The 72089-nt window shown below is 38.5% G+C and overlaps 3 protein-coding genes across 7 annotated transcripts; 2 read left to right on the top strand and 1 right to left on the bottom strand.

Moving 5' to 3' along the window:
- The first annotated feature begins 15827 nt into the window (after positions 1-15827).
- LOC308688454 (uncharacterized protein) lies at positions 15828-45975 on the top strand. 3 transcript variants are annotated; one of them, XM_081361487.1, is made up of 5 exons: positions 15828-15986; positions 16836-16877; positions 20009-20110; positions 42547-42634; positions 44735-45975. In XM_081361487.1, the coding sequence occupies exon 5, from the start codon at positions 44742-44744 to the stop codon at positions 45111-45113; it is 372 nt and encodes a 123-aa protein (XP_081217613.1). In that variant the 5' UTR covers positions 15828-15986; positions 16836-16877; positions 20009-20110; positions 42547-42634; positions 44735-44741; the 3' UTR covers positions 45114-45975. The 3 variants fall into 3 exon arrangements, with proteins under 3 accessions (XP_081217613.1, XP_081217611.1, XP_081217612.1); XM_081361485.1 differs by lacking the exons at positions 15828-15986; positions 16836-16877; positions 20009-20110 and adding exons at positions 33330-33602; positions 33705-33773 and having other exon boundaries at positions 42550-42634; XM_081361486.1 differs by lacking the exons at positions 15828-15986; positions 16836-16877; positions 20009-20110 and adding exons at positions 33330-33602; positions 33705-33773.
- On the bottom strand, positions 18774-44113 carry caly (calcyon neuron-specific vesicular protein). Of its 3 annotated transcripts, none has more exons than XM_081361483.1 (5): positions 43930-44113; positions 25455-25585; positions 22634-22750; positions 22440-22553; positions 18774-20194 (listed from the first exon to the last, which is right to left on the bottom strand). In XM_081361483.1, the coding sequence occupies exons 2-5, from the start codon at positions 25581-25583 to the stop codon at positions 20024-20026; spliced, it is 531 nt and encodes a 176-aa protein (XP_081217609.1). In that variant the 5' UTR covers positions 25584-25585; positions 43930-44113; the 3' UTR covers positions 18774-20023. The 3 variants fall into 3 exon arrangements, with proteins under 3 accessions (XP_081217609.1, XP_081217608.1, XP_081217610.1); XM_081361482.1 differs by lacking the exon at positions 43930-44113 and adding an exon at positions 27268-27408; XM_081361484.1 differs by lacking the exon at positions 43930-44113 and adding an exon at positions 25876-25999.
- Positions 45976-51686: 5711 nt separating the features above from the next.
- On the top strand, positions 51687-53809 carry cxcl18b (chemokine (C-X-C motif) ligand 18b). Its single transcript, XM_081361481.1, has 4 exons — positions 51687-51941; positions 52075-52192; positions 52590-52688; positions 53178-53809. The coding sequence occupies exons 1-4, from the start codon at positions 51875-51877 to the stop codon at positions 53239-53241; spliced, it is 348 nt and encodes a 115-aa protein (XP_081217607.1). The 5' UTR covers positions 51687-51874; the 3' UTR covers positions 53242-53809.
- Positions 53810-72089: the final 18280 nt, after the last annotated feature.

Below are 72089 nucleotides of genomic sequence, written 5' to 3'. Positions count from 1 at the left end.
CTTTATACTAGATCATACATTTATTACATTGAATTTAATCATCACAAAGTAAAGATCAAACAAAGATCACTGAACGCAGGTTAGACGGCCGGCACAATTACTGCATACTTCTCTTACTCTTCATGGCCTTAGGACAGTCCTAGTCTGCTGTTTAATATAAGGATCTTAAATGGTTGCCTGTGTAGCCAGGCTTTGTTGAAACGGGCTTATGACTCAATTTAATCAGTACAAATATGGCCATTTCATTATGGAGCACACTCAAATATTTGTTTCTGTGGGTTTCTCCCTCATTGAAGCATAAATTGCTGCGAACTGCAGAGTTTGGGAAAGGATTCCACGCCAAGCCAATCCTAAACGAATAAATCAAGGACTAAATGCTGCCCTTAAGCAGCTTAAAGACATTCATTCAGACAGTCATTCAAAACAGATCCCACATTCAATAAAAACACAGAGCGCACACACTGTACACTGGCAGTTGCCCAGTGTCACGACAGGCCTGCCAGCTGTTATTATGCTTTGACAGTTGTAAGTCACTTGATTTCTCATTGATCCCTTTATGACTGCAATATGGCCTTTACTTGAAGGGCAAACGATCAAACGGAGAGACTCGGTTCGCGCATGACGTATGAAAGGGCTTTTTTGCTCAGCCTGTAAGGGTCAGGAGGTTCTCTTGTTACGGCAATAAACTCCCTGTCATAGTGCTAAAACAAGAACACACTTTTTACGCAGTTTGAACATTTATAGAAACAGAAAGTCAACGGAAAAACCAGAGGCTGTCAACACTTCTCAATTTAAGGTAGTTTTACCGCCTCAGTAAATCACAGATGCTACACACGGGCACATTTATACACTCCTTAGAAACTAAAACTAATGTAATTGGTTCATTTGAATAACTCTTCCAAAGCCACATGATTATCATACATCAATGGACTATACTGCTTCTGAAGAATTTATGTGCAGTGCAGAAAAAAAAAAATGTAAGCAGTTTTTTTAGTCTTCTTTTCCAGAACATGCATATAATATTCTATTGCAATATTCCATAAAACTAAGAATTTTATAGTTTTATAATAAAATAAGAAGTCAAATTTGATTCCGGTGATTTAAGATTATATTTAGAATTAAGTAGGCTATATTTATAATACTTCGTATATATTGTATAAGTTTATTACACGGCTTGGCTGAATTCCAATATAGAATGCGGTCTGTTATTTCTTTATAACAGACCGCTGCGAAGTATAACAGACCGTTGCCATGAAAAACAGCGCGTTGCTATGGACGCGGAACGGACTATTTTCTTTAGCGGAAGTAATACAATCGTTTTTAAATCAATAACCCCTTTTTAAATCAATAATTCGCGGCAAATTATTTATTTATTTTGTAGGTAGCCATGTAATAAGCGGGATAATGTATAGTGAGCCGGTTGTTATAGTGAATAACAACCCCTTCAGGCTGATTCAAGATCCCTCCGCTTCGCGTCGGGATCCCGTTCAGCCTGTCGGGGTTGTTATTCACTATAACAACCGGCTCACTATACATTATCCCTTACTTATTACATGGCTTGGCTGAATTCCAATGTAGAATGCGGTCTGTTATTTCTTGATAACAGACCGCTGCGAAGTATAACAGACCGTTGCCATGAAAAACAGCGTGTTGCTATGGACGCGGAACGGACTATTTTCTTTAGCGGAAGCAATACAATCGTTTTTAAATCAATAAACTCTTTTTTAAATAAATAATTTGTGTCAAATTATTTATTTATTTTGTCATGTAATAAGCGGGATAATGTATAGTGAGCCGGTTGTTATAGTGAATAACAACCCCTTCAGGCTGATTCAAGATCCCGTTCAGCCTGTCGGGTTGTTATTCACTATAACAACCGGCTCACTATACATTATCCCTTACATATAATTATATATTATAAGTATAATTTATAGCAGTCTACCTGCACTTTAAACATAAATTAAAAAGAAGACTGTTTTTAAAACGAGAAAAAAATTATTGAGGTAAAAAATAAAACTAACTTGAAGAAACTGTCATGGTCAAAATAGAACAAAAAAAAAAAAAAAAAAAAACAACAACAAAAAACACAAAAAAAAAACAAAAAAAAAAACAAAGCAAAACAACAAAACAAAGCAAAACTAAACAAAGCAAAAGAACAAAGCAAAACGTCAAAACAAAGCAAAACAACAAAGCAAAAAACAAAAGCAAAGCACAACAAAGCAAAACATCAAAACAAAGCAAAACAACAAAACAAAACAAAACAACAAAGCAAAACAACAAAGCAAAAAAAACAACAAAGCAAAACAACAAAGCAAAAAAAAAAACTAAGCAAAGCACAACAAAACAACAAAGCAAAGCAAAACAAACAAGTAGAACAAAAAACAAGTTTGCTAAAACAGTGCCACATTAAGTGACTGTAAAAAAAGTCCTGTAGGTGGCACTGTATATCACCATATGAGTTTTCACAGTGAGAATCTTTCTGAGCTGTGTAACATTTTTATTTTTTTATTTTTTACTGGTAGTGTATTTTGTCTTATTTTCATTGTGAGGTATTTGTGGAGGATTCAGCAGAAAATGAGTTTGGACAGTTCACTGGGTAGGCTGTCATTCTGAGTTGAGTATTTTGACACTTCATTAAATCTGCAAGTGTGTGTGTGAGAGAGGAGTTAAAGAGATACAGTGAGCGAGAGAGAGAGAGAGAGAGAGAGAGAGAGAGAGAGAGAGAGAGAGAGAGAGAGAGAGAGAGAGAGAGAGAGAGAGAGAGAGAGAGAGAGAGAAAGGCATTCTCTGCTGGCGCCAGTATTCGGGAGATCCTACTGAGAAACACACACACACACACACACACACTCCTCAAACAGGGCTTGACCTACAACCACTTTACACCCTCACTCAAATGAACGCCCTTTCCCCTGGCAACACCAGCTGTGTGCTGACTATGCAATTCTCATATAATTACTTTTGAACAATTTATTGGGTTCAGCGGCTGCACAACAGTACAGCAAAAGTAATGAAAATGTAAATTACACTGGGGACTGTAAGGAGCATCGTGTGAAATCATGTGTGTTCGGTTTTATGATATTTGAGTCTTGTTATGTGTGGGAAACTTTTTAAATGCATTATTTTTACATTTAAAAGCCAGCATGAAACGGAAGTTGTAATAGTCTTTAGAGTGAAACGGAAAGAATTTTTTTTTTAGAGCGAGACTTGATTTTGTCCATAGGTAATTGATTGGACGGTTGTGGTTTGCTATTGGTTGATCTCATGTGAGTGACAGGTTGATCCCGCCCTCACGCCAGTAAACACATCATCAGAGAAGTGAAGAGCTGCAAGAGGGAGGGGAAGGTACTTTAATTATAGATTATGAGGGCACATGAACTGGTAACACTTTACAATAAGGTCTAAATTATTAACATTAATCAATGTATTAATTAACATGAGCAATGCAACTAGCAAAATTAATTAACACTAACAATGATCAATACATTGTTACAGTAATGTTACAGTATTTATTCATCTTTGTTAACCTTAGTTAATAAAAAATACAGCTGTTCATTGTTTGTTCATGTTAGTTCACATTGCATTAACTAATGTTAACAAATATAACTTTGGATTTTAAATATGTATTAGTAAATGTTGAAATTTCATGGTGACTAAATTGTTTAAGTTACATAAAATACAGTCTATAAAAATGTAAGAACTTTTAAAAATTAAAATATGAATAAGTCATGTTTTTATATTTTGACAATTTATATTGTCATATTTATATTTATATTTTTGACATTTAGTATGCATAATTTAAGGTTTGACTTTGATATAATTTGTTAATTCAATTTAATTACATTTTTATTAACTTTAATCCTTTTTAGTTAACTTATGATCTTTAATAATAATCATCATTTATTATTTTTACCCTCACCATTGTTAAACTGGTACCACTTTACAATAAGGTCTAACTTGTTAAAATTCATGAACTAACAATGAGCAATTCTTAAAGCATTTATTAACCTTTGTTAATGTAAGAACAATGGGTTGTACATTAATATTAGCTCAAATGATCTATAGGGAATTTTAATAATTAATCATAAATATGATTAATATTTTGCATATACAGTTACATTAATTTATCGCAGCTGAACTAGATTGATATATGAACGATTACCATAATGGGTTATAGTTCGGCATTAATACATCAATTGTTCTTATTTCAGCTCGAAGTTATGGGATAACTTTAATGGAATTAATTTAGTTATCAAACAATCTGTTTGTCCAGCAAACATTGAACGTAAGATTAACTTAACTCTCAAGGAAAATTATCCTTACAACCACGAGAAAGAGTATCTTTTCCAGGCCTTGAAAAGACACCTTTCTGTGTTTGTAAAATTAGGTTACTTAAATCGTACCAAGAGAAAGCATATAGCTAAGATCGAACATTTCAGGGACTAAGTAATATGGGCATTTAAATCAGAGTCAGTCAAGGGCATATGGAATTTAATAATACATCGAACTAAGGAATATATCAAACTACACAATACACACGATTATTATATACATAAAATACAGTTAAACAATACAAGATAACGAATAACAGTGAGAGAGAATAAAATGATCAGAGTTAGAAAAAGATAGAATGCCAGACAAGGATTAAGAGAGAGTGGATGAGAGAGAGAGAAGGATGGGAGATGAGATCGGAAGTGAAAGCAAAAATCTCTGCGATCAGAGATCGCAGTTGGCTATGGCAAAAACACAGACAGTAACCCTTAAGACACAACAAAGAAATCACATTAAAAGTTCAATTCAATAATCGATACTTGCATATGGTTCTGTTTGTATGAGGAAGGAAGGCAGGGTCCTGCGTGTCTTTAAGAGCAGCGTGAGTCGTGTGAGGGGAGGCGTGCGCGTGCTGTGTCTTCCATGCGAGCGCGAGCGCGGGAGGTTCAAATAGTCTCTTTCTTTAAGGTGCAGTTGCCGGGAATGATTCAGGCTAAATTCATTCAGCTCGTGAATGAACCGAGGCGAATAGGAAAACGAAACTAGACTATAGAAAAACATAAAAGAAACAAAAGAAAAGAAAAGAGAAGCAGGCCGAAGCCGGTCCGGACTTGGGTTTCCAGAGTTTTGGAGGAGGGAGAAGAGAGATAGGAAAATGAGAGAGAGAAGAAGGAGGGTTTGGACTTTTTATCAGTGTCCTGTGTACGCCTCCTTTTTCGTGGATGACGAATCAGTTTAGAGCATTCCGAGCAGGAAGATCGTCTGGGTGTGTTAATGCTTCCCGACCCTCGTGTGGAATCACGAGGGGCAAAATGTGATATTATGCTCGGGGAATTAAAACGCATGGAACCATAACGTTTATCACAGTCTCTTATCAAAAAATCTTCTTCTTCATGCCCAGGGGATCAAAATAACACTAAGAACGACTATTGACAAGGATAGCAACATAGAGATACATTATTTGTGGACACAAAGGCAGTTTAAGATTACATTGCTGTAATTCAAAAACACAACTACTCTAATATCATTCTGGGGAACATGCAAATCACCCAGAACACTCTTTACACAGTTGTAATAGTTGGTAAAATGAGATTTTACTAGTGGAAGTCCATATATGGTAGTGTGCGTGTCTGCGTGTATCTGTGAGGTCAGCATCGGTTGCATCTCGTGGTGCATACCACGTGAGGGGTTGGGGGCTATTTGAGAATGTGTTACTCTGCAAAACAAAGGTAGTTCTGTGGGCCGACTAACTTGACAGCCTGAGGCGTCATATACTTTTGCTGGGAGAAGCAAGATAGTCCTAGTTGTCCAAAACAACTGAATGGGGTAAGTCTTGTAATTTTGCCTTCAATACACAAAGGACAAACGTTAGACACAGTAAGGGAATTGTGGTCGCAGCACGTGATAGTATGAGAAACAAACAGGGGCCTGTTCGTTTATTTCATTAAGTCGTGTAAAACATTAACCAGGGCCTGCTTGTAGACACTTGTGTCAGAGAGCTAGTCAACTAGGCCTTTCTGGGTATATGCTCATAGGTGTTTTAGCATGAGAGAAACAATCAGGATTCGCTAATTCAGAGCATCTGGCCGGATAGACTGTCAGTGTCGTTACATCTCCCCCTTTTCGTCGGATGAAGTCCCTGTGTGGACATCATCGGACGACAATCATCACGATGGGCTGATGACAGGTGAATCCTGATGGTTGTTTAGCAGGTGGATCATGATGGTTGTGTAGCAGGTGGATCATGATGGGGGAAGGCAGGTGGTTCTTGGAGCTGAGGCTTCAGCTCGCTGAGGTTTGGCGTGGTCTCTGACTTGACACCCCCTTTCCGGGGATTCCATCTGAGACCTTCGGACACAGCTTTCGTGAGCTTGGCTGTATCGCATCTTGTTGAGTCTTCTGTACAGGATGGAGGCCAACCTAGTGTTAGGGTGTGGCTGATTACCTGCAGAGGTGCACTGCACAATGTCGGCAGCGTTCCAGCCTCGAACCGCAGATGAAGTGTTCAGAACGGGCCGTCGAGCCGGTGCTCGGAGGGCTTTGTTGGCAGGAGCAATGTCATTGAGTTGGGACCCCCTTTTCTCACTACGGGGTTCTAGTTCTGGATCTAAGGTGAGGTTGTAGTTCTTGGAGGATGGGAGTTCCAATGCTGTCTGGTACTCTTCGCTCGGAAGATGGTACCATGCCAAGCCATCAAGGTGTAGGGTGACACCTTTCGATACTTGAAGTCCCGTATTCTGGTTGAGCATGTTGACACGGCTGTTTGTGTCATGCTGGTCGTGCGTGACAGTGGCTGTGTGCACAGGTGTGTTAGCAAGCCAACTTTCACCTACAATCTCTGCTTGCGTCTCTGTCACTTGTGTGTGAGGCTTAGCTTCGGCAGGGCAGAGATAATGAATGTCTTTGGTCATAGTACACAGGTGCAGGTTTGGAGCTGGGTACCGTTGTGTGTCGCTGTCGTGGTAGGCCACCACGTCTGGAGTGCGTATCTTGATGTGGGTGTTGCGTTGCCAAAACCTGACCTTGCAAATGTCTGTAAGTCTGTAGACTTGGCTTGACTCGATGATAGGCAGATTTAGGAGAAAGCACACTTCTCTCTGCTCGGGATCGACGCAGAGTGAGATGGCGCTACCCAGAGAGTAGGCCAGGTGTTTTTGTAGAAGGTCAGCTGGCGTGTTGATGGCGGAAGCCAGCACAGTTAGCATCAGGCTTAGTATCAGGTACGGTGGGATTACACCTGTGGCTATGCTGTCATTGGAGGAGCTAACCTCCCACAGCATGTCTGTCGTTGGCGCTGTAACCAGCTGAGTCTGGACAAAGTCACTCTGTAAGACAGTAAACCGCGGCTTCATGGAGTTTGCGGTCTGGTTCGCTGCATTTACACTGGACATACCAATGTTAAACAGAGTTCTGGAAGCAGCTACGGCTTCAAGCAACGCTCCCAGAAACCGGCTGGAGTGGTGGTTGGTGCTTAGGAGTCCCGATTGTGCAACAGTCACTTTCTCAAGTTGGTTGAACATGTGTTCGACCTTGGCCTCGGCGTGAGAGAGGGAGTCCTCTGTCCGTCGGACACTTGTCCAGATGTATTGGGCTACGGAGCTGGGGTAGTGTGCTCTGTAGACCGGGCGGGGCTGGATGAGTCGAACATGCACTTGCTGGGGGTAGGTCCTGTCGTCGGTGATCTGGAGTCTCAGTTGTTCTCTCAGTGGCAGCTGTCCTCTGGTTGGCTGACAGTACAGCATGGCGAACCACGGCAGCAACCTGGTACAGACAACAGGGAGAGAGAGAGAGAAAGGGGAGGAAGAAGCCAGCAAGGGTTGTCTTTGATTGGACAGGGCAGTCTTTTTACTTCGTGGGCGGCGACTGGGTTTAGTTCGCCTTGGCCCATGTTTTGCCACATCTTGCTGTCGGCTTGTCGCTTGCTTCAGTGTCTCGTCAGTGTCTCTGGTGTCGCGGTGTGCAGCACATGATGCGTTAGAGACGAACATTAGCAGTTTATCCCCCTTTGTGCGCCGTGGCATTATAAGCCTTGGCATTGTGATGTCAATCGGTGCACAACTCATAATGTTGTTCTGTACGCGCAGCATGTGTGTTGTGTTATGCAGTGGTCTGAGGCACTGGTTGTCAGTGGGGTCAGACGGCGTGTGAGGGTGGATAAGGAGAGTCTGTATGTAGGTGACAGAAGTCCGCATGTCCATTATGGTTGTCTTTTCCACTAGCGGAGCCAGCGTAAGCGGCTCTGAGGTAGGCAGTTGAGCTTGTAAAGTTTTTATGCTGTGTGTAAGCCCTTCAACCTCTAGGGTGGGTGGGTGGGTTGAAAGTGACCACAGCTTGTTGTTTAATGCACCAGGCTTGGCAATGGCTTGAGTGAGGTCATGTCGCTGCAGGTCAGTCATGACATTGAGGCAGCAAGTGTCAAAGTCTTTGGTGGGCTGTAAGGTGCAGGGTAGCGGATTCAAACCTTCAGTTGGTGCTGAGTCTGTGTCTTCCTGGCTGGCTGTGGGAGTTCCCATGAACTCTGTGACCTGAAAGTCGGGCTCTGCGGAAGTTCCCGTGACCTTTGTGACCTGACCGTCTGGCTGTGACTGGAGGGGGCAAAGTTCTCGTACTTGAGCCCAGATCTTGAGCTGTTTCAAGTCCAGTAACGGTTCAAAACGATCTAGAAGGTCTCTGCCGATGAGGAATGGAAAGGTGTCCATTTTTGAGATGAACACTGGATGGAGTAGACTCAAAGGACCAATTGTCAGGTGAATGTGAGCTACCTGTTCGAGCCGGATGTCATGTTGACTGTATGACTGTACGTTCAGTTCACAAGTTTGAGGTGTAAGAGTTCGGTCTTGTCTCTTAGCTTCAAATTGGAGTCTTTGGAACAGTTGAACTGAAATTATCGTAATGTCTGATCCTGTGTCGATCAAGGCTTCCATGCTCACTTCTTTTTCCAACGTGATGTTCAGGTAGAGTTTTCGGCCTGTGCCCTTTTCAATGAGGTTGCCCAGGAACATTGGCATCGGGACAGGTGTAACGGTCATCGGGTGGTTAGGACCGGTCCCGTGTAGCTTGCTGCGGAGACAGTTAGACAGAACAGCGTTTCCTGGTACCTTGGTATTTTGGTACCTGGTGTGAGGAAGTGTGCCATCTCGTTCAGGGTGTGCCGCTGTCAGCTGTGGAGCTTTGGTGATGCTGTCACCTTGTGATGTGACAGTTAGCTCTGTGATCTTTGGATGACGAGCAGTGTTCGGGGTGCTTGGCTCAGTCAGCTGGCGGTCAGATGGTTTGGTTTCAGTTCTTATGCTTAGGCATAAGATGTCTGGCTCGTCCTTCTTGTCTTTCTTGCAACGTTTCTGGTGAAGAAGCTCTTTCAGCACCCTTAGGATCTCTGCTGTTTCAGACGTGGCTGCACTGTGGTTATGTGATGTGAGCTCAGGCTTGAGCTTACCAGTGTCGTGTCGAGAGTGGTTCCACTCTCTGTCGGGGCTTGTTGTCCTGGACGGTGGAGGTCGGCTCTTCTTGGGTCGCCGGCCGGCTTCCCGGAATCTTTCAGAGCGCTCGCTCTGGTGCTTTGGACGAGCACCACCGCGATTGTGTTGCCCTCTGCTGGTTTGGAACGGTCGTGACTCTCTGTAAAAATGTCTGTGACTGTGGTGTTGTGGGGCACCCTCTAAAGTCAGTTCTGAACAGTGCTCAGAAACAGAATAGATTGTGGGGTTTTTCACAGTCTTTTCAGAAATAGTCTTTTGCTTGGTGTAAGCTTTATGGGCTAAGTCACGCAGCTGTTGGGTAGACATGGTCCGTGCATCGGCCAGAACCCCAATATGATGGGATAAGGTTGGATGGAGATTCCGCAGGAAAAGAGTTTTAAAGGTAACATCCTGTTCCATCCCGGGCTCATTCCGTGCTCCAAAGAAGGCTTGTCGGAGTCGGTTGTAGTAGATCTGGGGGTGTTCACGCCGACCTTGCTTGAGGTCTACAGCAACGATGAAACCTTGATCGGAGTCTGGATCAGAGAATTCGCGGATCAAAGCTTGCCGTAATTGTTGGATGTCCGTTTTGACAGCCTCAGTTTGACGGTCTAGGAAGCTACGAACATCACTGCTAGCCGTTATTCTTAACAGATACAAATTGTCCCAAGCTGTCAAATTGGCGACAGTTTGCAAGTGAAAGTCAATATCTTTTAAATAAGCATGAATGTCACAACCTTCTGCAGAATCTGGATCGAACATAGGAATGTTTCGGGCTAGCTTGTCAAGTTCTCTGGGGGTCGTGCCGTGGTTAGTGGCATGGGTTGTCTGAAAGGGTCCTCCCCCTTTTGCTGCTGACAGGTGTTCTTGAAAGCTGGCTGGTGATGTCTTGAGCCGTGGGCTTACATCTCCCTTTTCAGCTCTGGGTTCTTGGCTGAAAGGGTTGGGGTGGCTGGCCGGGAGAAACTCTGTGATGTGTGTTTCTCTGTTCCAGTCACTCTGTAGTCTGTAAGAATGTCTCAGTTCTGCATGAACAGTGTCAAGTTCATCTTGGAGCTCGTCTCTCTGCAGAGTAAGCTCGCCGATTTTCGCTCGGGCCGCTTGCAAGTGTTTTTCGCAGGCCCTGGCTTTAGCGTTTGTTTCTTTTAGTTCAGTCTCGACTCTCTCTAGGAGAGCGTCACTTTGTTGGAGTTTTTCGTCGAGTTCTTTTCTGGATTCTCTCTCCAACTGTTCTCTTTGGTCTGTGTCGAGGCGCAGATCTTGCAGGGCATTTCGAAGTCTTTCTACTTCTTTCTGTAGCGCTGGATCTGTGGCGTCCTCTTTCTCGCGCTGGTTCTGGGTCTCGAGGAGGAGCTGATCTAGACGACTCTGGGTTCGGGCCTGGTCTTTCCAGGCCTCCTCCACTTGAAGCTGTAGCGCTGCTGCTTGCTGCTCCAGGTCGATGTTGCGCCGTTCGCTGAGCCTCGCCTGGGCGAAGACGTTGTGGGTGACGCTGCTGACGATCCTGGCCCAGTCTTTGTAGTTGTAGCTTTGGGTAGGATCGTGTGTTATCAGCTCGTCTAGCTCGGTGTCCAGTTGCGTTTGGCTCAGATGCTGCAGGTCACTGGCGTCCTTTGGCAGGAAGGGGGTAGTCATTGCTTTCAACCATGTCGAGAGGCTGCCCCCGTGGACTGCTGGACTGGATGAACGGGACATCCTGGCTCACTGTAGGTGAGAGAAGCACAGCACACACACACAAAGAGACCAATGCAAGTTCGTTCTAAGGTTAACGAGCTATACTCATACGGGCTATGCCGTTTATGAGAATTTTGGGGCTAACTGATGCACAGTTAGACAGTTCCAATTAACTTGGGTCGACAAAGGACCTGCAATGGAAATTTGACAGGCAGTAGCCTAGCGGGTCACGTGGTGACACTGGCTGCTGGTTATCACTCTACTATTTAGCTTCCTTGGTGGCTCTCACAGGTTACTGTCTCTAGGTGAAATGAAAGAACCAAATCACAACAGAACAAAGGATAGAAAAGACTGAGGTAAAACAAAACACTAGTGATGACTAGGTCTGAAATTAAATAAACAGAATAGTAACACAGTACGTGTTCAAGAGGATAAAGAGACCTAAGCTATTACCACTGCTAGGGTTTGAGATAGGCCAACAGGTGAGTGGGGCTATCGGGGTAGGAAACCTAGGAAGATGGTATGGCTTAGAGAAGAGATAAAGGTGGGCCTAACATCTAGAATATACCCGAGGGGATGTCTAATCTTTTGTGGCTTATAGTAAGTGGCATGGGTTTTATTAAATTTAGTTTACCTGTGGTGAATTGAAGCCGCTCTGGTGGGACCCGCGGCTCAGTCAACCCCTTCGACGGTTCCTAACACCTGACCGCAGTGTCCTCAGGCAGCTTCGTTTTCTCCCTGTACCTCGCTGCGCCCTCTCAGACAACTTGTGACTTTAAAACACAACCTGGCAACACCAAGGTGTCCCCGGCCAGACAACACAGCAAAAGTGGGTTTTCGCCCGGAACTCTCCTGAGGAGTGGCCCACTTTTAGGCCCCAGTTCGGGTTTATTGTCCCAAAATTGCTTTGTGTGTGTCGGCTGGCGCGGTTGACCTTTGGAGTGGCAAATTGCTAATGTCGCAGTTGCGTGCCGCAACGATGGTACGGGATTTGGAAGTGTCTGAAACTCACGTAACGGCAAGTGTCAGTAACGCCAGTTGGGCAACCTCGCTCGCGGAAACCAACCCGAGATGACTGCAACTCCCCACAGTGCTCAAGTGAATGCCACCTATAAATACACAAAGGATAAACAAGTGAAACTTAAAGTGAATTAAGGCTAGTTTGTTTAAACCAAATGGATTATTTATGTGGCAATAGGAGTCAAAGGTTTTACTAAATAATAATAAAATGAAAAGGAAATTATGATAATGATGGTAATTATCAAAATAACCTAACCCAAAAGAGAGATAGGAAAAAGTAGAAATAAAATAATAGAATAAAAAAAAAAATAAGAATTGAAAATAAAAATCAAAATGAAATGGCAGGATGAACCCAGGAGAAGAGGCAGGCCGCAGTAGTGTGTTTTCACCACAAGGGGGCGTGCTCCCTCTCTGCTTAACCTGGCAAACCGAAAACTTAATTCAAATTAAAAATTACAAACTTGTTTAAATTAAAATTTAAAATAAGCATGTAAGGAAATGTAAAGATCAGAATGATATCTTATAATAATCCAGATACACTAAAGTATCAGTCCTATTTATAAAAATAATCAGGAGAGAAAGACGATATAAAAGAGTGAAATGAGGAAAATAGTGATGCCGACTTAGTATCCACAAGGCCACACGATGGTGCTGTTTCCTCCAAGTGGATACCAGTGGGTGAATAGACAACTCAATTTAAATTTAAAATTCAAACTAGTTTAAATCAAATTTGAATGAGCATGTAAAGAACATGTAAAAGGAAAACTCAGAATAATATCCCATAATAATTAGTGATAACAGTGAAGTCTCATCAATAATTATTAAGATAGTTAAAAGAGACAAGTGGAAGTAAACTTGAAGAGAGAGAAAAGAGAGCTGAGTGGACCGACCTAGCGGGAGGCGGCCACTAGGTGCCGTTGTTTCCTCTAAGGGAATGGCTGAGATTTAATCTAAGTTTTAATTCAAATCTTTTTTGAACCAAACTCATAGTAAATGTATCAGTTAAAAGCAGGAAAATGGTCTAACACAAAATAATATTCGCACGAGCAAAGCTGTAAATGCGAATAGTTATAAGAGTTTAGACATTAATTCACAGGAAAAAAAAAAAGTTCAGCAGTAAAGAGAGCGTTATTTGATAACTGGCCACAAGGTGGCGTAATTGCGCTCATGCAGGCTGACGTCAGTGGGAGGCGGCGCTCACGCAGGGTGACGTCGGTGGGGGCGTGTAATTTGAAACTTCTAAACACTTAACGAACGCACTCTGGCGTTTAGTTAATGGAATTACACCCAATTTCCATGTGATTCAAAGCTAATAGAGCTTTCAGATCGCGTAACGCGCTGATTTTCTGCAACAATCACAAATTAGACAGAGGTCTCGGCGGACCTTTTGGTGCTATTAATACTGCACAAGAGAGTATGGCGGGGTTTCTTTGCCGCAAATACTCAAATGTGGACAACAGGAATTGTAGGCTACGTCTGTTGCACTCCCATACGCACTTAATCAAAATAGCACTTTATGATTTAAGTGTGTTGGTTTAAAAATTGGGTAGCTAATCCATTTTTTCGACCAGGAGTTTTATCGTTAATTTTTGAATATCACTGTGGTTCACCACAAATTCAATAACGACATTTGCATGCAAGGTATGTTTAGAAGGAAGCTCGCTTCAAAACATATTTATTAATACCGGTAATACGCACGTGAGAATTCTTCGTTCACAGCGATTTAAAACAAATATTAGAAATGTATCAACTGCAGAGATATTTCTTCATCTCTTAACTGACATTTGTAATATTAAATAGGCTACTGCAGTGTACGTAGCATTTAACAGTGCTAAAATTGTTTAGGCATATTTTAGCACTTGTTAATATGTAACGTTAGGCCTACTGACTTTGTAGTCAGCTGGTGAGTTTGAGCGCGACTCATTCTCACAATTCACAAAAACGCGCGTGTAATGTTTCAATTATCAATAGCCATAATACACATTTAACTGAAACTGAATATTGCCCATAAACAAAGTTTGAAATGCGTCGCGTTCTCCACCAAACTGTAAGAACAATGGGTTGTACATTAATATTAGCTCAAATGATCTATAGGGAATTTTAATAATTAATCATAAATATGATTAATATTTTGCATATACAGTTACATTAATTTATCGCAGCTGAACTAGATTGATATATGAACGATTACCATAATGGGTTATAGTTCGGCATTAATACATCAATTGTTCTTATTTCAGCTCGAAGTTATGGGATAACTTTAATGGAATTAATTTAGTTATCAAACAATCTGTTTGTCCAGCAAACATTGAACGTAAGATTAACTTAACTCTCAAGGAAAATTATCCTTACAACCACGAGAAAGAGTATCTTTTCCAGGCCTTGAAAAGACACCTTTCTGTGTTTGTAAAATTAGGTTACTTAAATCGTACCAAGAGAAAGCATATAGCTAAGATCGAACATTTCAGGGACTAAGTAATATGGGCATTTAAATCAGAGTCAGTCAAGGGCATATGGAATTTAATAATACATCGAACTAAGGAATATATCAAACTACACAATACACACGATTATTATATACATAAAATACAGTTAAACAATACAAGATAACGAATAACAGTGAGAGAGAATAAAATGATCAGAGTTAGAAAAAGATAGAATGCCAGACAAGGATTAAGAGAGAGTGGATGAGAGAGAGAGAAGGATGGGAGATGAGATCGGAAGTGAAAGCAAAAATCTCTGCGATCAGAGATCGCAGTTGGCTATGGCAAAAACACAGACAGTAACCCTTAAGACACAACAAAGAAATCACATTAAAAGTTCAATTCAATAATCGATACTTGCATATGGTTCTGTTTGTATGAGGAAGGAAGGCAGGGTCCTGCGTGTCTTTAAGAGCAGCGTGAGTCGTGTGAGGGGAGGCGTGCGCGTGCTGTGTCTTCCATGCGAGCGCGAGCGCGGGAGGTTCAAATAGTCTCTTTCTTTAAGGTGCAGTTGCCGGGAATGATTCAGGCTAAATTCATTCAGCTCGTGAATGAACCGAGGCGAATAGGAAAACGAAACTAGACTATAGAAAAACATAAAAGAAACAAAAGAAAAGAAAAGAGAAGCAGGCCGAAGCCGGTCCGGACTTGGGTTTCCAGAGTTTTGGAGGAGGGAGAAGAGAGATAGGAAAATGAGAGAGAGAAGAAGGAGGGTTTGGACTTTTTATCAGTGTCCTGTGTACGCCTCCTTTTTCGTGGATGACGAATCAGTTTAGAGCATTCCGAGCAGGAAGATCGTCTGGGTGTGTTAATGCTTCCCGACCCTCGTGTGGAATCACGAGGGGCAAAATGTGATATTATGCTCGGGGAATTAAAACGCATGGAACCATAACGTTTATCACAGTCTCTTATCAAAAAATCTTCTTCTTCATGCCCAGGGGATCAAAATAACACTAAGAACGACTATTGACAAGGATAGCAACATAGAGATACATTATTTGTGGACACAAAGGCAGTTTAAGATTACATTGCTGTAATTCAAAAACACAACTACTCTAATATCATTCTGGGGAACATGCAAATCACCCAGAACACTCTTTACACAGTTGTAATAGTTGGTAAAATGAGATTTTACTAGTGGAAGTCCATATATGGTAGTGTGCGTGTCTGCGTGTATCTGTGAGGTCAGCATCGGTTGCATCTCGTGGTGCATACCACGTGAGGGGTTGGGGGCTATTTGAGAATGTGTTACTCTGCAAAACAAAGGTAGTTCTGTGGGCCGACTAACTTGACAGCCTGAGGCGTCATATACTTTTGCTGGGAGAAGCAAGATAGTCCTAGTTGTCCAAAACAACTGAATGGGGTAAGTCTTGTAATTTTGCCTTCAATACACAAAGGACAAACGTTAGACACAGTAAGGGAATTGTGGTCGCAGCACGTGATAGTATGAGAAACAAACAGGGGCCTGTTCGTTTATTTCATTAAGTCGTGTAAAACATTAACCAGGGCCTGCTTGTAGACACTTGTGTCAGAGAGCTAGTCAACTAGGCCTTTCTGGGTATATGCTCATAGGTGTTTTAGCATGAGAGAAACAATCAGGATTCGCTAATTCAGAGCATCTGGCCGGATAGACTGTCAGTGTCGTTACATTAATGTTAGTTAATAAAAATGTTCATGTTCATGTCAGTTCACATTGCATTAACTAATGTTAACAGATACAAATGTATTAGTAAATGTTGAAATTATTTATTGAGATTAAAAAATGCACTGAGAATGAGAATTAACGAATGCAGTTAACTAATGTTAACAAATTAAATCTTACTGTAAATATAATACTACTACCAGAGGTGGACAGTAACAAAGTACATTTACTTGAGTACTGTACTTAAGTACACTTTTTGAGTATCTGTACTTGAGTATTATTTTTTCTGGAAACATTTTATAACTTCACTTCATTTGAAAGACAAATTGTACTTTTTACACCCCCTTAATTTCTGTCAAGATTTTGGTTGGAAATGAAAGTCGGGTTGACGTCAGAATCAATGGCCGAAACCATTGTGCACTTATTCAATCTCACTGGAACTGTGTTTAATATTGATATTGTGTTGAGGGTAAGGGGGCAATTTCTGACACAACCAATGTCTGATTAACGTGAATATTAGTCTTCTCGACTAGATGTCATCATTAATTTTTTTTTTTTTTTTACTTGTAGGATACAATGGAGTCCCTGTCATCAGAGGTGGACAGCAACAAAGTACATTTACTTGAGTACTTAAGTACACTTTTGAGCATCTATACTTGAGTACATTTTTTCTGGAAACTTTTTGCTTTAACTTCACTACATTTGAAAGACAAATATCAAACTTTTTATTTCACTAGATGTGTAGCCTACTTCTTTTGTATATAAAAGATGATTACAGCTGTCTTGTTTTGTCAATTCAGTTGTTTAATTTCCATAGGTTTTATAACATTCTTAAAGCTTTTAACAATAATAAAAACAATGCATTGACATTTACTTTTGATACTCAAGTATTTTTAAAAACAAGTACCTCTGTACTTTTACTTAGGCTAAGTAAAAATCGGTCTTTACAAATTTTACTTGTAATGGAGTAATATTTGTCCTGTAGTATCTGTACAAACTCCAGTAAGGAAGTTGTGTACATGACTACTACTAATAAATTGTGTTATGCCTTCCTGTTAATTTAGGGTAGACTGGGTACAGTTGAGACATAGGTACAGTTGAGACACCTTTAATAACTTGCGTTCGCAGCAAGCACAAGTTGTGATTTTTGCTGTGCACATGCGTATTAGTGTCCTCTTTGTTTGTGGGAAATTTGAACAGTGGACGCATCTTCGATCCGAAAATATCGGGTAAAGTTTTTTTTCTAAAGTAGGACGTTCACTTCACCATGCACTCTCCACAATGAATAGCTTATTATCCCTATATGACTGTTAAACGTAACTGGTATCACCACAAACTTTATTCTGTGCCCTAAAAACTGGCATATTTCATGGTATTGTGTCATGCAAGGTAATTGCAAAATCTAGAGAAATGTGCGAGGTGGCCAGCGGGGTATAGTTGAGACACACGTGTACCAACTGTACCCCCGATAGAGCTCTATTAGGAAACACACTGTTAAATTGTTCAGTGTTATGATAACAGATTAAAGGTCGTAATTAGCCAGCATAGGACGCAAATGAAAATAAAATTTGATATTTGTGATATTTAAACTGTGTATTATTAATAAATATTGTTTAATATCTTGTTCCTGCTTTATACATTTTAACCAGTGCTAATTTAAATAAAATGAATGAATATAAATGGTTGAATAAACAAAAATGTTGCCCAATTGTTATTTTCTTTATTTGTCTTTATTTTTTATATTTACAATGAATGGTAAGTTATCTTTACATCATTAAAAATGGGTGTCTCAACTGTACCATGCACTGTCTCAACTGTACCACATATGGGTACAGTTGAGACAAGGTTGAGACAAAAAGCACCTTATTTTTATTAGGTAATTGTGGAAAATATAAACTACTTGTGGGTATTATTGATTGATAATATCTTTGTCTACAAGCTAATGAAATGTCATGTGGCATGCCATGTGGAAATTCACTTCTTTTCAGTATCTATTTTTTGTGTGAAAAATCAAAACGCAAAAAGTGTCTCAACTGTACCCAGTCTACCCTACAGCACACTGTTTTAGAATCAAGGGTCTGGATTTTTCTGAATAGCAACCTATACCTTATGTAGCCCCGCCCCTTTTCAGCGCTGCGCTCGTTGTCTTTTGACTTCCGGTCTGTATTTTCACTGATATTGCGAATTTATGAATGAACGGCTCGTTTTAAAATCTTCCCGGTCTACTGACATTTGTTTAGACATCTGCTTTAAAAATTACAATCCTTCATGATAACTTTCGTTAACTTTACATTAAGTAAATCCACTTGAAAAGCTACTCCTGGACAGCAGCGCCATAGGAATATACAGAGCGACCGCAAAAAGGGAAGTTCAAAGACAATATTCTAAAGATGGCGGCGGCCTCGTTTCTCTGGCATATACGTTTACTGTATATGGGCACATAAGGTCTATACAGCATTAGAAGTAAAACTGCACAGAAACTCGTATGCAATGACAGAACACAGCGCTGGTGAATAATGAAACCTTTATTCTGTTATTATCCATTGAGGATGGATGAATTTTTGTCGCACACAGAAATGAGTAATACTGCAGGGTTTATGATTTCACCTGCGGACCCTTACAATAACCTCAATTAATTTCTCCTACAAATGACTAAGATAAATACATAAATAAATAAACATTAGAACTTTACATGTTTATAGCAATTGAAAAAATAATACAGATCACCATAGATAAATATAAAGCACAATAAATGAACAAAGAAGGGGGAAACATATTTTAAGTTTATACATTCAGATGGGATTCATTTGCTTTAGTACACAAAAACAATTCAAAGGTCACTCATCCTCATGAGGCGTTATCACATTCTTGAACTTTCTCTTGAAAATGTATAACATTAATTAAACATTAAAATAGCTGCTGGTGCTTAGTGTGTAAATGTTTCAGCACACAAACAAACAAACAGAAAAAATGTTACATTTTTGTAAGACCTAAAAATGGTTGTTTACCATTATTTCAATTTACATTCATTTTCAAATTCTAGGATGGAACAAGGTAAGCATGCAAATGTGTATAAAATTGACCGTTTGCACCAATCATTTCGTCCTTGCGATCAAAAGTCAGATCTCATTTAGTAAAATGTACAAAAAAGAAACCAAAACTCAAGTGTAAGTCACTTTTCTCTTTTAAATCAAAGACACATTGCTTGAAGACAACAATCAGTAGTTCGAGTTGATTTTAGGGAAAAAGATCTGAGTTTTTGGAATGCTATATCTTGCCAATGCACTTGTTTCTCAGTTGCACTGCGGTTCAATAGAGCACTATTCACAGCCAATGCACAGTTCATTATACTAAGCTAAATGACTCCAAATGAAACCATAAGCGAGAACTAACGCCTAACAAACGTCGCAGAATTACAAGCAGCAAGACTAAACCTACAATGAGACGTGCCATCAAAAAAAGTGGCGTGGTGACATTTAAAACGGATCGTCCTAGATTTCCTCTAAACAGGAATGGAGCGTCGGGAGTAGAATTCTGAGTGGCTGAAAGCATTTGTATTGCAAAAGAGTGAGAAAGTAGAAACCTGGGAACCCCCCACAGGCTTCACTTCGGACATTTGTGTGCGTCACAGTTAATCTAAATACTTATTCGCATCATATTCCCCATATTAAACACAAAACACGCACATAAACCCCTTTCCGATTGACTTCACCATTAACATTTCTGGATTGTGTCCCTTTCAGATGAATGAAAGACAGTTACTTCTCGGGGTGGTTGACGTCGTCCTTCATGACCGGGAGCCAGGGAGGGGACAGCTCTGGGATGTTCTTCTTGGCCTGGTTGAGGTGGGTCATGGCGGTGTACAAGCTGGCCCTGGAGCTCTGCTCAGGGTAGTACATCTCCAGAGCCGCCGGGGTGCAGTGTCTGTGCTGGATTAGAAAGTGGATGTTTGCAAATAAAAGGTTAGACGGGAATACATTAACTAGTGCGGAGAAGGTCAGGCAGGTTCTCTAATAAATCAAACATAAAGGTGAATGTCACGGAGCTCTGCATTCCTGTTGATGTAGCATCTGAAACACTTCCTTTTACACACATGAATATATTTGGGGAAATCGATATTGTGTAAGTGGACAAAGTCTTTCTATCTCCATGTTTTCCAAGAGCAAGTTGACGTGAAGCCCTGAACATACAACTGTCTTAGCACATTATACAACAACAAGAAAAAAAATTAATTTCTGTACATTTACTATCTATAATGCTAAAAAAAAATTCTTACTGGAATACTAGCTTTCAGCATACTGAATACTGCATAGTATATACTGTTTTGTGTGTGTGTGTGTGTGTGTATATATATATATATATAAACATATAATGTGCTGTAAAATCGATTAATCGCATCTAACACAAATGTTTTTTTCTGTTTAACGTTTTACTCATCAATGAATCCTGAAAAAAGTATTGCAAAAAAATATATTAAACAGCACAACTGTATCCATCATTGATAATAACTGAGTATCAAATCATCATATTAGAATGATTTCTGAAGGATCATAAGACACCAAAGACTGGGGTACTTGCTGATGAAAATTCAGCTTTGCATCACAAAAATAAATTACATTTTAAAATATATTAAAAAAGAGAACCATTATTTTAAATTGTAATAATATTTCATAATATTATTTTTTTTTTTTTTATTTTTTTTTTTTTAACTGCAGGCTTGATGAGCATAAGACACTTCTTTCAAAAACATTAAAAATAGTAATGTTTCCAAACTTTTGACTGGTACTGTATATATATATATATATATATATATATATATATATATATAAATAATGTATGTAAAAATAGCAAGTAAAACAGTCTCATTATATTGCATGTTTAATTCAATGAGTGGCCAATTATCATTTCAGAAATAAAAACGTTAGCATTTGTGCATACTGTGCATTTTTAATCAAATATTTTATCCATTTTTTTTGTTTCTTGTCAGTATGATAAAAAAAGACTAAAAATATATTTTAAAAACTGCAGCTAAAATTACATATTATTTTCATCGATTATCTCGAAAATGTATATTGCATTGTGGGATACACTGTCCTCCACAAAGTGTGGTCTGGTGTAAAATACTCATTTGAGAAAATTGTAGATCATCTGGGCTTTCTGTAATACAGAAAATTTGCATACAGTGCAAAATGTGCATTCTATAAAATTAAAGAGAATTTTGGCCGTATAATATTTAGAACAGAGCATGTCTTGAACCTACCTTTTTTTGTCAATGTTGAAAAAACAACTAATTTACCATGTAATACATTTTCACATTTGTGATAATATATATATATATATATAATTTATTTATTTATTTATTTATTTTTTTTTTTTAAGTATATACTAATACCAAACCTAAAATCTTACAGAATGTATAGACAGAATTTTTCTCAATGTGGCTCTGACTAACTATTTCTATGGAATGCGAACTATGAAAGGTTTATTACATTTCCAATTTGTCAAACAGATGCTTAGAAGCATAAAGTGACAGTTGAGCAAAGAGTGCTCATCCATCTCACTACAAAATAATAAAAAATAAGCGGTTTTGTGACTGAAAGGCGTCAATCAAGAGACGTCAACATGCCAAAGCTTCCAAAAACCTCATTCCATCTTAACAAGAGGCAATTTTCAAAGTTAGCAACGCTACATTAGTGTGGCACGCTAATTACAGCAGTGGTATCTGCATCAAAGGGGGAGAGGTGGAAACCCCTGCAGGCCTTAATCACAGTTTAGTCATGCTTCAGACTAATTAAAGACATTCTCACACTCCGACAAAGCTTTAGATGTTGTCGGAAGACGACTACGCTTTGCTGAGCTCTGAACAAAATAATATGTTAAACGAATATCACACGAACTAAAGATTCAGTTAATACTTAATCGCTCTGCTCCAAAACCTAGTAGTAACCTAGAGAATTTTCTGTGTAACTGGTAGCTATAGAATAACACCAGTAGGATGCGTTCAGTATCTAAGGTTGAGATGTCAAATGGGAGGCGACCACTGGCTAGTTTTCAAGTGCAGACATTAGCTCAATGAAGTGTGTGATCGGTCATCTCCATTTTAAGACCAAAAATGGTTTCTAAAGTAGAGCACAGATGATCTCTATCAGCATGGGACAGAGCTAGTGTGTTTACCTGGAGGACGAAGCCATCGGGGCAGCCGAGCTGATCGTACCACAGCGCTTTATACATGACCAACAGCAGCAGACACGCCAGGAACGCCAAGGTAATAATGATCAACCCAGTCAGCTGGAAAACAGACACTCACACATCAACGTTTTTGTATTACCCTCACAAAACAAAGAGACAAATGTGTAAAACCGCTTTACCTTGAGCTTCTCTGACATCTCATCGTAAAGGTTTATGTTTAGCTTCTTGATGCTGGGCACATACATCTTCCTCTTTTTCTCCTTCAGCTGATACTCTGTTGTGGTTTTCACAATCACCTATAGAGTCAGAGAGAAAGAATGAACTATTAAAAGTCCACATTATGAACAAAAGGAGAGGGGGCTGGGCAGAAACCACAAGAATGGGTTCGCTGCTTTCATAGTAAGCATTAGAAACCCTAATGGAGAACCAGCTGAAGCGAGTAGCAGCATTTTCGAATGTCATCGCTGGTTTCTAGCTTGTCAACCAGATATCATGTTCTTGACTGTATTAAGGTGGATTGAGATTGTCTACCAGCTTGTGACTCACACACAATGAGTCGAAAAAAATGATTGAAAAGCCAAAGTAGAGTCAACATTACACCCCAACCAAGCCTTATGTGCTCCAAATGAAGCCAAATTTATGATTCATTCGAGTGGATGAGTTCAATTTTACGTGGTTTTCAGTTAACGCCCTATACACTAAACCCTACTCTAAATCTAACCGATAGTGTTATGGTGTGTTCACACCAAACGCGAAGTGTATATTCGCATCGCGTTAAGGCCAATTCACACCAAGCACGATAACTATAAAGATAACGATAAAGATAACTATATGCGTCCACACAAACGACCGATAACGGTCTTCTTATTCTAAGCATGCGCGCGCCCGGATGATCCAGATCCATTTTAAATGCGCGAGACCTTTAAATTAGAATGTTTGGCTGTCAGTGTTTTATCGTTCGACAGCTGGAAAAAAAATCGTTCTGAAAGTGATCCCAACGATATCGTTCCTCATATCTTTATCGTTATAGTTGTGGTGTGAACTCTGTTATTCTTTAATATGGAGAACGATTTTTAGAATTATATCTTTATCGTTATCTTTATAGTTATCGTCCTTGGTGTGAATGGGCCTTTACTCGCTCTAGATTACTCGCTGGATGTTTTTCTTGTTTTCCGCGTCACTCGCGAATAAAAACATCCCGCGAAAAGGAGTGTGTCATCATCAACAACAACACAATTTCTTTCTGCCATAGTTTTTCCTCCGTCATGTCTGAAATAAATGATATTCTGCTCTGTAGTTGTTGTGGAAGTCCCAAATACGGAGGAAAGCCAAACGCCGACGTGTCTGGGTTCACAGCACCACCCAGAGGCGCACTCAACTCTGTGAATTTCACCGTCTTCACACGAATTTTCCGCTCGAGTTGAAATTTTTCAACTTGTGCGGAAGACGCGATTGAGGCGATTATCGAGCTTTCGCGGCAAACGCGTCGCCCAATTCACGTCATTCACGACGCCCGGCGCGAATTCGCGTCTTTGCATTGACTTTGTATGTAATCTACTCGCGCAAATAATTAAATTCGCGTTTGGTGTGAACACGCCATTTGAGTCCCCGTGTGGTGAAAATCAAGTTTTTAATGTTGTTTATGTTTCTATGTGGTGTTTTTAATATGTTTTTAGACAAACCATGTGCGAATTCATGAGTCAACACCATTTCTGAGTGTTTTCTCCTTAAAACTGCAGTGAACTAAAACATGGTTTGAAATCGCTGGTGTTTCTGACATCACAAACTACCTTGTAACCAATCACGTCAACGTGTGATCGTCAACCAGTGGATCTCTGAGCTGGTGTGAGTGAGTGGAGGCGGGGCTAATTTGCATATTCATAGAACAGCGTATACTAAATGAGGCACAGGTGTAGAGTTACATTCAAGCTACTTTAAGGCATGAAGACATTTTTTTCAAGGAAAAAACATTTAAATATGTCATTTTGGTGATCAAAGATGAGTTTTAAGGGATAAAATTATTGAATACATGGGGACTTTAACAAAGCAAACGTGAGATGAAGCGCATTTGCTGAAACTACCATGCCATTTTAGCTTGCTTCTACAAGTGGTTCGTTTTCCAGCGCCACAAGTGCCTTGCTGTACCAGTTGAGCTACCGAGCTAGTTTAACACTGTACATCAGAAAGGCCATTAATATGGAGCTGGTTATGTGATACAAGCATCAAAATGCATTAATTTACAAATCATGCACTATGGAATTAAGTGTTTTGAGGTCTTAACATAGTATTGTGCAAGAAACCAATAAATAATCGTAAAAAAATAGTAATTACGATTTGTGTGAATAAAAGTCATTGGTGTTTTACTGCCACTACTTTTTGCTTCAGCTTGAAACTGAAGTGAATTGTATGTACTGTATATGTACTGTTCGTTTTTTGGAGTTTCACAAAAATGTAGGCAGAGGCACATTTTCCCAGCGAGCCCGTGTTGTAGGATGCGCAGGATGTTACTTCAGCACATTACAGATGCAGAGAGCTCCTGCTACTATATCATTTGTCATCTTTTAGATGAGTCATTGCAAAGTTAAACCCAAACTCTGCTGTGCGTTTCCACCCGTTGCACTAGCCTCCCACAGCGCTAAGAATAGATACAAGCCATCTGTGAGAGTCCTGACATGAGCGTGTGTGCGTTTGGAAGATCAGATGGTTTGCAAAGCCTTTCAGTGATAAAGCGTATCATACTCGGTGACAATGAATCTTGATGGTGCCACATGAATTCTTTCTTTCATGCCAGGCTATCCGCTAGGATCTAACAGGGTGGTTTCTAGCTTGTCTTTGATAGTATCAGCGATACTGGATGTTTGCCGGTCTACCTCCGGCTTCCTATGACATTCTTCCTCTTAATGAAGTTCTATGCAGAGTAATGAATAACAGAGGTGCGTTCCTGTCTTTCATATGGCTCTATGTGTGGGTTCTGCTCTCTAATGCTTGAATGGTAATTACCTTATCAGGGAACGGCTGCTGTAACTGTCCGACCTCCAGTGGGGTGATGAGGGGGATGTTGTCGAAACCGTCCTCAACCGACGGCTGTCTCGTCACCTTTTCCGCCAGGTTACTGCCTAGTTTCACCATATCTGAAACAAACACACACAATAAGATATTATATTTGAAAAAAAAACAAAAAAACAAATGCAAATGAACCCAGTATTTACAGTAAAATATCCAACCGAATACCGTGTCATATTTTTCATTACATTACTTTGCACCTGGTTTTGGACACTCAGTAGTGTAATATATATATTAAGAGTTAGGATGCAATAACGTATTGATGCTACTGCACCATTTTCCCTTCCAAAGCATAATTTTCTGCATCTGTTGTTGGTTGATGTTCTCCATTTAGCACTAGTTAGTGAGAAAATACTACCTCTCCATTAAGTCTGTGTCTTAGGGGCCTGCTGTTGGAGCTCTGATGCCGTTCGTTACTCAGTTACTGTGAATCTCTCTTCATCTCATTATGACTCAGTGCGCATGCACACACACTTACGACTGTGATAATTCACCAACACACACACTCATGTCTTACTCATTAGCTGAGGAAAACTACCTCTCTCTCATTATCTTCTTCCATCCTAATAGGCTATTATAGAGCTCTCTACAGAATACAAAACACATAAACACAATAACCACTGGTGATAGATGGAAATGTCAGTCCATATTAAGCCATTTTGCGATTTTCCACATTGTCCAATTAAAAGCTAGCTGTGATCAGGCATGGTAGCCCCTATATGCCATTCCCAGAATTTCAATTATTAATTTAAAAATATTTTGGAGTGAATTAAGTAAAGATTGTATATTAGCTCAGATTTAGCTCTTTAATGTGGTTCATATTAGAGATTAATCAGGCCAAAAATGTTGAAATGAAAGGGCCATATGACTGACATAGCCTAAAAAAAAAAAAAAAAAACAATCACGATTCACTTTTTTATGTGACATTTAGTGGGGAAGAATCGACTGTGCATCAAATATACCCTATAAACCATACTTTGCAAATGGGGACCAAACATGGTCCATAGATCGATCAATCAATGTGTTTTTCCCGTAGTAGCCTACTTTATGTTATAATGCATTTTAAATTTATAATTTATCATATTTAAAATATATGAATGGATTGCTGAAAAAACATCCGTTGGTTTTCATCATTGTTAACACCCAATAATGTTCTTTATAAACGCACTACATTTGAAACTGTATTCAAATAAGTAAACTAATGTTTGCTGTTCTGACGCAAACACTGCACGTGAAGCAGGACACGGAATAGGCGGATTTGATTGGCTCTTCCACACGAACACCTTACTGGCTCTATCAAGGTTATCCGAGATGCCCAACATGTACTGCACATCAGCATACGTGTGTGTGTGTGTGTGTGTGTGTGTGGCACAGACCAGCAGCACTGAAAGCTCATCAAACCATAAACGCCGTTATAATCGACGACCTAGCACACATTCAGGACAACGGAAGCTTAAAACGCGATTTGTAGGCCTAATTCATCACACACATTACGCGCTCACAATAGACCATACGCAACAGCTGCGTATGAATGATACTGAGATATCATTCCTCAGCATAATGATGGATGTTTTTGATTCTTACGATGCACTGAAAGAATTTCAATTGGAATTTTTTTAATTAACGGAATAAATTCTATGTTTTCTAATATCAGCCGTTTAGAAACGACAAAGGCGAAACGATGGACATCGAATAATACAGCCTACCATTGTCTTTCGTCGGAAATGAATGATGAAATACAGATACTCACTGGTTTCCCTGCGGTTGTCTTGATGGTGATGGTGCTGATGCTGACGGAGCTTTGGCTGACTGTTATTATGGCGGTGTGTGGGTGCGCGCGCGCGTGTGAATCACTGAAGCGCACCCGCGGCCGTCGCCGCTGTATGATGTCAGCCGCATCGCAGCACATAACTGGCTGATCAATGTGACAAATTCCTATTACACATGATATTCACATTTACGTTGAGCATCTGTGGGGGTGATCTATGTTAATGGAAATGGCAGTAACCTGCGGTATATTTTCAGGTGTGTTGCAAAAAGAGTCCTTGCGCTTTACGCGGATAAAAAAAGGTGGTTTTAAAGCAAGTTACATTTCAATTAAATTATTAAATATACTAATATGTATAAAATACGTTTGACTCGAAAGATTATTACAATTATTACAATTATATTATTATTAGGCTACAATGTCTCATCTACAACATCATAATTTTTTTCATTATATTAATTATTTTAAATGTACGCTATTCTCTTATTTGTTCTTTATTAAACTAGGCAAATTAGTTAACCATACATATGAAGGCTAGGTCGGAAAGTTTTCCAATGTGTTCTTTTTGAGTCAAAAGTTTTACAGAGACATAAAACAATTACATAAGTGCACTAAATAATCAAGCTTTTAACCAAAATGATGTAGGCTACTGTATTCTCATGACAAGAGTTTTATTTATTTTTTATTTTACATTACAATATTTGTTGGCCAAAGTAATAGTTTAGGCTACGTGATCATATGTGAAGATCTAGAAATTGCACCGTGAGAAGAATAAAATCGTAACAAGACTTGCCTATACTTTCAATCCTCGTCCTGCACAGCCTATAGAATTTAGCTGAGAATTGATTTGTATCCTGAGACATTTTTTATTACTGGAATTTTGGCAATTGTGATTGCGTATAAGTATCACCGTCAGCCCTGTCTCAGCTAATGGCTTATTATCTCGAGTATGCTTTGGATTTACCAAACGTTATGAATTTATCATGCCAACTCTCTCATCTAGTCCATCGTCTTAGTTTACATTTCTTTTTCTCACCTTCAGTTAACTGGAATCTTCAAAATCTTCTTCTTCTTCTTTTTTTTTTTAGCTTAGTCATAATTTTGAGTCAATTATATTTCAGTATGCATATTTAATTAAATCGTTCCCAATGAAGACTATTTTTTTCTGTAGCCTACTTCTTGCATCAAAAGCATAGACATTAATAATAAGCAACATTGCCACCTAGTGTCAGTATTTTAAAATACTTAATTTAACGTATTTTAAACGTTACTTTAAGATTTTTTTATTGATTAAAAACATTTCTGGAAACTTCTGGAATAATAAAATAAATTGTGGTTAATTAATGTACCTATACAGAAATATATTAATAATGAACTCTCTCTCTCGTTCTCTCTCTCTGATCTTCTAGTCAAAAAAGTTGAGAAGAACCACTGCTCTATTTAAAGGGATAGTTCATCCAAAAATCCCATCATTTCCTCGCCCTCAAGCCATCCTAGGTGTATATGACTTTCTTCTTTCAGATTAACACAATTAGAGTTATATTTAAAAATATCCTGGCTCTTCCAAGCTTTATAATGGGAGTGAATGATACCCTGGATTTTGAAGCCCAAAAAAGCGCATCCATCCATCCATCCATCCATCCATCCATCCATCCAAATCTAATACAATACAATACAATACCATCCATCCCTCCCTCCATCCATCCATCCATCCATCCATCCATCCATCCATCCATCCATCCATCCATCCATCCATCCATCCATCCATATCTAATACAATACAATACAATACCATCCATCCATCCATCCATCCATCCATCCATCCATCCATCCATCCATCCATCCATCCATCCATCCAAATCTAATACAATACAATACAATACCATCCATCCCTCCCTCCATCCATCCATCCATCCATCCATCCATCCATCCATCCATCCATCCATCCATCCATCCATCCATCCATCCATATCTAATACAATACAATACAATACCATCCATCCATCCATCCATCCATCCATCCATCCATCCATCCATCCATCCATCCATCCATCCATCCATCCATCCATTATAAAAGTAATCCATACGACTCCAGTGGGTTAATAAAGGCATACAGTGAACTAGACCTTTAATACATTCGGAGTGTAGCCTTTAGCAGTTTCATCAGTTCTAAATCCAATAGATGTCAAAGGTCAACTGACCATATTTGTCTTGATTTTAAGATAGTTGAACAAGGTGTTTAATAGTCTGAACATAAAGGCATTTGATGTGTTCAGGACTTCCCTGTTGTCACTAGATGGCAGTGTGGCATTTAAAATAATTATTTGGTTTTTTAAACACGATTTCCCAACTTGCCTGAAGTGAGAGAGGAGTAAAAACCCTTTGTAATCATTTACACAACATCCGATTGCAAACAAAGTGAAAGGTCACACGCCAATCTTTTGAATTGCCCTTTCCAGATTTATCACAGAAGCTGAGGATAATCCCAGGTCAGCCCTGGGTAACTTTCCAGACCTTATTTACAGTAACTAGGACTCCTGAATTAGACATAACCCTTATCTTTCCGCTGGTGACTGCTTTATCTCCACAAATAGCCTAATCTAAGGGAATGACGGGAAATGCCAGTCACAGGATGTTTTATTGACTAAACTACATTTTATACATATCTTCACACTGACAGGCCTGAAAAGTATACAGTTGCTAAACATACATAATTGAGTTGGTAAAGGATTTTGATATATACTCTACTGTTATAAAACTATTAAAAGTTTTAGGATTAAACAAAACCCCATTGGTTGTAATGGACAGATGCACCCTAAACTTGATCCAAGAAATCATGTAACAGCCTAAACTTGCTTATTTATGACACTGCTGGCAGCGGACAAAATAATGCTTCTCTTGGGGAAATGAGTTATGAATCATATTAGAATACGACTCCTCCAAAACTGTCCAGTCCAAGCATACTTGAGCTCTAACACATTCAGTTCCATGGAAGAGACAGTGAACATCTGGACGAGGGGGAGATGTTCTTAATCTCTTTATATTATTTGTTCATGATGTCTTTATGATAATAGTCCTGTTTCTCAAGTCAAAGAGAATAAAAAATTAATCATTTAAAATTCATTAATAATATTAATAAATTAATAATATAAAAATAATTTATATAATAGTAAATTATAAAAAGACAAGGTAACACTTTATAATAAGATCCCATTAGGTATTAATGCATCAGCTAACTTAAATAATAAGCAATTTACTGTATTTACTGTATGAACTTTGCACTGTTCATGTTAGCTCAGTTCCATTAAGTACTGTAGCATTAACAGACACAACTTTTGATTTTAATAATGTATTAGTAAATGTTTGAACTAATATAAATTAAGCTTAATAAATGATGTAGAAGTACTTTTAAGTGCTAGTTCATGTTATACTAATTTAACAAATAGAACCTTATTGTAAAGTCTCAGGCCTGTTACAAAATATTTATATTTCAAATGAATGCTATCCTTTTGAACATTGTATTTAAGAATCCTGAAAAAAGGTTTCCACAAAAAATATTAATCAAAACAACTGGTTTTAACATTAATAATCAAAAATGTTTCTCGAGCAGAAAATCCGAATGCTAAATTGATTTCTGAAGGATCATGTGACACTGAAGACTGGAGTAATGATGCTGAAAATTTAGCTTTAACATCACAGGAATAAATTACATTTTTAAATATTTTCAAATAGAAACAGTTATTTGAAACTGCAAAAATATTTCACAATATTTCTATATATCAAATAAATGCAGCCTTGGTTGCATACGAACAAATCGTAAAAAAAAAAACCTTACCGTTTTTTGCTGTACAAAATATGCTGCTTGATATTGCAAACTGGTATTTCTTACCATATTATTTTAGTGTAGGCTATTGTCTTAATTATACACTAGTTCGTATTGCAAATGAGCTCACACATACAGAAACACGTTTAGTTCTGCGTCGAAAAATAAGGTGTATAGTGTATATCCGGTCTACATCTCAGCTTGGATTTTACACTAGTGTTTGATAACTACCTAAAGTTTTATTTTTAAGTAAAGTATCATTGTTCTTAAGTTACGGTAGGCTGAACTTTTCACTCTTTCCTTTCACGCACGTGAAAGTATCCATTGCAGTAGCATATGGCAAGCCATTTTAACATTTAACAGCTAGACTGGATATGTGTTGCAGATATCTGTAATTCCAACGCTATCTCACGACCAATTCGTACGAATTCGTACGAATGATAAAAAGTTGGCTAATTCGTACTAATTCGTACGACCTCACTCGTACGAATTTGTACGATTTGTCTAAACCCACGTGATGGGTAGGTTTAGGGCCGGGGTCAGGGGTAGGTCATTCGTATGAATTCATACGAATTGGGCAATTCGTAAAATATGTACGATTTTGCAAAAATCGTACTAATTCGTACGAGTCAGGTCATATGAATTCGTACGAATAAGCCACCTCGTAGAATTTGTACGTTTTCCCGTGAGATCGGGCTCGTAATTCAGTTTTGCCTAGTCAAAAAGAACATTTCAGATATCCGCAACTATTCTTCCTATCCATAATTGTAATTTCAGATTTCCACAAAGACATTCTTCCTAGGACAAATGACATCACTTTTGCCATTCATTTGAATGGGGTTTATCATTACAGATATCTACAATTCAGTTGCAGATATCCACTATCTGAATTACGGATATCTGCAACTGAATTGTAGATATCTGTAATTCTCGTTTGAGATATCTTCAATCTGATTCTGACTAGTCATAACTCCAGTTCAAGATATCTTTAATTCACCTCAATTCAAGATATCTACATGTTCCTTTTCAGATATCTTAAATTAAGTTTTGACTAGGCGAAATTACGTTGTAGATATCTGTAACTGGAGTTATGTCTAGTCAAAATGGCGTTGTAGATATCTCAAACTGGAGTTAGGGATAGTCATAATTTAATTGGAGATATCTATTATCAAGTTAAAGATATCTTGAAATTAATTTTGATTAGAGATATCTGAAATTTGAGATATCTGTAACTTTTATTCTGCCTAGTCAAAATGTAATTACAGATACCTTGAATTAGAGTTTTGACTAGGCCAAATGACGTTGCAGATATCTGTATGCATGCATCACACTTTAGGCGGGAGCAGATCGTGTTGTTCATCATCAAATCACATAGCACCTGTTAACTGTTAACTTTAATTAGCACTGATTAGCACCATGTCACCATGTTTTTAATCGTCTTTTTTCATGCTGTTAGATACTGTTTCAAACTGAAAAATAAAATAAAAAATAAGAACTAAACTGAACTAAGAACTTTGTTTCTCATCTAAGGAAGTTAATGTTATTGTACTTTCAAGAATAGCACGTAAGCATCTTTATTAAAGTGAATTAGTGTGAATCTTTTTCACGCATAAATCTTACGGCAACAGCAACATTTTAAGCATGAACATAAACATAGCATTGTAAAAATTATTATGATTTTTTTTGTATATAAAAAACATTGTCTGGTGTTTTTTTCGATTACAGCCAACGCCATGACTGCTTCTTTCTTCTTCCATTCATAGAAATAAGGAAATTAACCCACTTTTTCATTGATTATGGCGGGGAGGGGAAATGGATATGTAAAATAGAGCAACGTCATGCACAATAATTTGCACTAGGCATAATGACGTTTGAGATATCTTTAACTTTCATTCGGCCTAGTCAAAACTGAATTACAGATATCTGCAATTGTCATTTAAGATGTGTGACGAGTTGAATGTCATTTTCAATGAGGTCATTGCAGATATCTGTAATTCAGTTTTGCCTAGTCAAAACTGAATTACAGATATCTCTATCTGTCGTTTCGACTAGTCACAATTACGTTACAGATATCTTGAATGACAATTCCAACTATCCAAAATGTAATTACGACTAGTCAGAAAGACATTGTTGATATCTACAATGTTAATTCCGGATAGTCAAAATTTGCTTTTAAATGTTAAAATGGCTTGCCATAGTAGCAGCCATGTTGTTTGTCTGTGAATAACGTTAAGGTAAACAAAGAGCCAGTTCGACTCATCTGCGCATCAAACGCCTGTGGAGGAAACACATAAACACGCAGTTACAGCAGCAGTTGTTTCATGTCTAATGGTGTCTCAGAAACCAAAGCTCTTTTTGCGCAGTTGGAGTCTGGACTGTGGTGACTGGAATAAAATCAGAAGTACCCTTCCTTTGGTCGCAGATTAATCTGTCTAAGCAAAAGCGTTTGGTATCTCTGTTCGCTGCAGATGGAGATCAAAGCCTGTGGATTGAGGTGTTCGTATGTTGCTGGCTGCTTCATGTAATATTTATATTCTAGGCCTACACTGGTATATGTATTCTCTGCTCTACTGATTTGTCCATTTGGATGTTCCAGGTTTATACGATTCCACGTGCTGAAGATAAAAGGCTTTCCCTCCAACTCCATTTTCTTCTCCTCCCTCAGGTTCTGTTCTTGCCTTCTGCAATCATGTTTTACATGCATACAATTTAAATGTGAATAGCATGTTTATATGTCAGAATTCGAATGGGATACTATTATATTTCATAGAAAGTTTACTTCCGGTCTTTCTGAGCACGGGGACTTTTCACTGTTTGTATCATTCTGCTTGCCCATTTACATGGTTAAAGTCACCATGAAATCAATTACAGCATTAAAAAATCTTTTTTATGGAATACTGCAGCATTTATTATGAATTATTATTTATTTATTTTTAATTCATGTGCCCTCGTAATCTTTAATCAAAACAGTTTCCCCTTTTGCGACGACATCTCTTCTCTGATGATGTGTTTACTGGCACGAGGGCGGGATCAACCTGTCACTCACATGACATCACACCAATAGCAAACAATCAGTTCCCAATGGACAAAATCAATTCCCGTATCACATTTTTTCTTGCTTGAGAAGCCGTTTCATTTGGATATATGTCACAATAGCGAAGAAAACACTATCAAAACTTCTGTTTCATGCCGACTTTAGGCCAGTAAGCAAGTGACTAGGAAAATCATTCATTCAAGCAATTAGTTCAAAAATTGCTTATATTATATTCTCTATTCTCTATATATCTTATCTTATATTCTCTCAGTAAGTAAAAAAAAAATCGAGATATATAATTTCAACTCTAAATGCTTAGCCTTGAATCCTCTGGATTTAATAGTTGAATAGCAGCCTGAGAGTGACAATAAGGATAGTCTTTATTAAACATAAGCCAATAACTCGAAACAGTGTGCAATGCACAAACCAACAAGGTGAAGGTGAGGAATTTAATACACATGGTGATTTAACTAAATTATGAACAGCTGAGATTTAAAAATGAATATCTATGGAAACTGATTAGCGGCGGGAAAAGGAGAAACAAGAAAACAGGTGTCTAAACTGATAGAAAACGAAACCAAATCTGAGCATACTATAACTGTGACAAGTAAAGCCTGAGTAAACCTTTCCTTGTGTGTATGCTTTCCCCGAAACATTTTTACACTTCCTTTGTTTGCTTCTCTTTGATTATAATAAAGAGAAGTAATATGAGCATGGTAAGCTGTGAATCATCAGAAGTAGCCTATTCAGTCCGGAAATGTCTGCGCAACTGCTGACTGCATTTTCATAATCTACCTTTATGGAAAAGTATAGTGTGTCCAGAAACTTGAGGTCAGTGCATTTCCAAAGAATTTCAGTAATTCTAATTCCTCCCATGTCTCGTGATCCTTTACCAGAACCAAGACACAGTCATAGTAAAAGGTCTTAATATGGTCTAAGCATGTCGAGTGACGTCATGTCTTGAGATATGTCAATGCGGGTGTCATGCATTAATCATCGGGCTGCTTCCTTTCCTGTTGCGGAATATTTCTCCACATGATCGCCTGCTTTGAGAGTTTTCTTCATGAATGGTCTAATCAAGAACTTTTCTTTTCCGGCATCATTTCTGACGCAGAGATAAGAGCAGAAGTCCCTTTTGTCATGTTTGCACTTTTGAGTTTATTCCTTTACATAGATGTGCTATTTGAATTATCCAGTTAAATATCTTCCAGTTTAACATAATGCATTTAAAAAGCTTGCAAATGAATTACAATACTCAGTAATAATTATTAAAATAATAAATAAATATAACATAAATATATTAAATAAAAAAAATAAAAATAAATTAATTAAAAATAAAATTAAATAAATAAATATATTATATAAAAATAACAAAATAAATTCTAGAGTTTAAAAATGAAACATTATAGATGTGTTTTCAAGAGTTGAACTGTTTTTAAAAACAAAACTAATAATTTAATTCATTCAATTATTTTGTTTAGTCAAATGACAACCCTATACACAAGTTTTTGAGCCGTTTCCGCTCTACATCCTAAACTCCTCCCATCGATGCAATCCACTTCCGTTCTGGCGGGCTGGGTTTGTTTTGCTAGCTAGCTCCGTTGTGCCGACAAATCAGTGCTATCGTAGCCTGGCAAGCCAGACCTACATCAAGATGTTAGGTCTGGAAACTCACCATAGACGCGGTTTAATCCGAGGGGCGGGATAAACGGCTGTCTTTCAAATTCCCTCTGCACGCAACAGGACAGCACTTCAACCAACCAGAGCGTTTTCCCAACAGCGGAGCTAACGATAGATTCAACTTTTGCCATATCTGGCCGGCAAAACGACGAACACATCTTCCTTTTTTTAAGAATGACTTAAGTGCCGTTCTTTGCTCTTTTCTCAAAGAAAAACTTAACTTCAAGTCCTCCAGAGTCGCGGCCAAAGCCGATTCGAAAGACTGTTCTCCAGCAGCAGCCGCCATTCTTTGTTTTCAAGTGGCAGCCGTCGCAACTCTGTCGTCATATGTTAAGCCCGCCCCCGCCTACTCTATACACGACGTGATTGGCCTGACCCAATTTAGGTTTTTGCAGCTAGAAGGTCTATTGAGAGTTGCTAGACCCCCCTGGCTGCGAAATACATTTTGCTGCCGCTAGGGTGCGTCTTGATTTCTAGACTAGTGCTATCGCAGTGACAAAGAGGATATACCAATTACAACATGAAGAAAAGTGGCTCGGGAACGACGTGTGCGGTAGTTGGTTGCAAACACTCGAGAAAGCACCTGAACGAGTGGTTAGATAGAGAGTGCTACGACCACAAACCAGCTACGAAGAGGCTATGTCCATGCGCTCCATTGTTTACATTTCATCAATGGATAGTTTTTTTCGTTTAATTAAAGTGTTGTTTTATGTCAGCTGAATGTCCGGAACGATTTTCAGAGAAGATAAGGCAACTTATTTAGACTGTGAAGTCTTGTTTACACTTTCGCCAGCTCCGAAGACAGCGAGTGCGCGTGCGCGCGACCGGGTCTCTCTCTCTCTGCTCGATTCCCATCCCTAATCATGGCACACACACTTTGCACTGTAGCAAAGTAGCCAATGATGTAGTTCGGATACCAACAATAAAAAAGACATAGGCCTAGGCTACAATGGTCAAATAATCTAGTTACCTTCCACAGGATCGCAGCTGAGTTAGGGTGACCACCATCAAACAAACCAAATGTGGAACAATTATAAGTTTGTGTGGGACAATGTGGGACATGTTACCAACACTAAAACATGACCTGAAACTGTTATATAATGTCTATCTAACTTATATATTAAGAATATATTAAACCAAAAACATATTTTTAGAAAGGATGTGAATTAAAACAACTACAGCAGGCAACGAGTTAATAAATTCTGTTAAATTAAATTTTTAATTTACCGAATTATCCATTTGTTTTCTGACAGGGAACACGTGACATGGAACGAATCACCAGTCCACATTTTGATTGACAGCCATCACAACCTACTAGTGACCGTGTTTACTCTTTTCTTTTCAACCATTATAGGATTTAAAAAACGGCTGTTGTGTTTGTACTTCTGAAGAAGCGCTGTTAAATATAGGTGAAAAACTACACCGCAAAAAGAATAAATAAAATGCTTTCGTAAATAGGCAAAAGAACGCATGCACGTTTTCTTAATATGATCATTAAAAACCAACAGACTGATGAAAATGCTTTGCATGTTTGTATGACATGACACAACCGACTTTGTTGCTGTGCAGATATTGATATGCCTCGGAGGCTTTCAGATTGTCCATTACTTTTCCATCTATTGCCATGGATTGCACGAAGTAGGAGCAAATCTTGCTGTACGTTATGCTGGGCCACGTCGTCATGTTATCCTCCCAGTTCTGTACTGAATTCAGGTGGGGGACAGTAACGCCATCTCCAGTCAAAGTAGTAGAACCGTGTTCCCAAGCTAGCATCGAAATCGCTGTGTTTACACCGGCAGACGCTGTGCAAACTACTTCCGGCGGAAATGAAGTGCATTTGTGTACAGTTATGGCGCCGCCCGCGATTTGGCGCGTTAACTCGTGTATATGATCCCAGATTTAAAATGTAAAACTATAAGTAAAATGTAGTTGAATTTGTTCTATTATAAGTCAATATAATATCAATTAAAAGACACACTGGATAAAAATGATCATGAGTTTTGAGTAGGCTATATTAATTTCATTCACATTTTCCTGAAGACCACGAGCAGTGACAATAGAATTCAGAAACCCTTGTTATTAGCGACACCAGTGGCCGTTAAGTGAACTGCAGCCAGCACGTGCTTGCTCGCATGCACATGTAACTTAAGGCCAATTTATACTTCTGCGTCAGGTGCGCGCAGTAGGTACGGCGTAGCATAAGCATAGACGTGTATCATACGTCGTACCCTTCGCCGTACCCTGATGCGCACCTCCTCAAAAATGTAACTACACGTCGCGACGACGCGGACCGCAAGATCTGTGATTGGTCGGCTTGGTAGCATCGCATTTCCTCCTACACATTTCCGGCGTGTTCTTCTGCACCGCCCGTCATTTTTAAATTCGGTTCGCGCCGGTCGCACGCACCTCCTCCGACGCCTTCTCTCGTTTCTGCCTTTTAGTTTTAGTCATTTCTAGCCTGGTTAAAACCAGATCATTCTCAGTAGTAACTGAGTTATGGTCTGGCAAAGCTTCATTAATAACTAATTTCCAAAGGGGCGTCTCCAACGGACGTCGCTCAAATGCATCTGGGCGCAATTGGATAGACCTAAAACCAATCAGAGCGATCGTCATCATGTAAAGCCATATGCTGCGTCCCAATTGAAATTGTTATTAAAAATGATAGCCTGGAAGAAGCTTGCGATCCAAATTGTCTGTGCACTGATTTGCAGCGAAAAGGAGAAAAAGAAAAACATTATGCGAGAGGAAATGGCTGGGAAGACAAGGGGAGCAAGGACTGTGAAGAGAGTTTGGGGTAAATAAATAATGTTGCAATGTGCTGCTGTTGCTGCTGGTCAAGCAAATGTTTGTGCTTTGTTTCTGTTTGATATAATTGTAAATATATCTATTAAAATACTGATATTGTGGTCTATAACTCCTCCCCGAACTCCCCGCTGCCCTGTATCTCGCTCTCTCATTGGCTGTCGGTCATCGCCGATGTAGTTTTCAGTCAGAACACTTTCACACAGCAGGATTTTGAATCGCCGACAGGTCTAGATATTTAGCATGCCAAATATCTCACGGGCGTCGGCGACTCGTCGGTGATTCTCTCAGATCGCGTCTTTGGTCATTCACACTGCGTGATTGTCACTCGCGTGAACGAGCACCGATTTGCCTGTGATTTCGGGCATTTGTCTGCGATTTCTCAAAACCTGTCGGCGAGCCAAAATCGGGGCTTAAATCATGCAGTCTGAACTCGGCATAAGTTACACTACGCCATAAAAGTACGTACTCTTTGTGAAGAAAAAGTATTTACTTTTGAATGTGTAGCAAAAAAGTAGGCAAGATTTGGGACATACTACTTCGTCATCTTTATCGGACGGATCTGTCGTGTGCATCCTGTCACGTAAACTGCCCTGTCAATCATCTTGTCACAGTTAAAATCCTCTATTAAATCTAATTTAATTTCCTACCGTTTCGGAGAGAAATGTAGTAGCGCGTTCATCTGCCAGTGGGCCTTTCATGGAGACTGTCCTCATGTGTTTGCAATTTGAATATAATAATGCATTTAAAAGTTGAACGGACGTCGCTCAAATGCCTCTGGGCGCAATTGGATAGACCTAAAACCTATCAGAGCGATCGTCATCGTGTAAAGCCCGCCTCAACGTTTCTGATTGGTGCCGCAATTTCGACGGATTAGAAATGGGCTTGAATGAGCTCTTTGCCAGACTACTTGCAGAGCACTTGACGCAGAAGAAAAATTGTCCTTTACAAGAGATTGAACGTGATTCAATGCCTCGTTATAATCACAGCGAATTTATTTTTTGTTCTTTGCATAAAAGAAAAAAGTAGTTTGAAATACCTTTTCATCTACATCACTTGTAGAGAATTACAGGCCTATCTCTCTACTACCATTCATTGCGAAAACACTTGAAAAAGCTGTTTTCAACCAAGTAACATCCTTCTTGTCTCTGAACAACCAGCTGGATGTCAACCAATCCGGCTTCAAGAAAGGGCATTCAACTGAGACTGCATTACTGTCGGTCACAGAAGCCCTACGGATCGCAAAAGCTGCTTCCAAATCTTCAGTTCTCATTCTCCTGGATCTGTCTGCTGCCTTCGACACTGTGAATCATCAGATCCTTCTGTCCACCCTCTCATCACTGGGCATCACAGGTACTCCTCTCCACTGGTTTGAGTCCTATCTCACAGGTAGGTCCTTCAGGGTCGCATGGAGAGGCGAGGTATCCAGAGCACATCAACTGACCACAGGGGTTCCTCAGGGTTCAGTTCTTGGACTCTTGCTCTTCTCCATCTACACCACATCACTGGGACACATCATACAGGCACATGGTTTCTCTTACCATTGCTATGCTGATAACACACAGCTCTTCCTCTCATTTCAACCAGATGATCCCACAGTAGCTGCACGAATCTCAAGTTGTCTGGCGGACATCACCTGCAGCTCAACCTGGCAAAGACTGAGCTTCTCCTCCTCCCTGCAAATCCATCTCTACAGCACGACTTCACTATCCAGCTAGATTCATCATCAATTACCCCATCAAGGTCGGTCAGAAATCTTGGAGTAACATTTGATGACCAGCTGACCTTCACAGATCACATTTCAAAGACCACTCGATCATGCCGATTTGCACTGCACAACATCAGGAAGATCAGGCCTTTCCTAACTGAGCATGCAACACAACTTCTCTTCCAGGCCCTGGTAATATCTAGGCTTGACTACTGCAATGCTCTTCTGGCTGGACTTCCATCATGTGCAACTAAACCTCTACAAATGATCCAGAACGCTGCAGCTCGTCTTGTCTTCAACGAGCCCAAAAGGGCCCACGTCACTCCTCTGTTCATCTCTCTGCACTGGCTACCTCTCGCTGCTCGCATCAAGTTCAAGGCATTGACGCTTGCTTACAGATCTATCACAGGCTCAGCTCTCTCCTACTTTCACTCACTCCTAAGAGCCTAGCCAGAAGCCTACGATCGGTCAACGAGCGACGTCTCGTGCTTCCATCACAGAGAGCCACAAAATCACTTTCCAGAACATTCTCATTCACAGTTCCATGCTGGTGGAATGCTCTCCCCACCCTCATCCGGAATGCAGAATCCCTGACAACATTCAAAAGACCGCTGAAAACCCATCTCTTCCGTGAGCACTTAACCTCATAAAAAAAAAAAAAAAAAAAAACTTTCCTCTTCCTTTTTCCTTTAAATCCTCACTTATCGGGCTTATGCTACTCTGAATAATGCCTGAACTTCGTATTTTGAGCACTTCTTGCGTTGTTTTTTTTTTGCCTCTTCATGACTCGCTTAATTTAGTCCTAATTTGTACGTCGCTTTGGACAAAAGCATCTGCTAAATGACTAAATGTAAATGTACTGTTAACAAACATCCCGACCCCGTTCACACTGCTGACGTTGAATGTGTAAATAATATGTCCTGCACGCTCTAAATAAATAAATAATAAAAAATAAACATACAATAACAGTGGCTGTGGTGGGAAAACAAAGAAAGCATCTGATCATAGCGATGTGGGTATGTTTGCACCAGCTCTGCAATTCAACTGCATCATGTTGACAGATGAGGTAGCCTAATTAAAATCACACTGTTATGATAGCTTGATTATAAAGTAGATTTGTGACTAGGCTATATAGGCTAGTCTTGGCTATATGACTATAGTTTGAATTAATCCATTTTCTTTTCATGACACATTGACACTGCAGTACATAATATACAATCTTTCAGCCTGAACATTGTAGGCTAAAGTATTTGTTTCATGTGTCATGGACTGTATAAAACAAGGTCAAGGAACGGAAGAGACTCAGACGTTCTCGGGCGCACGCATAACCGTCACGCTCTTTTGGTTTTCCCGGCAAAAACATCCCTAGTCCTTCACATAAAAAATCAGTCTGCTAATCTAATCTTAAGTTTCGTTATTTTCCACATGTTGTCAATACAAGGCGATTATTACGGAATTATATGCATATAGTCCCTTTCATTTTGATCGTGCCTCTCATATTGTAGGCTAATTGCTTGTCGCAACACATGCAAGGATCAAATGCTCATTACTAAAATGTCGTAGGTGTGAGAAATCTTTTAATTCACACAGTTACCTGAACTACATGTTATAACATGTATCATTAAAACCCTGAAGGAATATAGCAGCGTCTCAAATAGATAACAGTCATGTCTTTTAATCATCCGTACCAAGCATCTGTTGTTTCCTCTGTGGGAATATGTCCAGATGATGAAATAGAGATGGCACACATTCAAGAGTGAGTTTCGCAATCATCTTCAGTGAATCATGAAGAAAAATGAAAATATTCCATCTTTCTTGTTAAAACTAAAACTATACTAACTAGGAGTCCAGAGAAGTTCAGTCAAATGTCAATGAAGAAAGAGATTCAAAACAGGCATTACTTATTCAAAACTAAAGATTAAAGACCCAACAAATATTGCACAACACTTCTTGTGCTGAGACGTGTGTATGAAGTGGAGTGAAATGCAAATCAGAGAAGTGAATATCACACAAAACAAATTATATTAGTGTTATATAATGTAAAATACGGATCAGAGGGTTGTATAACATGGTAACAATTGCAAAACAACACACACACACACTAAAGCCATGGGTTTCCTTTGCTTAAGCCATGGGTTTCCTTTGCTTATTTTTAGTACATTTGCTCTTGATGCCAGAGGATTTAAAGTCACTAACTATGTGTAAAATCCTCAGCAGAACACAAGACACACTTACCTGCTCGTGAAGCTGCTCTTCTGGGCAGAGATCTGGACATAAACACTCAAGATATACATTTATACAGGTGAGCCTTTACAGGGAATTATTCTCCACTAGACAAGAGATGATGTATCTATCTATCTATCTATATATATATATATATATATATATATATATATATATATATATATACACACACACACACACACACACACACACACACATTTTTTTATTGTTGTAGTGTAATATTATACATTTTAAGATGTATTTTAATATACTACATATTAGAATCATATTAGAATAATTTCTGATGGATCATGTGACACTGAAGACTAGAGTAGGCTAATGATGCTGAAAATTCAGCTTTGCATCACAGAAATAAATTGAATTTTAAAGTATATTAAAATATTTTATTATTTTAAATTGTAATAGTATTTCACAATATTACTGTTTTTTTTTCTGTATTTTTGACAATATTACTGTTTTTTTTTTCTGTATTTTTGACCAAATAAATGCAGGTTTAATGAGCGTAAGAGACTTTCAAAAACAATAAAAATAGTAATGTTTCCAAACTTTTGACCGGTACTGTATATAGTATACGATTATACATATACTTATACAATATTTTATTTCACTGTAAAAAAAAGTTGTTGCCTTAATTTTTTTTTAAGTACAATTAACTTGAATGTTTAAGTCATTGCAACTTAAATGACATGAAATTGACTTAAAACAATGAGTCGAATCTTGTAACTTAAAATTTATTTTTTAAATTGCTTAACTTATTTTGATGAGTTAAAGCAATGTAAAAACATGTTGTCATAACTTATTGATCATATATTTTTTTACAGTGTTATTATTTAGACAATAGAGAAGAACCAGACACAGAATATATATTGATTTATACAAATAGTAATTATTTTATAAATATAAAAAATATTTACATGTATTTAAAAACATATGTAACTATAATATATGTATTGTGTTAAAAATGTGTACATATCTAAACACACACACACGCACACACATTATACAATTAACAGTATAGATGATCAACTTAAACAGTCTTAAACTAGACAATATGAAATATTTCATTACCAATTTTAAAGATTCAGATGCCATACAATTTTTATTCCAAAACAAATCCTGTCATTCATAACAGTTAACCTAGAGATAAAATCCTTATTATTTGAAATTCAAAGGCATTTTAACTTTAAATAGCAGGGGAAAAAAAAATAGTGGAGATCCAAAATGTCCATAAAAAAAATGCTTTGTCTTCTTGCATAAAGACTTTACTTTAGTGAGCATGTTCTGATTAAATGTTGTAATCACTCGGGCTGGTTTAGGATTAAATGAATTCAGTCTGTTACATTCGCTCCTCACCCCTGTTGTTAGCAGTTGATTAAAGAGAAACAATAGCCGCGTTTCCACCGCAGGAACTTCCCCCAGGATCTAGGGAGTTTGGGGTGGTACTTTACTTTGTGTTTCCACCGCAGGAACCAAGGGTCTAAATGAAGTTCTGGCCCGGGTAAATATTTCCCCCTCAGAAAGTCCCTGCTCGTGACGCAGTTCTTTTTCAAAGTTCAGGAATTTTCAGGGGTGGGACTTGGGCGCTGAACATGCTGATTGGTTGAGTTCATGCAGCATTTTGATTGGTTGACACGCAGCATTTTATTTTAAAAGTCTGTTGCGGTGCGTGCGTGCAGTAACAGTTGTTTGCTATTCGAATCAACAATGGAGTTTAAAAAATACGACCGATGGACTGACGACGAGGTTCAGGCTTTATTAAGCTAGTAGCGTGCAGGCCTATGTCACCAGACTAATCTGCATAATCTTCATGGCACTTTAGACCGCGGTGGAAACGCAAACAGCAACAGGTCTGGGGAAAAAAAAAGTTCCTGCATGGAAAAAATTTTCTGGGTAATTTTGATGGAAACGCGGCTAATGTGGCAAAATCAAACTTACACAAAAACAAACACAATGACAACAAGCCTGGAAATCCTAACAGCCTGGAAATAAATCTCCTGATGATACGGATACTCTTCGGTTCACAGCTGATCAAGCTCAGGAAACAAAATACTAATGTTAGAGGAATGTTATTAACACGTTCTTCTCATGGTTTAGTTATAGTAGTGAAATTATAACAAACCAGGCTTGAATCCAGTGTTTATTTGACACGCTCTCTCAGTTCCAGCATGAAGCCCAGGAGGAGCCTGACCTCTGTGGATCTCCTCCCTACGATCGCAGAGCTCCAGGAAAGCGAGCTTCAGCAGAGTCTGGATGAGTACATGGACTCCATACGAGAGCTGTCCCAACCGACCTACCCTCTCAGCGGGCCCCTCCAGGGCTCCCGTCTGCCACCGCTACGCATGGCCAAATACCCCAGCATGTCACTGGCACACAAGCCCTGGGCTCTCAATGGACCTGACAACGAATCACTAACCTTGACAGACTCAAAGGGCCCGGACAGTTCAAATCAGGAGCCTCTGGACTGGCTGTTCGCACAAGCGCAACACGGCGGGGCGACACTCGCTCAGAACAGGCCGGAAGACGTGTGCGTGATATGATGAGTAGCTAGTAGTCACAGCCTCATGAATGTACTGCAATAATCATAACGGTTGCAATGAATTATTTTCATTTTAATAGGGACGTGCCCGAAGCTTAAATCCGGTTTTGGAAAGGCACGGAAAATGAATAATGCATTCTACGGAGGCCCTAAAGGGACATGGTTTATCTTGCTGCGGTAGTCGTTACATTACATTACATCAGATTTCAGTTATGAAGATAGTAAGGAGAGATGACTGACAGGACGATGGCGGAGGATTTGGTGCACAACAGATCCTGAGCATCATTGACATTGACTTCTTATCTTGTGAAATGTGTGGGCAGTACCGCTGCTATACGAGATTGCGAATTAGAAAGTGAAAGTAAAAAGCAAGTGGGCATTCAAAAGCGATTTCAAAACCGCTTCATGATGCCTGCAAATTATATACAATATAATTACCCAACTATATAAAATATATTTTTTTCCATCACCATGTCCCTTTAGGGGCTCCGTAGAATGTGTCATACCTTTTCCGAACATAGTATTTGGCTTCAGGGACATCCCTATATTTTTATATGAAATCTTGTGATTTTTGAGCAGAAATGGGGGCTAGTTGTCACAAGGGATGCATCCCAACAACTATAGAATAGGTTTAATTAATATCAGGTTGTAAATTAAATACCATTCTGTTAGCCAAATGGTTGAACATTTTCCATTTTTGTTGTTTCATGAATTATCTTCAGTAGCTATTTTACATTTAAATATCGCGATGCTGTATATATACACTACCGTTCAAAGTTTATGATTAGTAAGATTTGAAGAAATTCATATTTTTATTGCATAACATTTTGATGCATTAAAGTCTATATTTTTAATATCTCTGATATCTAAGAATCCTGTTTCTTTTATATATATATATGTATTCACCAAAATATTAAGCAGCACAACTGTTTTCAGCATTGATAATAATCAGAAATTTCTTGAGCAGCAAATCATCATATCAGAATGATTTCTGAAGGATCATGTGACACCGAAGACTGGAGTAATAATGCACAGGAATAAATGACATTTTAAAAGATATGTAATTTTACTGTTTAGATTTTGCTATTTAATAGCAGGTTTCCATTGTGAGAACTCTTGAAGCATTATGCAAAATCACAAATGTAAATGTGCAGTTAAATGAACTGTAGACTATATTAATGAATGTAAAATAATGATAATGCAAATAATACGATCATTTTTGCATTAAATGACTGCACAAAAAAAGAGCAACAGAAGCAAGCAATTACAGTCAGCATGTTCTACTAAACACAAACTAGTTAGGTTTCGTTTTCCCCTAAGTCACAGCAGTTCTCAGACACACTGGGCCATGATTTATTTCACCAAAAAAGAATGTTGTGTTTTTGCCAGGCAGATTTATAAAACTTGCACAACCATCCTGGACTGAATCACTGCAACACACAAGTGGATGAAGTTACCGACAATGTAAACATAAGATTGCTATCTTAGAGTTCAATGGCCAGAGTGAGCAGTCAGACAGCGAAGCTATTTCACAATCTTCAAACATGCCTTCTTATTTTTTTTGTATGTCTCTCTTTTGCTTTTCTGGATTCCCTCCTTCACTGGTAAGGGGATTTTTGTGCCACACATTGATAGTCAGTCTGCATACTGGGCGAATGAGTTGATCACGACTTCCAGAGAATGGCGTTCTTCCCAGGTCCTGATTTATTTTATTTTATTTTTTGTGGCAATGGCATATCCTCCCCCTTAAGTTCTGGGAATCTTGATTTTATTAACATATGCACAGAGTGACTCTGCAAAAGTTGAGTGGTCTGCAACAAGTCTCTCTGTGTAATTAAAAAAGTGAGCTATGTAGGTTTTTCCCTACTTATCTAACGCTAAATAAAACCATCTAACAGAACATAATGTGTTTGAACTTAAATCCTTTCTCGTACTTTCACCACAATTCCACATCCTATGGGAAACAGTTTCAATGCAGCCATGGGAAATTCTTTCATGAACAGGTATTATGTGTATTATTGCAATGATGCATGATGGGATGAGAGACAAATCAGGTTTAGCTTGGTTCAGTTTAGATTCATTCCACTAACGTTCAAAAGTTTGGGGTCTTTTTTTGTTTTGTTGTTGAATTGCCTATATTCTGCAAGAAAGCATTAAATTGATAAAAATATATAAACCACTAAATACATAGGATATACACAAGTAACAATTGACAAGTGAAAAATGGTAAACGGTGTAAAGGAAAATTACAGTAATTTAAGACAGCATGTGCTTTCTCTATATCTGCATTCCTGTCTCTTGCCTCATCCATTAAAAATAGGTCAAAACAACTTACTCATCACGCTTTCTCATATCATGGTTTAAACCTTGCATTAGCTTTCACTGGTGGACATTCTTTGCTCCAGTGTAAAAAATTAATCATGCTTGTGATTTTAATTAAAAAAATTTTGGTTCAGTGATACATTTTCCTTTTTTTTTTTAAAGCGAGGAACCGATTAAGCTGATAAAATGAAGAAAAGAAGGCTACCTATTTATTTTAAAGGAATTAGTTCAATTATGTAGTTTTATTTAGAGACACCATTGTTAGTTCCCACCATGCTTTGTAAATGGAGAGTAAACATTGAAATTAAGTGTTATTTTATGTGTTATTGAGTGAAGGGAAACATCTGTTAATGTTTAATGATGATGAGTTATGTTTGACATGTGAAAGAGTTTCTGTCGTTTTGAAGTATTGTGGAGAAGAGCAGAGCTCAGGGTCATGTTGTGGATAACCGCCAGTACTCAGTATATTATGAAGCATGTTGCTTTGTTTTATGAGCGTTTGCTAATGCCAGAGCAGTAACAAGTTGTGCTGTGCTATGGCAGCATATAATCTTTTAATCGTGCAACATGAATCAAAGTCACATATACGAACAGGTCATTTCAGTCCACTCAACATCACACACATTTGAGAGTCAACTTACAATAAAAAAGCATATTTCAGTACAAATATTAAAATCATTGTGTCATAAACTAAATATTATAGGGTTCATTCAAAGCACTACTCAACTACTCAAAAATATCATGTGTGTGATGTTGAGTGGACTGAAATGACCTGTTCGTATGTGACTTTGATTCATGTTGCACGATTAAAAGACACTTGTTACTGCTCTGGCATTAGCAAACGTATTGTATAGCACATGACATTGCAGAAACTAAACATTATTCTTCAATGAGGTTAGTATGTAGGCAGTTTATGATTGTTTGTTTTGGCAAAATGTTGCCAAAGGATAAAGTGCCCTTAAAGGAGAACTCTCAATTTTAACATTGAGCTCATTTTTTTGTAAATTTGGAGTGCTGTCAGTACAGAGAACAACAACAAAAATCGGTGTTGCCTACACCGTGTTATCCTGTTTTTAAAATTTGCACCTTGTTGACTTCAATGGGGCAAGTACTAAACCTGCTTTTAGCCTCTTAACATCCTTGATGTGTCATTACAAGTGCACAGGTCATGTGAGTGATTCCTTCAGAGTCAACACGCGGTGAATCTGACTGCAGTAGATGTGAAAGATATGAATAAAAATGATGTTTATTCAGCCAGCGCACATACCTGTATTTACTTCCTGTTTTCGGTTGAAGTCCACAGTAATCGATTGTCGAGTTCACACGCATAGGTTTAGTACGTACGATCATGCGCCCGAACTCGACAGTCGACTACTGTGGACTTCGACCGAAAACAGGATGTAAATACAGGTATTTGCGCTGGCTGAAATAACATCATTTTTATTCATATCTTTCACATCTACTGCAGTCAGATTCACCACCGCTTGTTGACTCTGAAGGAATCACTCACATTGGCTGTGCACTTGTAATGACACATCAAGGATGTTAAGAGGCTAAAAGCAGGTTTAAAACTTGCCCCATTGAAGTCAACAGGGTGCAAATTTTAAAAACAGGATAACACGGTGTAGGCAACACCGATTTTTGTCGTTGTTCTCTGTATTGACAGCACTCCAAATTTACAAAAAAAATGAGCTCAATGTTAAAATTGACCGGAGTTCTCCTTTAAAGGGATAGTTCACCTAAAAATGAACATTAGCCCATGTCATTATTTCCTCACCCTCATGTCATTCCAAACCTTTTATGTTCCACAGAAAATTTTAAATCATACAGAAGATATTTTGATAAATATGTTTTAGTCCATATAATGGAAGTCAGTAGTGTCCAAAACTGTGTGGTTCTGACATAAACTGTGTTTATGCCGGAAAGGTTCTTTATAAGGAGAAATGTCTTAAATGATTGCATAATACATGAAAGAATTATGCAATCGTTTAATTTAATTAATGAATTCATACAATTCATTAATTACATTTTAGGAATTAAACATACAATTGAATTAAAATTAAAAATGAATTAAAGTTACTTTAAAAAGTAATGTGTTACAATATTGCATTACTCCCTAAAAAAGTAACTAATTGCATTACTTTGTATGAAAAATAATACGTTACATTACTTTTGTGTCACTTTTTCTCATCTATAAAACAAGTTTGTAAATGTAAAGGCCCTTTCACACAAAAATTGAAATGAATAAGCCTCAGACTGAAGGAAATGCACATCCACGCCTGTACAGTAGAGGGCGCCGCTCAAACAAACCTTTCAGCTGTGCTGCCGTTCTGGATGACAGAAGAATAAGATGCAGGAGAACAAAGTTCAACTCAACCTACTTTAAATTAAAACACAAATGTGTGTCACGTGTAGATTCTGTTTTTCTTTAGTTCTTGTTGCTTTAGTAGGTTTGACCTAGCCTAGAAATCTAGACGCACCCTAGCGGCAGCAAAATTTATTTTGCAGCCAGGGTAGTCTAGCAACTCTCCGTTAACTTTCAGAGCTGGAAAAACCTAAATTGGGTCAGGCCAATCACATCGTGTATAGAGTAGGCTGGGCGGGCTTGACATAATGAAGACAGAGTTGCGACGGTTCCCTGCTACTGGAGAACAGTCTTTCGAATCGGCTTTGGCCGCGACTCTGGAGGACTTGGAGTTAAGTTCTTCTTTGAGAAAAGAGCAAAGAACGGCACTTAAGTCATTCTTAAAAAAGGAAGATGTGTTCGTAGTTTTGCCCGCCAGATATGGCAAAAGTTGAATCTATCAACTAGCTCCGCTGTTGGGAAAACGCTCTGGTTGGGTGAAGCGCTGTCCTATTGCGTGCAGAGGGAATTTGATAGACAGCCGTTTATCCCGCCCCCCGGATTAAACCGCGTCTATGGTGAGTTGCCAGACCCAACATCTTGATGTAGGTCTTGCTTGCCAGGCTAGGTTTGACCTAGTTTTCCCACCACTTAGTCCTTATTATTATTCCCCACCTGTTCCTTGTTCTGTTGATTGCCATTCTTTTGTATTTAAGACCTCAGTTTCTTCAGTCCTTGGTCTTGCGTTGATGTTGATAGTGTTATGTTAGTGTGTTACTGTGCATTAAAACTCATTTTGCTTTAATTTCTTTCGTCTTGTGGATTATACACACAGCACATGCGACAATGTGATGTTTATCTTAAGTCATCTTTACTTATTAGTAGTTGAATTGGATTGTCAAAGGTATGAGACTAAAGTGAGACTAAATACACAAAGTATATTTGTATTATTGAACATATTTAATTATTGCAGGTTTGTGTAGGTTTTTCTTCATCTGAGGAACTTGAATCTGTTTTTGTTGAAGTTAGATGAGTAAGTGCATGCTCACATGTAGTCTAGAACTACAATAGCATCATGTTCACACAGCGCACACAACACCTCAGCACTTACTCACGATTAATCTCAACATGAGGACAGGAGAGCTGTCACTCAATAAATGGGAAAACAAAGTAACTTGCATTACTTAATTGAAAAAGTAACTCAGATATTTTGTTGTAAATTTAAAAGCAATGAGTTAATTACTAGTTACTTTGAAAAAAGTAATCTGATTACACAACTCATGTTACTTGTAATGCGTTACCTCCAACGATCCCATGATGGAAACCCCTAAAAGGTTCAAGATATGAAGCATCTGACAGAACCCTTTAAGTTTCTATATGGAGTGAGATAAAGTTCTGGACTAAATGTATTCCCATATAGTATGCAGTTTGCATTTAATGTGGGAAATGACCCCAAAATCTCCCAAAAATCCCAAAGGCATTTAGCTTCTGTCAGACATCATGATTATAAGGTATCGGCCTCAACATGTCAGATAGCAGCAGCGTTCACATAATCTGACACTGATATGCGTCATTATGCCGCTGAATGTTATCCGCTAGGATGTTGAATCATTGCTTTTATGGAGACTTTTACTGGCGTGACCAAATGTATTCCGGTTGAAGAAATATAACTTTTCTGACTAAAATAAATAAATAATGCAGCATTAAGAAGTATATATACATTCTGTAAATATAGAATCAATGATTTTGTCTAATCTTACTTTGCAAATCAAAAAGTCGACATTTTATTTCTATCCTACATTTATTTGGAGCTGTGTTTTTACTCAATATCCCCCCCTCCCCTTTCTATCACTTGCACTGACTCCCTCACTTCAGCTCCAAGAGGCAGAACTTTGGAAATTCCAGTGTATAGTAAACTGAATGACTGCTGGGAAATGATGTGGGAGTGGGATTCCCTCCATGGCCTATAAAACACAGAGGAGAGGCTTCACTCCTCACACTTTCACTTCAGCTCCAGCAGCACTTTCTACTTTCTTTGAAAGCTCATCAAACCATTGGAGCATTTCTTATCTATTTTTTCCTCTAGCAAACAAGTCATGGCATTTTTACCCAAAGTCCTTCCTCTGCTGCTGCTCGCAGTAGTTTGTATTCAGCTTAGCGGAGGTAAGACAATTACCGTTTAATGCGTGTTATTTATTTTGGAAGTCTTGCTGTTTTTGTGTGTGTGTGTGTGTGTGCAGAATCAGAATCATGCATTTTAAATTAATCTTTCAATGTTATTCCCTAACGGTTCTAGCTGACGTACGGGACAGATGCTGGTGTGTGGAAAATTTGAGGAAAGGTCTCCGAAAGGATACTATTGAAGAGTTCTCCATTTTACCCAGTAGACCATACTGCAACAAAGTAGAAATCATGTAAGTATCAATCTGTTAACCTGCATGTGATAAAACATAATATATGCATGTGATATTAAACATATGCAGTGTAGGTATATGCAATGCATTTTGCTTGATGCATAATTAAAACATTAAGGGTGTTTTTAACAGGCTTATACTGAAAACAGGTGCAAAATACACTTGAATTAAAGATACATTCTCTTAAAACAAGTCTTACTATCTTATGCATTGTTGCTTATCAAGTAAATCTCTCTTTTTTATTGGCAAAAAGTCAATTCAATTGTTTAATAATTAAATAAAATGCCATAAATTACCTTGCGTTTCACACAGTTGCTAAGTAGACACATATATGATACACATATCAACTTTGTTGACACTGAATCAAATTAATTTGATGTGTTTTCAATGTTTGCAGACTGACACTAAAACAGGCAAATAATTCAAGTAAAGGCATCGAGCGCTGCTTGGATCCAAACACGTTGCAAGGAAAGAACCTGCAGTCTTGCTGGAAGAGGTACCGTCATTTTTATTATGTCACTTTGTTTTTAATCGGTGGTAATCAAATAATACCAGGCAATATTTGCCACACTGCAATAAGGTCTCATTTGTTACCATTAGTTCATGTATTAACTAACAATGAGCAGTGCAATTGTTATCAATCATCGTTAATGTTAGTTGTTCATTGTTTGTTCAGAGTGCATTAACTAATGTTAATAAATGTAACTTTTGATTTGAATAATTTTTTAGTAAATGTTGAAATTAACATTTCATTAAATTGTTCTTAGTTCATGTTCACTAAAGTCGTTAACTAATGTTACCTAATGAAAACGTCTTGTAAAGTGTTATCATATATACCCTAAACATGATTTAAGAATAACTAGAGATTATACCAAAGTTAGGCATTAAAAAGTTAATGTCATTAATGCTCAGGTTAATGTTCACTTATCGTACATTTCATATATGCATTATATTAATGTGACTTTTTTTGTTTGTTTTGCAACAGCAAGAACATCAATAACACCTTCACTTTTAAGATGTCCAATTGCCCAATGACACATAATGCCTAAAGCCAGAAATGAAAGTGCGGAAGAGCGAGGGAAGAACAGAACGGGGGATTTGGAAACTCCAGAGTCCCTGCAAGTGGAATTCCATCCTGTCACATGACCCGGCACTGCCCAATCAAAATCCTGGGATTTGAGAGCTGGCCTCATGCAGTTAATGGGAAATCACAGAAGAGCTGAAAACAGCAGGCCGGCTGCCAGTAACCGCAGACGCAGATGTTGTCGACAAAAGAGGTTTTGTTATAGAATTCACTTGCTGTATGACTAAAACACTGAATGCATCATTACTCCAAGCAGTATTTAAACTATATTTAAAAGGTTTTATAATGAGTGTATTTAAATTATTGTACAATGTTTAATGTTAACGTGCAGTTACACAGTTTCTGTCTGATCAGACCCTTTAATGTTATTTGTGTGGTGTATTAAAATTCAGTCATATTACATCTTTTTTTTTTTTTTTTTACATGACGTGTGTCAAAACATGAAGTATATTTTTAGGTTACCTAACAAAATATTATTTTTCCAGTGTGCTTTTGTACGTTTTTTTAAATAAATTGCATAAAGCCAATTTCAAGTTATTTTGCATATTTATTTTCCACATCCATTATATTTCCCTCTTGATATGAGAATACGCGTGTGATTAATTATATACATGTTAGTTAGCAGTAGTGAATATTAGACATGGAGAAAGGTACTGTCCTCCTGAAGTAACTTGGATTTTACATGAGCTCCATCTGCTGGTCGTGTCTAAAAATGTACACTCAAAACACCTCAAAGTTTGAAGAATTTGGCAGATGCTGTTATCCAAGTGCCTTGCTCAAAAGTGTGTGCTTCAAACCTTTAACCATTGCCACTCCATTATTAAGTCATTGGTTCATTTTCTGCAAGCAGATTTTTGTCCCTGAGGAAAAAAAGAAGCATGAATTCATTCATTATTATCATCATTAATTCATTCATACATGCATTTTCAGTGTTTGACACTAAAACTTGGAATACATCTGAAAAACCTATACTTATGTCATTGCCTGCATGGACAATGTAATAGGAAAGTAATTAAATTTAAAAATATATTACAAATAGATATTCATTAAAAATTCAAGGTAAGCCAATGAATGACCCTACAATTTCCCATCACAAATCTACAGCTATTTAGATGTTATATTTACACCCTGTAATTAGGGTGACCAGACGTCCCGAAAAATTCGGGACAGTCCCGAAATCTAAGCTGTTGTCCCGAATCCGGCCCTAATTGTCCCGAAAATTATACTAAAGCAAATTCTTATATTGTCTGATAAAACATTAAAAACTGTCCGTGGAGGTTGAGTCGTCCTGCAGCCAGCCCCCGCCGGCTGCTTATTGGCTGCACCATCTTTTTCTTTTTCTTTTTCTTTTTTTGAAGTTCAACAAAGATACCGTAGGCGCGAATTAAAATGCATTGATAAGCGAGCGCGAGTTGCCGCAGCCGCGAGGACAGTGAATGTGCAGGCAGCCAGTAAAGGAGTGATTGATCGGTCGCGGCACTGTGTGCAAAAAAAAAATTTCGGCCTAATGTCTGATGTTGGGTTTCACAAAGCAAATCATCTACACAATTATTTAGTTTTCTTATTTAATGACCGACAATTTCGTCATAATAATAATTTTGGCATAAGGCTTATTAGCGTTAGACTTATAGCCTGAAATGTCTGATTTACGCAGTTACAACAGTCTTTTTTTTTTTTTTTTTTTTGGTCACAATGAAATTTGAGTTCATGATTTTAATATTGTTTTTTTGTGGCAGACTAAATATTAATGACAGACTGTTGATCTTTATATGTTTGATTATTATATGTTTGATTCAAATATGTTTGGTTCAGGTTTGAAAATTCATCTTATTATAGGCTATGTAGTCTAATAGTAGGACTACCCCAAGCAACACACTCTCTCAAACCCCCAACCCCCCCCCCCCCCGTCCCGAATTTCAGCCAATCTCATCTGGTCACCCTACCTGTAATGGTCTAGCATGTTCGACAACAGGGTGGACTAAAGGCCCGTTCAAACCAAGGATGATAAATATAACATTAAGGACATAGTTCTATAAGTATTTTTTTGAGTATAAAAGAATAGCGGAGTCCAGAACACGATAGCAGCACAGAGAAAGAAAAGTTAGCCTATCGTGAACGATTTTTCCCCCAGGTGATGAATGTCAAGCCAATCAGAATCCATCCTGCTTTAAAATAACACGAGCATTTAAAGCGACAGACGCCAAAACTGAAGCGCGTGCTTACAATAAACAGAACGATTTCGTCTTGGTGTGGTGGCTGATATAGTAGTAAGTAACCTATTTATTATATTTTAAAATAAAAGTCATCCATGTGAAAATACATGAAAGCAATACAATATCTTTAAAGACATTTTGTGTTACTTTCATCCCGTTATGCAATCATTCATAGTCACTGTCAATACTGTCGTAAAGGGCAGCGGACCACATCTTGCACGGAGGACATAAACTTGGACAGAGGGTGTGTGTGTGTGTGTGTGTGTGTGTGTGTGTGTGTTCTACTTTCTCTTCTCTCAGGGGAAATCAAAGCTTTTCTCTGGGTTTAACTATGAGGGAGTGGAGAGAAGAATAGATCCTCAATAAACTTCCACACTGTCAGTCTTTCTGTCTCTCTATCCTTCCACTCATATCTCCCATATACTGCAAAATCAAATTTTGGGCCTGAACTCAAAACAGTGGTGGGCTCAAATATAGAGTTGAATAAATATAAAGTTCTTCAAACTCAAGCAAGCAAGCAGGCAAACAAACAAACAAAATAAATATGCTACTCTGTCTGTTTCAGTTGTAGGAAGAATCTCTTGAAGCCTTGCAGTAGTGGTCCTCCAGTGTTTGGAAAAAAAAAAACACATTCTTCTTACGGACTCAATTCAATTATTCAAAAGGGCAATCTGCAATTCCAGCCAAGGACTGTTATTGGCGATATGACACAAAATCCCTTTCAAAAAAGTAATAGCACTCCCAAACACGCCACCGGGGACAGTTTTCAGTTTTTCAGTTTCCAAGACTGACCAGGTTACTGAAATTCAGTGATGGTATATTAAAATTTGTGGTTACTTGGGAGATGCTTTAATCTGAAGTGACTTTTTATCTGAAAATCCACCGGGAGCATTCTGGGATAATCCCATCCACGCGCTAAAATCAAAGACCGGGGTTGCGTCTGAAATCACATACTGTCTGAGTGGTGCTATATTTGAATTTACTTCGGGATCGTTAAAAAAAAGTATGAAATTCGGACATACTACAACCGCCATGTCTAGTGACCTACCAATGCCAGTTGCATCCCTTCACTGCCATTCATAAATCCCCTAATTAAGTTTTTGCTGTCACAAACTCTCAATATGACAATTCCCTTGCAAGGGGCCCTGTTCCTAAAATATAAATATAATATTCTCATGTATAAAGACCCATTTATCCAAAAATAAAAATATTTTCACCACCCTATAATCCTATATAAATTTTTTAAATTAAAACAAAAATCTATATTTTTTCCTGCCTGTTAGTATGATACTGTTATATGTTTGAATAATTCCACCCAAAAATATGGCCAAAAATATATGACATCATATTTATATATATTTTTATTATTTTTGGATTCCACAGACCCCAAATTTGATGATCCCCTTGCAATATATTACTGTACAAAGACCCATATATAAAAAAAATTATAATCTGGAAAATGTATATACTTTTGTCTAACTCCTTTAGGTTTGGAGCTCAATAATATCCATATAACAATTTTCTAATATAAATATAATTTCTAATATAAATCAGAGACCCAAGTGCTATTATAACCATGCTATCATTCGTAGTGCATTTGCCTTATATGATGCTCCTGGTGATCTGATGTATTGTTTCTAAAAAAATTCTCATTGAACATCTCTCCCATACACAAACTTTGTCACATGCATCTATGCAGTCCATCAAACGGTTCGTTAGATCTGCAAATATTTTATCTATGATGATGAAATACAACCCAGATGTTGTTGATGCCACCATCAGAACAAAGGAAAGTGTAAATCGTATAACGCCGACTTGTATGCAATATTCATGTGTCGCAGTTCAAAACGGCTTTCACACACTGGACAGATTGCCGGGTCAGTCAGGCTGTAAATAATGCTGGACTTCAATTAAAGCAGCTGATGACAAGGCTGAAAACACGCTGCATCAATCAGCTGGTTGGATCTGAGATAATGTCGGACAGTGACACCTCTCTGCAATTTATTTCAGAGTGAAGGACTATGATTTTTTATGTTTCACACATTCTCTTGGGTCAAAGCGAGATCTAATGTCCTATCTTGCCAATCACACTCTCATGGACCAATGTTAGGAAGCTACTTTGAAAATGTAGCTTGTCAAGCTACATCATGATAAAAAGTAGTTCAATGACAGTCAAGCGACTTTTGAAAAAGTAGTTAGCTACACTACAGGATACTAGTCTAACAGTTATGTGTAAGTAGTTTGCTTTACTTTATTAATGACTGTTGCTATTTAATCCTTCATCTTCCTTGGAACTAATTGTGACAGAATACTGGACCCAAAAGTGAAGAAAATGGATATCGCAGCCCAGTTGATCAATCTCTCTATCTTGGAGTACACTGCCTGATTCTGTCAACTGGCTGTGAAAACTCACCTTAACGATGAGACACTAAAGTCTCTGTATTGGACTGAAGCCAATTATTATCCCCCCCTTGATGTACCTGACATGAGTGAAAGAACGTGGAGAGAGGCGATCCTCCGATGTCTGTGGTGTTTCTACCCTCAGCTGATGCCAGAGTTAATGCCCACATCTGTCCCGGAGCTGAGAGTAGTCGCCCAGTCTGATCAGGTGTGTATGCGGACTTCTACCTATGAGCCGGTGGGAAATAGAGAAGAGCTGGATGAGGATGACAGCCTCCCGCTGTTAATTCCACCCAGTCCGCTGGCCAAACCCAGCTCAGAGACTGCTATGCCGTTAAGAATACACCCAACTTGCCTCTGTTTCTCACCTCCTCTGCCCAGACAAGTCGGTCCCTCGACCCCGCCTACGATGGTGCCCTTCAGTCCCTCGGCTCCTCTATTGGCTCTTACCTGTTAGTATCCATTGTGGACTTCTAGTTCCGCAAGCTCAGCCAAGGTCTGTCGACTCCTGTCTTCCACCTCAGACCTCCAGGGCCTTAGCTCCAACTTCGCCTTGGCTCCTCCCTCCCCCGGCTCCACCCGAGATCATCGTCCCATCGGCACCACCATGCTTTCTCGTCCCACCAGCTCCAGCTTGGCTGGAAATTGCCCTGCTTGTGCCGCAGACTTTTGAGGTTACGCCTCTGCACTGCCCTCCAGGGCCTTTGTTGTCACCCGGTCCCTTCAGTTTTTTGGCTCTACCAGGATCTACCATACCTTTCGGCTACACTGCTCATTGTCGGACCACAAACGCTTCCCAGAGGGGGGCGTTCTGTAACCTTTATGTTTAGTTGGTTTCATTTTCATGGACTTTTAGTTTGTTTATCTTTAGTTTTATTTGTTCTAGGCTGAATCCGAAATTGCCCCCTATACCCTCAAATGGGGTTTAATGGTCAAATGGTCAATTATTTGAGGGGACAGGAATTTGTAGTGGTGTCCGAAACCATAGCGGACGTTATCGAGTGCACTAATTCAATCCCACAATGCACCACAATAACGAGTGTACTGCCGATGTATGCTCAACGGCTGTCCGAATTCACTCACTCGTTTTCATTCACTCCTTCAAGTGAACTGTATTAGTGGACTAACGTGGGGACTAGTGATTGCGGGTTTAGGGGGCGATTTCGAATTCAGCCCTAGGTCCCCGCCACTATGTGTTGTCATGGTGATTTATGTAATGAGCACAGCTGTCTGCATTGAGTTCATTATCAATGTGTATTTAAGTCCCTCTGTTTGTTTCCTTCATTGTCCGGTATTGTTTGTCTACGTGCTGTTTAGTTTGTGATTACCTTCGGATCTACCTGTGTTTGCTTTACTTTATTAAAGACTGTTGCTACTTAATCCTTCTTCATCTTCCTTGGAAATTGTGACAATTAGCAAAACTTAACTAGCTACATTAAATTGGGCAGTATCCTTTTATTCCAGAAATAAAAACATATTAATTGTGAATATCTTTATATAACAACTTTTAAATACAACAATCCTACTACTACTACTACTATTACATTGCATTTAAATGAAGAGACAGACCTTTAATAAAATGTTGAGTTCTAAAGCACAGCACTGCAGTCAGCCATGCACTGCGGTGACGTTTGCCAGCTGGACATAAACTGGAACAGTCTGAACATTGTTTCTGGTCACTGACTCTGGTTCTTTTATCCGAGCGGCCACTTTTTGTACATCTATCTTTGTGAGGACAGTCACTGACACAATGCAATCACTAGCCATCACGGAGAACTTTGCAAGGATAACGATTTCGGATACTGCCATCTTTTTTCCCCCATCATTTTGTCCCCATAACAAAGGGAAGGGGCCACACACACACACACACACACACACACACACCACACACACACACCACACACACACACACACACACACACACACACACACACACACACACACACACACACACACACACACACACACACACACACACACACACACACACACACACACACACACACACACACACACACACACACACACACACACAGATTCTGATAATAATCAGAAAGGTTTCTTGATCATCAAATCAGCATATTAGAATCATGTGACACTGAAGACTGGAGGAATGATGCTGAAAATTCATCTTTGCCAACAGAAACAAATTACAATTTAAAATATTCAAACAGAAAACATTTATTTTAAATTGTAATAATATTACATTACAGTTTTAATAATTTTTTAAAGATCAAATAAATGCAGCCTTAGTAAGCATGGGAGACGTCTTTCAAAAATATTAAAAATACTGGTTTATCCATCACAAGAAGGCAATAAACCACTTTACCAAGTAAGTTCATTGTTAAGATCCCACATTAATTCATTCAAATTTGACAGCAGTAACAAAACAAGTAGAAAATGTGGCATTTTGGCTGTAGCTATGGTTGAAATGGTACGAATCTACTATTTTTGCAAGTGATAAGTATGCTGCTTCTTACTTCCAGAAAAGTATTATAGCCTACACTTGTTTATCGAGTATATTTTTGCTTGTTCCCATCTCTATGTATTGAGCTTGTAATGTCACACATTTGCCCAAAGGGGGCAGCAGAGGCACCTTCAAAAACTCATCCTGCATCAATATGCTGAACAAATCTATCCTCACACTGGTGTGCCCACTGTAAAGGATTGGCAGGTCTTCTGAACTGAATCCATTAACCTTTTAATCTGGTTCTCTTAAAAAAAAAACACACACAGGTGACCCATCCCTTGCAGCATCACAAAAGGAGTTGTGTCAGGGTCAGCGGAAGCAAGCCGAGGGCCCAGCCCGCCATTTGTCCACTTCTAAGAAGTGTCATCCCCAATCAGACTCTTAGTTATTCACAGGCCCACTCAGAGCCTAAGCGCTGCACCCTATTGTGGTGTGACCCCGAAACTGATATCCCAGCTCCGGACAGGCGACAAATTGTATAAAAGTTTTGAGCATGGCGACAATAATGTGGTGCAGAAGTCTCTGATAGCTTTCTATCACTTGTAAGTAAGTTTTCAGAGGCAATTTGCGTCAAAGCCGACTGTCATAAATGAGCAATGTTGGAGAACACGAGGTGTTTGGTATGTTAGGCCGCGTTTACATTACATGGTTCATGTAACCCAATTATTATTTTTTTCCTCCCATGTGGCACAGATCGGATATGAACTAAGAACGTATAACCAGGAAAAAATGGATTCCGATATTCTCAGATCGGTTTCAAGCCTAAATCGAACAAATCTGATATGAATCAGAATTTGCATCTGCCATGTAAGCGGACAGATCGGATACTCACGCCAATGTGAGTCGTACGCCATTAAATAAGCGACGGTGGCGAACGACACCAACCACGATCACATGGCTCTTTTCAATGGCGCAATGGAGGATGAAGCCTCAACCCGATGTTTTGCTGACTTTTGAAAATGGTGCGGAACGCAAAAGCTTGTATTATCATTTCATCTGCGTTCATTGCAAATCATCATTTTTACTTCCTTTTCAGCCTAAGCTCTTCTAAATCGGAACTGGGCATCAAGACCTGTTGGGTTGCATGAACTGTTTAGTCTAGTCTTAAAAGTTAGTCATCTATTTGCTTTTCTTCAAGGCTGGTCCTAACTTTTTAAAGTCAGTTACATAAAATGGAAGATTAGTCTAAATCTTGAATTGGATAATTAAGAAAGATTACCACTTGTTTAACTGCTAGTTGGTATTGTGGCCATGAATTAACAATTTGTTCCCACGACTTATATGTCAGCATGTTTTACTAATTAGTTCCTTTGTTTTAAGTAAATCGTGCACACGGTTTAATTATTCATTCCCTCATTTTACTAAAACGATATATGTATTTTTAGACTGTAAACAAAATTCTGTCCAACTCAACCTGGAGCGTTGCTTTGATTCCCAAATGACTTTCAGGTTTCAAAAGCAACATCTTTGTTCCCGGTGATGTTTGACGATCTTTTGTCGGGCGCAGACTTTTGACACCTTTTGTCAGGCACAGAAATACACCAAAGACGACCAAGAATGTTTTTTGTGTTAAAGTTTGCAACATGCATCCTTTAGAAAGCAGCCCTCCCCTGTCTTTCTCCCCAGCAAACATAAAGAATTCTAGAGTATAAGCGCTCTGATGACTCAAAAGAGACAGAAAACAAGATACAAGCCACCACAACAAAAAGAACAGAAATGAAACGCTACATGACGAGCCGAACGCTGCCAAACCGTGACATTCTCTCACAAGTTTCAAGTGACTCTTAAATGACTCCCAAGGTTTTTCCACTGGAAGAAAGAGAATGATCACGCTTATTAAAAGCAGAGATATCGCAGATCAAGGAGAATTAAAAGGGCAAAAAAGGGAGATGGTACAGATGGAGGAAGACCTTCTCTAGACTCCGAGGGAGATTGAACATCATGATGGGGAATAGAGATTAGAGAGAGAGAGAGACTAGGAGAGTAGAGATCTCAAAGCCCTGTTTCAGCAGATGGAAAGCTCCTAATGAGGAAGGAAGCAACGGACAGGAGATGAAGGTAAGAAAGGGTCAGTGAAAATGAGAATGTACCTACACGACCCAAGGCATTGGATCAGAGATTTATGGTCACTGAGAGACGGAATGAAATCGACTTTTATATGGAGAACTGAGATGGGGTGTGTGTGCCTGGAGAGCGCTAAATAGCTTTGGAGGATAAATGTCAAGGAACAACCTTAGAGGAACTCCGTGTAAAGTTATATAGTAGATCTCAACCTTCTGGGTTTTAGTAGCTTAAAAGGGTCATATTGTGAGGAATCAAATTTGCCTTGATCTTTTCAAATAAAAGAGGACTATGAACACGTTCTGTGTCTTTCAGGACTCAAAACTTCCTCCACAGTTCAAAGAGAACATTTATTGAAACTAAGCGGCAACGGAAAACTGAACATATTTGAACAAATGATGTCCATGTTTACAAATCAACCATCTGGTTTTCATAAATGTAGCCTGCAGGACAGCATTGTATGACATTTGTACAACAAATTGTACAACCATTGTACAACAAATGATAAGAGTAAAATACATGCTGTTCTGGATATTCCTTAGCGTGCAACAGTGAAAATGACAGATAAATTGAACGATAGACAGATAGAAAGACAGAAAAACAGATATATAGACAGATAGATGATAGACAGACAGATAGATAGATAGATAGAATTACCCGTAGCAGATCTATACAGGTGGAGCTGGGGAAGGTGGAAGGTTTCTGAAGTGCACTGCAAACTGCTACAGCAAACGCTGACCAGGTATATGAAGGTTGAGCAGAGAGCTCATTGGCTGCTGATACAGCAGGAACCAATCAACTGTGCCGTATAGAGAATGATCTGATTGCAAGCAGATTGAGTTAAGGACCTATTAACCAGCGCCATCTAGAGTTTCATGACAGAGCTTTGCATACAGTATATAGATAGATTTCTTTTTTTTTTTGTGAACCTGAAACATTGTGCAGGGTTCCTACACCTTTTGGCCAAATTAAATTACAACTTATGAACTAATAAAATCATTTATTAGTACATATATAACAACCACAGAAATCTATGAAAATCACAATTTTATATATTTCCAAGTTTCCCATATCCACAGGAGCCCTGAATGCGATACAGGCTTTGTAAATTGGATGCTAATGAAGGATGGTGCAGCGCAAAACTATAGTCAGCAAAGCCACAACTCACAAGTTTGTGCTAAAAACGTCCTGTCCTTAAAGGAACACTCCACCCATTTGCATTAAGCTTTGCAATGTTAGAAACCCAGTCATACTATTGAATGGTCGTGCAACATTTTCTCATTTTCCCCTGAGACGAGAGAAATCTGTATTTACCTCTTTACACTTCCTCCTACAATGACTCAAAAATCGTCATATTGCGTCGTTGTAGGAGGAAGTGTAAGAGGGGGGGATTTCTGTTAAGACTACAAGCACTAGTTCCCACCCTTTCAAACCCGCCCATAGGGGGTTGTACCTAATGCGCTAACAGACCTATCACAGATCAGTGCCAGTGCGTTTGATTTCACCATTCATTGTTTACATGCACACCTTTTGTTTCAGTCTAACTGAATTCATTCCGATTGGTGAATTTGAATGTAGTGTTTACATGAACGCTAAACAAGTGATCGGTTGATGTGTGTTTTACCCTTGCTAAGAAAATACCCGCTCCTCCGTGAGAGATAGCCCACGAGACCGGTGCATATGCATCTCACAGGCGCTCATCAGTAATCACGCCACATGCTTTTGCGTTCTACAGTCGCCATTCATCACGTTTACTGTGGCGAGCAGGACGAGGCTAGGGCCGCGGGAGAACGACGCGAGGCCGCTGGCGTGATCGGTTGATGTGCGTTTTACCCTTGCTAAGAAAATACCCGCTCCTCCGTGAGAGATACAAGACCAGTGCGTCTCACAGGTGTCGGTCATCAGTAAGCATCAGTAGAGCAGCGAAGCAAGTGCATTCTGGGAGTTGTTGTCTTTCATCCACATGAGCCAAAAATACATTTTCTGGCTTTTCTCAGTCTAGAAGGCTCCAAATTCAAAAATAATTTCACATTTCTACTACATAAATGACCCACTTTCAATACACATTCATCTTTCCAGAGGTGGAGTTTCCCTTTAAAGGAACAGCAGCAAAAATGTTCCATTATTAATTCTAAGAGTCAGAGAATGAACCTTACATGAATATAAAAAAAATGTTTTTAACTTTGTGGTCCTGTTCATCGTGGGCAGCGATGCACCGACATTATTGTTCAGACATGAACCTCTGAAGGGTATTTTCAGTCTCAGGAGAATAAAAATCACCACTGACGTCAAAGGACGGCTGACCGTAGTGTTCAACACCAGCAGGACGTCAGACCTCACCTGAAGCTATTGTAGCTTTATTATTGACCCTGAAAGTTTCTGCTAACATGGCTTTACCTTGGGGCTCCTCCAGAGAAAAAAAAAGGATCAAAGCAGAACTGACGTGAAGCTGGTTAGTTCAGCGTTAAGTGCATGGGCGACATGTCCAAAGACGTTTCATAAATCCCTGAATGATGCACATTTAGCTTTGCCCTCATCGTTGCGCGTGCAGACCTCCGTCGACTGGGGTTCAAACAGCCACAGAGTTAGACCTGAGCTTTGACAGCCAGTGACTTTCTCTACAGCAGCTGTGTGGATCAGCCCCAGGGTAGCTGAGGTAAAGACCAGGTCAAAGCGAGGTGAATGTTGAATGAGGCGTGATATGCCCACCAAAAACACATTACTAAATACTAAAAATGACTGATTTTTAGTTTTCAAGGTTTGAGGTGATTTTACATTGAGTCTGATTATAGTGTAAATACATTTCTGATTATTTCTTCTTCACTTTAAGGCCTGTTCACATCAACACTAATGTTTGGCATGAAAATTCTGTCCAAATTTCACATGCGATTTGTCCGTTTATGTATAAAAATGCAAAGTCAAACAGTGTGTATGCATCTAATTTCTATATCAACTTAAAGTATCAACTGATCATTGGCATGATTGAAAACAAGTTATGACTAATAATAATAATATACAATGTAACGATGACAAAAAAGTAGTAAAATAAATTGAAGTATAATATAAATATATAAAATATACATTTTTTTTGAATAATGTCTCATATGCTCATCAAGGCTGCATTTATCTGCTCAAAAATACAGTTAAAATATTAATATCCAGATTTTTATATTTTAAAATGTAATTTATTCCTGTGATCAAAGCTGATTTGTCAGCATCATTACTCCAGTCTTCACTGTCACATGACCCTTCAGAATTCATTCTAATATGCTTATTTACTGCTCATATTATTTACATACTTAATATGCAATTATTATTGGTGCTCAGTAATTAATAATGATTCTTATTATCAATGTTGAATAACATTGATAATAAGATGTTATTATTTTTAACCTTACTTACCACAAACTTTTTAATAGTTATCACATTTACCAGATACATTTTCAGCAGCAAAATCTGTTTTCAACATTGATAATAATAAGAAATTTATTTTCACATCAAACATTCATCTTGGTGTGATCAGGCCTTTACTTTCTTATCTTCATGTTTAAATACAGAAGGTGTTTTTTGACCAGAATAAGTTGCAATGTTAACTGTTTGTGAAGAAGTCTTTTGAAAGAGTCCTATAAAAGTAAGTTTCATAAGTGCACGAGCAGGAAAGTGTCCTTACAGGTTGATCACTGAATGTCTACAATCTCAATATTGATCTGCTGTCCAATGAGGCAAGACTGAAGGCTTGAATGTTGGGAGCTCTGAAGTGGAAAACTGTCTACATCTGCTGAATGACCGGGTCAAAGTGAGTGTGAAGTACTCGATTAAGACTGACTGTTTAACAAGACTGTTGTGTTGGGCTAAAAGATAAAGCTCAAAAATGGTCCATAACATAGAACAGCACAATTGCATGTTTTATAACAGTGTTTCTCATTGATTTGTTTGTCACTGTAATCAGTAAATAGTTTTTTTAATTGAAATGATTACAATTAACATCTAATGTAAATATCGGTATCACTTTAAGGTCAATTTTTTTTTAACACTAGTTAACTACATCAATAAACACAACGAAAAATACTTCTAAAAGCATATTTTAACATTAGTTCATATTAATTTCAACATTTACTAATACATTATTAAAATTATTAAAACATTGGATCTGTTAATATTATCTAATTGAACTGAGCTGACATGAACTAACAATGAACAGCTGCATTTGTTTTGACGTTAACAGATCAATAAATACTGTAACAAATGCATTGCTCATTGTTAGTCAAGTATGGGATAGTATTTATTTAGCTATAATAATCGGCTGGGTGTATATCATCCTACTGGCTATTTGCCACACAAGTAAAAAAATAATTAGCTTTTTAAATGCAAAGCTTCCCCGAACAAAAACAGTTCCTAGCATGCAGCTTTGAGCCTAGATGAATGACCAAGTAAAAAAAAAGATGGACATAACTATGTTAACGTCCACACCAATACACAATAATGTTACGTTAATTATAAGCACACTTCAGTTTTGTCGCCTGCCACTTTAAATGCTGGAGTTTTTTAAACCAGGATGGATTCTGATTGGAATTTTACATTTCTATGGCAACAAAATCAATGCCAGAATGAATCTGCAGCGGTCAGGTGGTACAAGTCGGAGCTCTCAGAAAATTCAGAGTTTTCCGAATTGTAATTAAAAGTTCTATGAGCGTACAAGTGAACGCTCAAAATCTCGTAATTGCGGTAATTCCGACATGGCGTGAATGCGCCTTAAAGGGATAGTTCACCCAAAAATAAAAATTATGTCATTAATAACTCGCCCTCATGTCGTTCCAAATCCATAAGACATTTGTTTGACTTCGGAACACAGATGAAGATCTTTTAATGAAATCTGACAGAATATTTGGTACATTTGTGGTAAATAAATTGTTTTTTTGCACAAACAATGCACTCACGTTGCTTTATTAAATTGATGTTAAACCACTGGAGTCGCATGGATTACTTTAATGATGTCTTTACTACCTTTCTGGGCCTTGAAAGTGGTAGTTGGGTAGACTGTCAATGGAGGAACAGAAAGCTCTCAGATTTCATAAAAAAATATCTTCATTTGTGCTCCGAAGATGAGCGAATGTCTTAGGGGTTTGTTACGACATAAGGGTGAGTAATTAATGACAGATTTTAAATATTTAAATATATTCCTTCAAATGACCTCGGAATGTCACGACTGACCAATCAGAATCAAGCATTTCAGAGAGCTGTGCAATAATGTTAATGCAACTAATGGGACATTATTGTAAAAAATTTGACATTTAATTCCACATGTAAAATTGAAAGAAAGAAAGAAAGAAAGAAAGAAAGAAAGAAAGAAAGAAAGAAAGAAAGAAAGAAAGAAAGAAAGAAAGAAAGAAAGAAAGAAAGAAAGAAAGAAAGAAAGAAAAAAAACTACAACAAAATGAATTTTCTGCTCATGCTCACCTTTCTCACATCGCAAAATGATTCCCGGTGACTCTTTCACTGCAAATTGTTTTTACCGTTAAAGCTTTTTTACACTGCCTCCGTGCCTCCCAACAGGACGAACCCCACACTGCTATAAAACAAGAATTGCGTACAGCTGGTAAGCACAGCTTGGTTTTTATTTCCAGTTTTGCAACACCATCATAAAAGAAAGGGATGTAGCTTATTACCTAACCCTTTTTGAGTTTATTTTGGTGCAGTGTTGGACTGGCTCAGATTTTTTTTCTTCTCTGAGTTGCAGAGATCGTCACATAATGGCCTTGAACCGCTTCGGCTGAACGCTGCTGTCGACTCGTAACGCTCCACTGACAACAGCATGAAAGGCTCAGCTAAAGATGCTACGCCGACAACAGAGAAAACTATGGCTATGTGAAGGGAAAAAGCGAAGGGGCAAGAGAATACAGCAAACATCACCACTTTAAAGACATTTAAAAATGTCTCAAGGGACTTTTAAAATATGCTCTATGTAAAATGTTACGAGTGTTCATCTGAAGTCATTGTTAGTGCGGTTTGTCAAGGCTGAAAGCTCTCAAAGTGATAAAACAGTGTATAAAACGGCCTTCTCGTCCTCATTCTGTCCTCAAAGAATGAAGCCAAAAAGTCTTAGAAATGGGTAATACAATGATGATCCTACGCATTTGACCACAAAGCCACATATAGTACCTTTTGCCATTGAATTTGTTCAGCCAAGTACAAATTCACAAATTCATCAGACGGTAAAGTCTCTAAGTGCTAACGTATGTGTTGGACCGCTAAGAGGCATTAAATGCTAATTGTGTACCTGGGAAAGAGCAAGAAGGATGTTTTCAGATTAGCGGCCTAATGGCACAACTGATGTGGGCAAATAAACCCATTGCCACGTCTATCTGTTTGCAGCACTGTGAAGTTATCAAGCCTGGTGACACAGATACTTCATGTTGAAACTTCATGTTGCATAAGTAAATCCTTCATTAAAAAGGGAACACAAAAAGAGAATTGTTAATGAATATGTAGCTGTTTATATGTAGACATAAGAGACATAATGACAATGACAGGGCCAAACAACATAAAAGTAGTCCATACAATACGAGCACTATATTCCAAGTTTTTAGAAGTAATATATATTGTTCAAAAGTTTATATACTGTATATGTATATATATATATATATATATATATATATATATATATATATATATATATATATATATATATATATACAGATAAATATATATACACACACATATTTTTCCCCCTCACATCACTGATTGCAGACATGCAAATGACATTTAAGAGCTACCACTGAGAAGACTACCTCTGAATAATAGCTCGAATGTCAATCAGTTCCTCATACAAAGCTCTGATTTGACTTCAGAAGACTAGAGTACCTAGATTTTTATTGTTAATAATATGTTTGTATTCATTCACCTGTTTCTCTTCATCAAGGGTGTTCTGATGACTACGGCTCAGTGCCCTATACACTGCTGTATGCTCTCTAGTTGGGCGGCACTCAGCAGCCTTTGTATCTGAGCCGCCTGTGTCTTCAGATGCCATTTTGCATCCATCAGCTGCCCTGTGGGGAAGGGGAAATGTAAATTTCAAACCAGAGAGGTGGGAATTAGGAGACAAAATGCATGTAGGGACAAATAAAAGAGGAAAGAGCGCCCACATTCTGCTCCACCTCTTACATGTCTCTTCTGCAGCTGAGCAATCTCTCTCTCCTCCTGAAACTGAGCACTCATGAACTGACTCAATCGGTTTTTATAAATCAAAATGAAACAGATCAAATTAAGTGCTAATTAACATCAAATACATAACTATTTTTACTTTGTATATTGAGTCAAGGAAATGTCTTTTGTGAAACAAATATGCACTATTTGAGAACATCAGAGCACCACAAGGCTTGAACTGATGATTAGGCTTAATAGAGTATTCCAGCAGTGTTGTTCAGAGACAGAGGAACACCAGAGGAGCAGCGACATCTGTGCAGCTTCAAAGCGTGCTGCGGTGCGACAATGATCTCTCACTCATTTGGACTTTTTTTTTTATGTAACAGACCTTAATTCAGCCATTTAACCAAAAACCCATTGACTTTGGGACGATGGAGTCAGAAGTGCTAAAACTTGTTTCCGCATTTTGGCCAACAAATTTACATCATACCTGCACTACTCTATATAGAGATACAAGGTTTCGGCCAGACAGCGATGATATATTCTTATTTGTTGCATTTCTTTTTACTTATTTTTTGGAATGTTTCAATTTTCCATGGCACACCTGACAACCTGTCACGGCACAGTGGTTGGGAAACACTGCTCTAGAACACCATGCCGAGAGCAGCACTCTCTGCTATACTGCAGTGAATGCGGTTTAAATCTCTTGTGGAAGATCAGTGTGAAGACTCAGAACGCAGCAGTGCTTGGCTAACCATGGAGTGCAATAGTTCTCTAAAAAAACATTTCGCTGTCTGTCTTTCCTCCATGTGGTATGGTAATAAAATGTGAACTTCTTTTATCCCTCAGGTCTTCTGCATTTATTTTTGTGTTTCTTTATTAATTTGGGCCTTTATTTTGTTTCCTTAGTGGGTGTTGTGTGTCTACAATGCCTTGTGACAGCCATTTTATTTTGAGTTGTTTTTGCTCTCTGAATTTTTCCCAACCTGCTGGAATGGCGTTCAGGTTGGAACAATATTTCAATCCTTCACTTGTGCAATCCATGTGTTCTTCGTTCCCTGCTTAAACTGAGGGGCCTACTTATATAAAGACAAAATAAAATGAGATGAATTTCCATTAGTCAATGGAATGGCGGGTTTGAATGTTTACAATTATCGATGGAAATGTGTTATTTAGCCTTGGGCACCAAGTGAGACACGCTCCCCCCCCCCCCCATCCTCAAGAAATAATAATAACAGCATTGCATACCCCTCAAGACACGAGTCCAATAAAGTTCGTCTTTTCTTTGTCCTACATTTAAATACAGAGGATCAGAAACTCAAAATTGATTTACCTGTTCAAATTAAATTTCCCTGTATCCATGCAACTGTGAAATTAGTTGTAAGTGCACTATACAAAAATAATGAAAACAGAAAAGGTTACTATAGCACCTCGTAGAATTGCGTGACTCCAGTGGACGTGGGTGTCTTGCACAGCAAATGAGCTTCCGCAGGTGCCACAAATTAGATGAATAAAGCTTTCCTGAAGAAATATATCATGGCTCTAATAGTACATACTGTATAGAAGTAATATGATAAAGGACTCTTTTGAAAAGTTTAAGTTAATTGGAGGGATTGTTTACTCCAAAACGAAAAGAATGCAATTTACTAACCCTCAGTTTTTATTAAAAAAAAAAAAGTTGGCAACCAATAGTGTTTTTTTCTATATTTGTTTGTGCTTTCTGTACAAATTGAGTAGTTTTTGTGTATATGTGTGAGTGCTATTCATGCTAACTGTTCAAAAGTTTGGTGTCAAAAGTGACAGTAAATATATTTATAATGCAGTTCTTTAATGAACTGTCTATTCATCAAAGAATCCTGAAAATAGTATCACAGTTTCCACAAGGATGTTCAACATTTATAATGAGATATGTTTCTTGAGAAGCAAATCAGCATATTAGAGTGATTTCTGAAGGATCATGTGACACTGAAGACTGGAGTAATGATGCTGAAAATTCACAGGAGTTAATTGCAATTATTAAATTGCAAAATAGTTTTACTGTTTATACTATATTTTGAGTTGAGCATGAGCATGGGAGACCCCAAACGTTTCAATGTATATGTTACAGGTTAATGGAACCTATACAAAAGTATAAAAGATCAAAAATGACTCTTTCCCCCAAAACGTCTCTTATTTTCTTTCAGAGTTCAGCAGAAACTAAAGCTTGATAAGGAATCACCAGCTCACAAGTTCCTCCAAATTACAGAGTCTCATTTATAATTCACATCGTTAGTGGGAGAAATCCAAACAGCTTCGCATTTTGTTGTCTGAGCGCGGGCTGCGTCTTATTTATAAGTGTCGAGTGTGTGCAGATGTGTGTGTTTGTGTGAGAGCGTGTTCCACTCTGCTCTTTTAAGAAGGGAAGTGTGTCTCATTCATGAAAGATTCATCCCCTCTTTGAGAGGATTTAGCACTTTTCTGCTTCACCCCACCATACTTTGCATTGTTTATAAAGGAATATGCTTTGTGCTGGGCTTTTCAAAACTG

Source organism: Scardinius erythrophthalmus (genome assembly GCF_964197995.2).
Source record: "Scardinius erythrophthalmus genome assembly, chromosome: 3".
NCBI classification, from domain to species: domain Eukaryota; kingdom Metazoa; phylum Chordata; class Actinopteri; order Cypriniformes; family Leuciscidae; genus Scardinius; species Scardinius erythrophthalmus.
This window is presented reverse-complemented; position numbering and strand designations above follow the sequence as displayed.

What these genes read in the sequence shown, in the direction of transcription:
- cxcl18b (XM_081361481.1), top strand. Translation starts at nt 51,875, where the DNA reads ATGGCATTTTTACCCAAAGTCCTTCCTCTGCTGCTGCTCGCAGTAGTT. An exon ending in TGCAACAAAGTAGAAATCAT is followed by an intron (nt 52,193 to 52,589) that starts GTAAGTATCAAT and finishes CAATGTTTGCAG; the next exon opens with ACTGACACTAAAACAGGCAA. An exon ending in CTGCAGTCTTGCTGGAAGAG is followed by an intron (nt 52,689 to 53,177) that starts GTACCGTCATTT and finishes GTTTTGCAACAG; the next exon opens with CAAGAACATCAATAACACCT.
- LOC308688454 (XM_081361487.1), top strand. Translation starts at nt 44,742, where the DNA reads ATGAAGCCCAGGAGGAGCCTGACCTCTGTGGATCTCCTCCCTACGATC.
- caly (XM_081361483.1), bottom strand. Translation starts at nt 25,583, where the DNA reads ATGGTGAAACTAGGCAGTAACCTGGCGGAAAAGGTGACGAGACAGCCG. An exon ending in AGCAGCCGTTCCCTGATAAG is followed by an intron (nt 22,751 to 25,454) that starts GTAATTACCATT and finishes CTGACTCTATAG; the next exon opens with GTGATTGTGAAAACCACAAC. An exon ending in CCGATGGCTTCGTCCTCCAG is followed by an intron (nt 20,195 to 22,439) that starts GTAAACACACTA and finishes TTTCTAATCCAG; the next exon opens with CACAGACACTGCACCCCGGC.